Here is a 71,426-nt window from a genome sequence, read left to right as displayed (position 1 = left end):
GCTGGGAAAGGGAGACAGGATCTGGGAGAGGGGGGAGAGAATGGGGCTCTCCAATATCCCATCATCGCCCAGCTCCAATCACTTCCTTCTGGAAAGTACCATCCACAAAATTAAATCCTGGGATGGAGGGGTGATTTTAAAAAAAACAAGATTCCCAAAGAAATCCACAGTCTCTTGTTGGACAGAAAGTGAGATTGGAGCACATTCTGGAGCAGGAAGGGAGTACCCTGTGGGATCTACCTGTGCGTCAATGGCCCACAGCATTGCTGGCACAGAGACTGCTGGGAAACTGTTTATCAGAGGGAATATTGTCAAATATAAATGTTGCAATCTTTTAAAAGGTAAGATAAAGATTACCATGTACAAGGTTAAATCAGAGAAAGGGAAAAAGATGAGAGATGGAGAAGGGGAGGGTGGAGAGAGAGAGAGAGAGAGTGCGTAGAGAAGAAACAATGTGGGAAGTGGTTTGAATTTGTCAAACAGCAGGATCTTTGTCATCCTGAAGCCAGAATTGAACCCTTAACCAGCATCAGTGAAACACACAATCTGTCTGTGGTCCCACTACTACCTGTGGGATCTTGCTGTGTCTGAAGGGACTGAAGGGTCAATAACAGAATGAATACACCATTGGCTCAGAGAGAGGAGACAGGATAGAGGGTAATGAGGGTTTCAGACTAGAGGGAGCTACAGGCACATACAAGTTGGGAACTGTTTTCAGTAAAAGGCAATTATTCCCAGGTCACTGCAGAGTGTAAGAATCTGATGCCTTTCCCTCACTCTCCCCCTCCAATCCCTGGGAAGATCTGCTCCCACACCATGTTCCATCCTAACTGCTGACTGTGTTAGATACATTAATACATTGGGGATGGACGGGAGTGGTTTTAAACCTGGGATCTTGCTGTGTAACTTGCCTCCAAAATGCTCTTGCTCCCCCATTCAACTCATCTTTTCTCTCTTTTATCCCGAGGAACTTTTGTTTGGAAAGCTGCAACGTGAAGATCCAAAATGTTCGAGGCCAGGAAAGAACAACCTCCAGAGGGGGAGCACGGGCCTGAGCCCTGAGGCCTGGTCGACAGGCTGCACCCCGTGGGGGCCCACAGTGAGTTGTGTGTTTATTTACCCCAAGGTTTAATCTCCTCTGGGGGACCCTGGGTTTTAGGGACCTCTGGGTAACTGGTTCCTGTCGGATTGCGGCCCTGTCATTTTTAAAACAGATTTGAAGCCTGCGGTTAAAGTAACTGGGGACTTGCGATTTAATACAAATATATGAATCCCCAGAAAGTGTCTGACAGACCAGACTCCCCAAGGAGGGAATTAAAACCTTAAATGAGAAACTCTCCCCAAAGACTTGTTCTAATGTCAGAGTAATGTGGGATGTGTACAGGCCTGGGTGATCAAATGTGATAATCACATAAATAAGTCACAGGTTTGCCCATTCAATTCAATTCCCGGAGTATCTGGGAGGGGATCTCTCTGTCTGTCTGTATCTCTCTCTCTCTCTCTCTCTGTCCCCTCTCTCACACCCTCTCCAGCTTCTTTTGTTGATATTTTAAACAAATAAAACCGTCCCACACACAGCAATGTGACTCGTGGGTATTTGAAGTGGGGGAGATGGAAATATTTTGTAGTACAAGGTGATTGTTTTTGAGACCACGGGGTAAAAGAACACAAGATACAGACAGAGAGAGAGTGTGGGAAGGAGGGAGTAATAGAGGGATCAAATGGAGAGGGATAAGATGGAGGGGGCGGGGAAGGAGGGGGAGGAGGGAGGGTGGAAAGGAGGGGGGAAGGAGTGTAATGCGAGGTGGGGAAGGAGAGCGGGGGCAAGGAGAGGGGGTGGAAAGGGGGAAGGAGGGGGGATGAAAGTAGAGACAGGGTAAGGTGAGGGGGAAGCAGAGGGGGGAAGGAGAGGGAGGGAAGGAGAGGGAGGGAAAGAGGGGGGAAGGAGAGGGAGGGAAAGAGGGGGGAAGGTGAGGGGGGAAAGGAGAGGGGGAAGGAGAGTGGGGGAAGGGGGCGGACAGAGAGAGGGTGAAAGTAGAGACAGAGTAAGGAGAGGGGGAAGGAGAGATGGAAAGGGGGGAAGGAGAGAGAGGGGGTTGAGAGTGGGGGGAAGGAGAGCGGGGGGGAGGAGAAGGGAGAAGAAGAGGGGGAAGGGGGCGAAGGTGAGTGGGGAAAAGGGGGAAGCAGAGGGAGAAGGAGGGGGAAGGAGAGGGGCAAGGAGACGAAGGCAGAGAATGGAGAGGAGAGATGTCAGAAGGAGTTGGGGGAAGGAGAGGGGGAAAGGAGCGGGAAGGGAGGGAGGGGATGTTGAGGGGGGGAAGGAGAGAGGGGGAAAGAGTTAGGGAAAGAGTGTGGTAAGGAGAGAGGGGAATGGTGGAAGGAGAGGGGGTGAAGCAGTGGGGTGGAAGGAGAGGGGGAAGGGGTGATGGACAGGGAGTGAAAGAGAGGGGGGAGAGGGTTGTCAGAAGGAGATAGAGTGAAGGGGGGCAAAGGAGAGGGTGAAACGTAGTTGTGGGGAAGGAGGGGGGGAAGTAGAGAGTGGGGAAGGACAGAGGGGTGGAAGGAGCGAGGGGGGAAGGAGACGGGGGCGAAAGAGAGGGGAGGGAATGGGAGAGGGGAAGGAGAGAAGGGGGTAGGAGAGAGGGAGGAAGAAGAGAGGGAGGAAGGAGAGAGGGAGGAAGGAGAGAGGGAGGAAGGAGAGAGGGAGGAAGGAGAGAGAGGGGGAAGGAGAGGGGGAGAAGGAGAGAGGGGAGAAGGAGAGAGGGAGGAAGGAGAGGGAGGGGGGAAGGAGAGAAGGGGAAGGAGCGAGGGGAGAAGAAGAGAGGGGGGAAGGAGAGACCGGAATGAAGAAGGAAGCAGACAATGGGGAAATAGAGAGGGGGAAGTAGAGAGGCGGGAAGTAGAGAGTGGGGAAGGACAGACAAAGGGGTAAAAGAACACAAGATGCACAGAGACAGAGTGTGGGAAGGAGGGAGTGATAGAGGGATAAGATGGAGAGGGATAAGATGGAGGGGGGAAGGAGAAATGGGGGAAGGAGGCGGGAAGGAGGGGGAGGAGGGAGGGTGGAAAGGAGGGGGGAAGGGGTGTAATGCGAGGTGGGGAAGGAGAGAAGGGGAAGGAGCGAGGGTGGGGAAGGAGAGAGGGGGGAAGGAGAGACCGGAATGAAGGAGGAAGCAGAGAGTGGGGAAGTAGAGAGGGGGAAGTAGAGAGGGGGGAAGTAGAGATTGGGGAAGTAGAGAGGGGGGGAAGGACAGACAAAGGGGTAAAAGAACACAAGATGCACAGAGTGTGTGGGAAGGAGGGAGTGGTAGAGGGATAAGATGGAGAGGGATAAGAATGAGGGGGGAAGGAGGGGGAGGAGGGGGAAGGGGTGTAATGCGAGGTGGGGAAGGAGAGACGGGGCAAGGGACGAGGGGGGAAGGAGACGGGGTGAATGAGAGGAGAGGGCAGGGGAGAGGGGAAGGAGAGTGGGGGAAGGAGCGAGGGGGGAAGGAGAGGGGGAAGGAGACAGGGGGAAGGAGAGAGAGGGGGTTGAGAGTTGGGGGGAAGGAGAGCGGGGGGAAGAAGAGGGGGAATGGGGGAAGGTGAGTGGGGGAAAGGGGGAAGTAGAGGGAGAAGGAGGGGGAAGGAGAGGGGCAAGGAGACGGAGGCAGAGAGTGGAGAGGAGAGATGTCAGAAGGAGTTGGGGGAAGGAGAGAGGGGAAAGGAGCGGGGAGGGAGGGAGGGGATGTTGAGGTGGGGAAGGAGAGAGGGGGAAAGAGTGAGGGAAAGAGCGTGGTAAGGAGAGAGGGGAAGGGTGGAAAGAGAGGGGTGAAGCAGTGGGGTGGAAGGAGAGGGGGGAAGGGGTGATGGACAGGGAGTGAAAGAGAGGGGGAGGAGGGTTGTCAGAAAGAGATAGAGTGAAGGGGGGCGAAGGAAAAGGCAAAATGTAGATGTGGGGAAGGAGAGGGCGGAAGGAGAGAGGGGGGAAGTAGAGAGTGGGGAAGGACAGAGGGGAGAAGGAGAGGGGGAAGGAGTGGGGGAAGGAGAGAGGGGGAGGAGATAGAGGGTTAAGGGGGGAGAAGGAGAGAGGGGTGAAGGAGAGGGGGAAGGAATGGGAAGGAGAGAGGGGAGAAGGATAGAGGGGAAGGAGAGAGGGGGAAGGATAGAGGGGAAGGAGAGAGGGGAGACGGAGAGGTGGGAAGGTGGTGTGGAAGGAGAGAGGGAGAAGGAGGGAGGGGGAAGGAGAGGGGAAAGGAGAGAGGGGAGAAGGAGACAGGGGAGAAGGAGAGAGGGGAGAAGGAGAGGGGGAGGAGAGGGGAGAAGGAGAGGGGGGAAGGAAGGGGGTAGGAGAGAGGAGAGAAGGAGGGGGGAAGGAGAGAGGGGAGAAGGAGAGGGGCAAAGGAGTGGGGGAAGGAGAGAGGGGAGAAGGAGAGGGAAGGAAGGGGAAGGAGGGAGGGGAGAAACAGAGTAGGGAAGGAAGGAGGAAGGAGAGAAGGGAGAAGGAGAGAGGGGAGGAGTGAGGTAAGGTGAGAGGAGAGAAGGAGGGGTGGAAGGAAGGGGGAAGAAGAGAGGGGAGAAGGAGAGGGGGAAGGAAGGGTGAATGAGAGAGGGGAAGGATGGTGGAAGGGGAGAGGGGGAGAATGAGAGGGGGAAGGAAGGGGGTAGGAGAGAGGGGAGAAGGAAAGAGGGTAAGGACAGGGGAAGGAGAGTTGGAGAAGGAGAGAGGGGAAGGAGGAGGGAAGGAGAGAGGGGATAAGGAGGGGGAAGCAGAGGGAGAAGGATAGAGGGGAGGAGGAAAGAGGGGGAAGGAAAGAGGGGAGAAGGAGAGAGGGGAGAAGGAGAGAGGAGAAAGAGAGGGGGGAAGGAGAGGGGGACGGATAGAGGGGGGAAGCAGAGTGTGGGGAAGTAGGGGGGAACAAGAGAGGGGGGAGAAGGAGAGATGGGGAAAGGAGACGGGGGAAGGAGAGAGGGACAAGGAGGGAGGGGGAAGGAGAGAGTGGAGAAGGAGAGAGGGAAGAAACAGGGAAGGAAAGATTAGATTAGATTACTTACAGTGTGGAAACAGGCCCTTCGGCCCAACAAGTCCACACCGCCCCGCCAAAGCGTAACCCACCCATACCCCTACATTTACCCCTTGCCTAACACTACGGGCAATTTAGCATGGCCAATTCACCTGACCTGCACATCTTTGGACTGTGGGAGGAAACCGGAGCACCCGGAGGAAACCCACGCAGACACGGGGAGAATGTGCAAACTCCACACAGTCAGTCGCCTGAGGCGGGAATGGAACCCGGGTCTCTGGCGCTGTGAGGCAGCAGTGCTAACCACTGTGCCACCGTGCCGCCCTTCAAGGATAGAGGGGAAGGAGAGAGGGGAGAGGGAGAGGAGGGAGAAGGAAGGGGAGAGAGGAGAGGAGAGAGGGTAGAACGAGAGAGGGGGGAAGGAAAGAGGGGTGAAAGAGAGAGGGTAAGGAATGGAGAAGGAGAGGGGGAGAATGAGAGAGGGGAAGGAAGGGGACGGGGAGAGGGGAGAAGGAGGGGAGGAGAAGTAGCGAGGGGAAGGAAGGGGGAAGTAAAGAGGGGAGAAGGAGAGAGGGGATGGAGGGAGGGGAGAAGGGGAGAGGGGAAGGAAGGGGGGAGGAGAGAGGGGAGAAGGAGAGAGTGGGAAGTAGAGAGGGAAGGAAGGGGAAAGGAGAGAGGGGAGAGGGAGGGGGGAAGGAAGGGGGAAGGAAAGAGGGGAGAAGGAGGGGGATGGAGGGAGGGGAGAAGGAGAGAGGGGAAGGAAGGGGGAGGAGAGAGGGGAGAAGGAGAGAGTGGGAAGTAGAGAGGGAAGGAAGGGGGAAGGAGAGAGGGGAGAAGGAGAGAGGGGAAAGAAGGGGGAAGGAGAGAGGGGAGAAGGGGAAGGAGAGGGGGGGAAGGAGCGAGGAGAAGGAATGGGGAAAGAGAGTGGAGGAGGAGAGAGGAGGTAAGGAGGGGGGAAGGAGAGAGCGGAAGGAAGGTGGAAGGAGAGAGGGGAGAAGGCGAGAGGGATGAAGGAGAGAGGGGAGGAAGGAGAGAGGGGACAAGGAGAGAGGGGAGAAAGAGAGGGGGGAAGGAGAGGGGGACAGATAGAGGGGGGAAGGAGAGAGTGGGGAAGGAGGGGGGAACGAGAGAGGGGGGAAGGGGGGAAGGAGTGAGGGGAGAAGGAGAGATGGGGAAAGGAGAGATGAGGAAGGAGAGAGGGGGAAGGAGAGAGTGGGGAAGGATAGAGGGGAAGGAGAGAGGGGAGACGGAGAGGGGGGAAGGTGGTGTGGAAGGAGAGAGGGAGGAGGAGGGAAGGGGAAGGAGAGAGGGGAAAGAAGAGAGGGGAGAAGGAGACAGGGAGAAGGAGAGAGGGGAGAAGGAGAGGGGGAAGTAAGTGGGTAGGAGAGAGGGGAGAAGGAGGGGGGAAAGGAAGAGGAAAGGAGAGAGGGGAGAAGGAGAGGGGCGAAGGAGTGGGGAAATGAGAGAGGAGAGAATGAGTGGGACGGAAGGGGAAGGACGGAGGGGAGAAAGAGAGCAGGGGAGGAAGGAGGAAGGAGAGAAGGGAGATGGAGAGAGGGGAGGAATGAGGTAAGGTGAGAGGGGAGAAGGAGGGGTGGAAGGAAGGGAGAAGGTGAGAGAGGAGAAGGAGAGAGGGAAAGGAAGGGTGAATGAGAGAGGGGAAGGATGGGTGAAGGAGAGATGGAGAAAAACAGTCAGGGTAAGGAGAGCGAGGGGAAGGAAAGAGGGGAAGAACTGGGGAAGGAAAGAGGGGAGAAAGAGAGGGGCGAAGGAGAGAGGGGAGAAATAGAGAGAGGGAAGGAAAGAGGAGAAGGAGAGAGGGGAAGGAGAGAGGGAATGGAAGAGGGAAGGAGAGAGGGGAGAAGGAGAGAGGGACTGGAAGAGGGAAGGAGAAAGGGGAGAAGGAAAGAGGCGAGAAGGAGAGGGGGGAAGGAGAGGGGAGAAGGAGAGAGGGGAAGGAAGGGGGAAGGAGAGAGAGGAGAAGAAGGGGTGGAAAGAGAGATAGGATAAGGAGAGAGGGTAAGGAAGGGGGAAGGAGAAGTGGAGAAAGAGAGAGGGGGTAAGGAAAGAGGGTAAGGAAGGGGGAAGGAGAGGTGGAGAAAGAGAGAGGGGGGAAGGAGGGAGTGGTGAAGTAAAGAGGGGACGTAAGGGGCAAGGAGAGAGGGGAGAAGGAGAGGGGAAGGAAGTGATATGGAGAGGGGGAGAAGGAGGGGGGAAAGGAAGGAATAACGAGAGACGGGAAGGAAGAGAAAGGAGAGGGGGAGAAGGAGAGAGGGGTAAGAAGGGGGAAGCAGAGAGGGGGGATGGAGAGAGGGGAAGGAAGGGGGAAGGAGAGGGGGAGAAGGAGAGGGGAGAAGGAAGGGAGAAGGAGAGAGGGTAAGAAAGGTGGAAGGAAGTGGGAAGGAGAGAGGGGAGAAGTGGGGTGTAGAGACGGGGAAGGAGAGAGTGGAGAAGGAGAGGAGGGGGAAGGAAGGAATAACGAGAGATGGGAAAGAAGGGGAAAAGAGAGAGGGGAGAAGGAGCGGGGATAGGAGAGGGAGAAGGAGGGAGGGGAGAAGGAGAGTGGGGAGAAGGAGAGGGGGAGGAGAGGGGGAGGGAGAGAGGGGAGAAGGAGGGGTTGAAAGGAAGGGGGAAGGAGAAAAGGGGAGAAGGAGGGGGAAGGAGAGAGTGGACGGAAGCGGGTAGGAGGGGAAAAGGAAAGAGGGGACTGAGAGAGGGGAAGGAAGGGGAAGGAGAGAGGGAGGAGGAGAGAGTGGGAAGGAGAGGGGAAAGGAGAGAGGAGGAAAGAGTGGAGAAGGAGGGGGGAGAAGAAGGGGGGTAGGAAGGGGGAAGGGGAGAGAGGGGAGAAGGAGAGAGGAGAAAGAAGGGGGAAGGAGAAGGGGGAAGGAGGGAGAGGAGAAGGAGATGGGGGAAAGAGAGATGGGTTAAGGAGAGTGGGGAAGGAGAGGTGGAGAAAGAGAGAAGGGGGAAGGAGAGACAGGGGAAGGAAAGAGGGGATAGACCGGGGAAGGAGAGAGGGGAGAAGCAGAGAGGGGAGAAGGAGAAGGTGGAAGGAAGGTGGAAGGAGAGAGAGGAGAAGGAGAGAATGGAAGGAGAGGAGGGAAGGAAGGGGGAAGGGGAGACGGGAGGAAGGAGAGGGGTAATGAGAGGGGGAAGGAGAGAGGGGTTAAGGAGAGGAGGGAAGGAAGGGGAAGGAGAGAGGGGGAAGAAGGGGGAAGGAGAGAGGGGAGAAGGAGAGGGGAAGGAGAGAGGGGAGAAGGAGAGAGGGGAGAAGGAGAGAGGGGAGAAGGATAGAGGGGAATGCTGGGGACAGGAGAGAGGGGAGAAGGAGAGAGAGGGGTAGGAGAGAGGGGTGAAGGAGAGAGGGGGAAGGAGAGAGGTGAAGGAAGGCGGGAGAAGAGGTGGAGAAAGAGAGAGGGGAGAAGGAGCGAGAGAGGGGAAGGACCGGGGAAGGAGAGAGGGAAGAAGGAGAGGGGGAGAAGGAGAGAGGGGAGAGAAGGAGAGAGGGGAAAGAAGGGGGAAAGAGAGAGGGGGAAGGAGAGAGGTGAAGGAAGGCGGGAGGAGAGGTGGAGAAACAGAGAGGGGAGAAGGAGAGAGAGAGGGGAAGGACCGGGGAAGGAGAGAGGGGAGAAGGAGAGAGGGAAGAAGGAGAGGGGGAGGAGGGAGGAGAAGGAGACAGGGGAGAGAAGGAGAGAGGGGAGAAGGAGAAGGGGGAAAGAAGGGGGAAGGAGAGAGGGGAGAAGGAGAGAAGGAAAGGAGAGGAAGGAAGGAAAGGGGAAGGAGAGACGGGAGGAAGGAGAGGGGGAAGGAGAGAGGGGGGAAGGAGATAGGGGAAATGAAGGGGGAAGAAGAGAGGGGAGAAGGAGAGAGGCGGGAAGTAGAGAGGTAGACAAAGGAGAGAGGGGGAGAAGAATAGAGGAAAGGAAGGGAGAAGGAGAGATGGGAGAACGAGGGGGAGGGAGAGAGGGGAGCATGGAGAGAGGGGAACGAAGGGCAACGGAGAGAGGGGAGAACGAGAGAAGGGAAGGAAGGGAAAGGAGAGAGAGGAGAAGGAGAGAGGGGGAAAGAGAGATAAGTTAAGGAGGAGCGGAAGGAAGGGGGAAGGAGATGTGGGGAAGGAGAGAGAGGGAAGGAAGGGGAAAGGCGGCGAGGGGTGATAAAGAGAGGGGGAAAGAGTCAGGGGAGAAGGAGAGAGGGGAAGGAAGGGGGGAAGGAGAGATGGGAGGAAGAGAGAGGGGTGAAGGAGAGAGGGGGGCACGGTGAAAGGGGAACGAAGGGCGAAAGAGAGAGGGAAGAAGGTCAGAAGGGTAGGAAGGGGGAAGAGGAGAGAGGGGAGAAAGAGAGAGGGGAAGGAAGGGGGAAGGGGGTAAGGAAGTGGGAAGGAGGCAAAGAAGAAGGAGACAGGGGGAAAGAGAGATGGGTCAAGGAGAGGTGGAGAAAGAGAGAGGGGGAAGGAGAGAGAGGGGAAGGAAAGAGGGGAAGGACTGGGGAAGGAGAGAGGGGAGAAAGAGGGGGGAGGAGGGGGGAGAAGGAGAGAGGGGAGAAGGAGAAGGGGGAAGGAAGGGGGAAGGAGAGAGGGGAGAAGGAGAGAAGGGAAGGAGAGACGGGAGGAAGGAGAGGGGTAATGAGAGGGGGAAGGAGTGAGGGGTGAAGGAGAGGAGGGAAGGAAGGGGGAAGGAGAGAGGGGGAAGGAAGGGGGAAGGAGAGAGGCGAGTAGGAGACGGGGGTAGGAGACGGGGAATGGAGAGAGGGGAAGGAAGGGGGAAGGAGAGAGGGGGAAGGAGAGAGGCGAGTAGGAGACGGGGGTAGGAGACAGGGGGAATGGAGAGAGGGGAAGGAAGGGGGAAGGAGAGAGAGGAGAAGAGAGGGAAAGGAAGGGGGGAGTAGAGATGGGAGAAGGAGAGAGGGGAAGGAGACGGGAGAAGGAGAGAGATGAAGTTAGGGGAAAGGAGTGAGGTGAGAAGGAGGGAGGGTAAGGAAGGGGGAAGAAGACAGTGGAAAAAGAGAGGGGGAAAGGAAGGGGGAAGGAGAGAGGGGAAGGAAGGGGGAAGGACAGAGGGGAGAAGGAGAGGGGTGGAAGGAGAGAGGAGGGAAGGAGAAAGACGAAGGAAGGGGGAAGGAGTGAGTGCAGAAGGAGAGGGGGGTAGGAAGGGGGAAGGAGAGAGGGGAAGGAAGGGGGAAGGAGAGAGGGGAGAAGGAAGAAGGGGGAAGGAGAGGGAAAAGGAGAGGGGGAAGGAAGGGAGAAGGAGAGAGAGGAGAAAGAGAGAGGGGAAGGAAGGGGGAAGGAGAGAGGGGTGAAGGAGAGAGGGGAAGGAAGGGTGAAGAAGACAGTGGAAAAAGAGAGGGGGAAAGGAAGGGGGAAGGAGAGAGGGGAAGGAAGGGGGAAGGAGAGAGGGGAGAAGGAGAGGGGTGGAAGGAGAGAGGAGGGAAGGAGAAAGACGAAGGAAGGGGGAAGGAGTGAGTGCAGAAGGAGAGGGGGGTAGGAAGGGGGAAGGAGAGAGGGGGGAAGGAGAGGAGGAAGGAGAGATGGGAGAATGAGAGAGGGGAGGAATGGGGATGGAGAGAGTGGGGATGGAGAGAGGGGAGAAGGAGAGAGGGAATGGAAGAGGGAAAGAGAGAGGGGAGAAGGAAAAAGGGGAGAAGGAGATGGAGAAAGAGAGATGGGGTAAGGAGAGAGGGGAAGGAAGGGGGAAGGAGAGGTGGAGAAAAACAGTCGGGGGAAGGAGAGCGAGGGGAAGGAAAGAGGGGAAGAACTGGGGTAGGAGAGAGGGGGGAAGGAAAGAGGGGAGAAAGAGAGAGGGGAGAAATAGAGAGAGGGAAGGAAAGAGAGAGGGGAAGGAAGGGGGAAGGAGAGAGGGAATGGATGAGGGAAGGAGAGAGGGGAGAAGGAGAGAGGGAATTGAAGAGGGAAGGAGAAAGGGGAGAAAGAGAGCGGAAGGAAGGGGGATGGAGAGAGGGAAGGAGAGAGAGGAGAAGGAAAGAGGCGATAAGGAGAGGGTGAAGGAGAGAGGGGAGACATAGAGAGGGGGAAGGAAAGAGGAGAAGGAGAGACGGGAAGGAAGGGGGAAGGAGAGAGGGAATGGAAGAGGGAAAGAGAGAGGGGAGAAGGATAGAGGGAAAGGAAGAGGGAAGGAGAGAGGGGAGAAGGAAAGAGGCGAGAAGGAGAGGGGGGAAGGAGAGGGGAGAAGGAGAGAGGGGAAGGAAGGGGGGAGGAGAGAGAGGAGAAGAAGGGGTGGAAAGAGAGATGGGGTAAGGAGAGAGGGTTAGGAAGGGGGAAGGAGAGGTGGAGAAAGAGAGAGGGGGGAAGGAGAGAGTGGTGAAGTAAAGAGGGGACGTAAGGGGCAAGGAGAGAGGGGAGAAGGAGAGGGGAAGGAAGAGGGTAGGAAGTGGGAAGGAGAGAGGGGAGGGGGGGAAGAGAGGGGGAAGGAGAGAGTGGAGAAGGACGGGGGCAAGGAAGGAATAATGAGAGACGGGAAGAAAGGGGAAAGGAGAGAGGGGAGAAGGAGAGAGGGGGAGAAGGAGAGAGGGGGAGAAGGAGAGACGGGAGAAGGGGGGAAGGAAGGGGGAAGGAAGAGGGAAGGGGGGGGAAGGAGAGAGAGTGGGGGAATGAGTGAGGGGAAGGAAGGGGGAAGGAGAGAGGGGAGAAGGAGAGTGTGATGAAGGTGAGGGGGGAAGGAGGGAGAGAAGGAAAGACAGGGAAGGAGAGAGGGGAGAAGGAGAGAGTGGAAGGAAGGGAGAAGGAGAGAGGCGAGAAGGAGAGAGGGGAAGGAAGGGTGGAGGAGATGGGGGAAGGAGAGGGGGGAGAAGGAGAGAGGGGAAGGATGGGGGAAGGAGAGAGGGGAAAAGGTGAGAGGGGAAGGAAGGGGGAAGGAGAGGTGGAAAAGAGGGAGGGGGAAAGAGAGAGTGGTGAAGTAAAGAGGGGAAGTAAGGAGGAAGGCGAGATGGGAGAAGGAGAGGGGGAGGAAGTGGGAAGGAGAGAGGGGTCAAGGAGAAGTGGAAGGAAGTGAGAAGGAGAGGGGGAGAAGGAGAGGGGAAGGAAGGAATAACGAGAGACGGGAAGGAAGGGGAACGGAGAGAGGGGAGAAGGAGAGAGGGGTAAGAAGGGGGAAGCAGAGGGGGGGATGGAGAGAGGGGACGGAAGGGGGAAGGAGAGAGGGGAGAAGGAGAGGGGAGAAGGAGAGAGGGGAGAAGGAGAGAGGGGAAGGAAGGGGGAAGGAGAGAGTGGAGAAGGAGAGGGGGGAAGGAAGGGGGAAGGAAGTGGGAAGGAGAGAGGGGAGAAGTGGGGTGGAGAGAGGGGAGAAGTGGGGTGTAGAGAGGGGGAAGGAGAGAGTGGAGAAGGAGAGGGGGGGAAGGAAGGAATAACGAGAGATGGGAAAGAAAGGGAAAAGAGAGGGGAGAAGGAGCGGGGATAGGAGAGGGAGAAGGAGAGAGGGGGAAGGAGAGAGGTGAAGGAAGCGGGGAGGAGACGGTGGAAAAGGAGAGGGTGAAAGGAAGCGGGAAGGAGAGAGAGGAGAAGGAAGGGGGAAGGCGAGAGGGGAGAAGGAAAGAGGGAATGGAAGTGGGACGGACATAGGGGAGAGGGAAAGAGGCGAGAAGGAGAGGGGGAAGGTGAGAGGGCAGAAGGAGAAGGGGAATGAGAGAGGGGAGAAGGGGAATGAAGGGGGAAGGAGAGAGGGAGAAAGAGAGATGGGTTAAGGAGAGAGGGGAAGGAAGGGGGAAGGAGAGGTGGAGAAAGAGAGAGGGGGGAAGGAGAGAGAGAGAGGGGAAGGAAAGAGGGGAAGGACCGGGGAAGGAGAGGGGGGAGAAGGAGAGAGGGATGAAGGAGAGGGGGAGAAGGGGGGAGAAGGAGAGAGGGGAGAAGGAGAAGGGGGAAGGAGAGAGGGGACAAGGAGAGAGGGGAGAAGGAGAAGGGGGAAAGAAGGGGGAAGGAGAGAGGGGAGAAGGAGAGAAGGGAAGGAGAGGAGGGAAGGAAGGGGGAAGGAGAGACGGGAGGAAGGAGAGGGGGTCGGAGAGAGGGGGAAGAAAGGGGGAAGGAGAGAGGGGAGAAGGAGAGAGGGGGTAAGTAGGTCGGCAGACAAAGGAGAGGGGGAGAAGAAGAGAGGGAAAGGAAGGGGGAAGGAGAGATGGGAGAGGGAGGGGGAAGGAGAGAGGGGGCATGGAGAGAGGGGAACGAAGGGCAAAGGAGAGAGGGGAGAAATGAGAGAGGGGAGAAGGAGAGAAGGGAAGGAAGGTGAAAGGAGAGAGAGGAGAAGGAGAGAGGAGGAAAGAGAGATAGGGTAAGGAGAGCGCAGAAGGAAGGGGAGGAGAGGTGGAGAAAGAGAGAGGGGGGAAGGAGAGAGGGGAGGATAGAGAGGTGATGGAGAGGAGGGAAGGAAGGGGGAAGGAGAGAGAGGGGAAGGATAGAGGGGAAGGAAGGGGGAAGGAGAGAGGGGTGAAGAAGGGAGGGGAAGGAGAGAGGGGAGAAGGAGAGAGGGGAAGGAAGGGGGGAAGGAGAGATGGGAGAAGGAGAGAGGGGTGAAGGAGAGAGGGGGGCACGGTGAAAGGGGAACGAAGGGTAAAGGAGAGAGGGGAGAAGGACAGAGAGGTAGGAAGGGGAAAGAGGAGAGAGGGGAGAAAGAGAGAGGGGAAGGAAGGGGGAAGGGGGAAGGAAGTGGAAGGAGGGAGAGGAGAAGGAGACGTGGGAAAGAGAGGTGGGTCAAGGAGAGATGGAGAAAGAGTGAGGGGGAAGGAGAGAGAGGGGAAGGAAAGCGGGGAAGGACCGGGAAAGGAGAGAGGGAAGAAAGAGAGGGGGTGGAGGGGGGAGAAGGAGAGAGGGGAGAAGGAGAAGGGGGAAGGAAGGGGGAATGAGAGATGGGAGGAAGGAGAGGGGTAATGAGAGGTGGAAGGAGAGAGGGGAGAAGGAGAGAGGGGGAAAGGAGAGAGAAGGGAAGGAGAAAGAGGAAGGAAGGGGGGAGGAGAGAAGGGGGAAGAGGGGGAAGGAGAGAGTGGAGAAGGAGAGGGGAGTAGGAAGGGGAAGGAGAGAGGGGGGAAGGAGAGAGGGAATGGAAGAGGGAAGGACAGAGGGGAGAAGGAAAGGGGGAGAAGGAGAGAGGGGAAAAGAGAGATGGGGTAAGGAGAGAGGGGAAGGAAGGGGGAAGGAGAGGTGGAGAAAAAAAGTCATGGGAAGGAGAGCGAGGGGAAGGAAAGAGGGGAAGAACTGGGGAAGGAGGGGGGAAGGAAAGAGGGGAGAAATAGAGAGGGGGAAGGAAAGAGGAGAAGGAGAGGGGGAAGGAAGGGGGAAGGAGAGAGGGGAGAAGGAGAGAGGGAGTGGAAGAGGGAAGGAGACAGGGGAGAAAGAGAGAGGGGAAGGAAGGAAGGGGGAAGGAGAGAGGGAAGGAGAGAGAGGAGAAGGAAAGAGGCGATAAGGAGTGGGTGAAGGAGAGAGGGGAGAAATAGAGAGGGGGAAGGAAAGAGGAGGAGAGAGGGGAAGGAAGAGGGAAGGAGAGAGGGGAGAAAGAAAGGCGAGAAGGAGAGCGGGGAAGGAGAGGGAAGAAGGAGAGAGGGGAAGGAAGAGGGAAGGAGAGAGAGGAGAAGAAGGGGTGGAAAGAGAGATGGGGTAAGGAGAGAGGTAAGGAAGGGGGAAGGAGAGGTGGAGAAAGAGAGGGGGGAAGGAGAGAGTGGTGAAGTAAAGAGGGGACATAAGGGGCAAGGAGAGAGGGGAGAAGGAGAGAGGGGAAGGAAGAGGGTAGGAAGTGGGAAGGAGAGAGGGGAGGGGGGAAGAGAGAGGGAAGGAGAGAGTGGAGAAGGACGGGGGGAAGGAAGGAATAATGAGAGACGGGAAGGAAGGGGAAAGGAGAGGGGGAGAAGGAGAGAGGGGAGAAGGGGGGAAGGAAGAGGGAAGGAGAGGGGGGAAGGAGAGAGAGTGGGGGAAGGAGTGAGGGTAAGGAAGGGGGAAGGAGAAAGGGGAGAAGGAGAGAGTGATGAAGGTGAGGGGGGAAGGAGGGAGAGAAGGAAAGTCGGGGAAGGAGAGAGGGGAGAAGGAGAGAGTGGAAGGAAGGGAGAAGGAGAGAGGCGAGAAGGAGAGAGGGGAAGGAAGGGGGGGAGGAGATGGGGGAAGGAGAGGGGGGAGAAGGAGAGAGGGGAAGGATGGGGGAAGGAGAGAGAGAGGAGAACGGGGGGAAGAGTGATGGGGTAAGGAGGGGAAGGAAGGGGGAAGGAGAGGTGGAAAAGAGAGAGGGGGAAGAGAGAGTGGTGATGTAAAGAGGGGAAGTAAGGGGGAAGGAGAGATGGGAGAAGGAGAGGGGGGAAGAAAGGTGGATGGAAGTGGGAAGGAGAGAGGGGAGAAGTGGGGTGTAGAGACGGGGAAGGAGAAGAGTGGAGAAGGAGAGGGGGGGAAGGAAGGAATAACGAGAGATGGGAAAGAAGGGGAAAAGAGAGAGGGGAGAAGGAGCGGGGATAGGAGAGGGATAAGGAGGGAGGGGAGAAGGAGAGTGGGGAGAAGGAGAGGGGGGAGGAGAGAGGAAAAAGAAGGGGGTAGGAGAGAGGGGAGAAGGAGGGGGGAAGGAGAGAGTGGACGGAAGCGGGTAGGAGGGGAAAAGGAGAGAGGGGAATGAGAGAGGGGAAGGAAGGGGAAGGAGAGAGGGAGAAAGAGGGAGTGAGAAGGAGAGGGGAAAGGAAAGAGGAGGAAAGGTGAGAGGGGAGAAGAAGAGGGGGAGAAGGAGGGGGTAGGAAGGGTGAAGGGGAGAGAGGGGAGAAGGAGAGAGGAGAATGAAGGGGGAAGGGGAAGGAGAAGGGGGAAGGAAGGGGGAAGGAGGGAGAGGAGAAGGAGATAGGGGGAAAGAGAGATGGGTTAAGGAGAGAGGGGAAGGAGAGGTGGAGAAAGAGAGAAGGGGGAAGGAGAGAGAGGGGAAGGAAAGAGGGGAAGGACTGGGGAAGGAGAGAGGGGAGAAGCAGAGAGGGGAGAAGGAGAAGGTGGAAGGAAGGTGAAAGGAGAGAGAGGAGGAGAGAATGGAAGGAGAGGAGGGAAGGAAGGGGAAGGGGAGATGGGAGGAAGGAGAGGGGTAATGTGAGGGGGAAGCAGAGAGGGGTTTAGGAGAGGAGGGAAGGAAAGGGGAAGGAGAGAGGGGGAAGGAAGGGGGAAGGAGAGAGGGGAGAAGAATAGAGGGGAATGCTGGGGACAGGAGAGAGGGAAGAAGGAGAGAGGGAGGTGTGGGGAGAAGGAGAGAGGGGAGAGAAGGAGAGAGGGGAGAAGGAGAAGGGAGAGAGAGAGAGGGGGAAGGAGAGAGGTGAAGGAAGGCGGGAGGAGAGGTGGAGAAAGAGAGAGGGGAGAAGGAGCGAGAGAGGGGAAGGGCTGGGGAAGGAGAGAGGGGAGAAGGAGAGAGGGAAGAAGGAGAGGGGGAGGAGGGGGGAGAAGGAGAAGGGGGAAAGAAGGGGGAAGGAGAGAGGGGAGAAGGAGAGAAGGGAAGGAGAGAAAGGAAGGAAGGGGGAAGGAGAGACGGGAGGAAGGAGAGGGGGAAGGAGAGAGGGGGGAAGGAGAGAGGGGAAAGGAAGGGGGAAGAAGAGAGGGGAGAAGGAGAGAGGCGGGAAGTAGAGAGGTAGACAAAGGAGAGAAGGGGAGAAGAATAGAGGAAAGGAAGGGGGACGAGGGGGAGGGAGAGAGGGGAGCATGGAGAGAGGGGGACGAAGGGCAACGGAGAGAGGGGAGAAGGGGAGAAGGAGAGAAGGGAAGGAAGGGAAAGGAGAGAGAGGAGAAGGAGAGAGGGGGAAAGAGAGATAGGTTAAGGAGAGAGCGGAAGGAAGGGAGAAGGAGATGTGGGGAAGGAGAGAGAGGGAAGGAAGGAGAGGGGGGAGGATGGAGAGGTGATGGAGAGGAGGGAAGGAAGGGGGAAGGAGAGAGAGGGGAAGGAGAGAGGGAAAGGAAGGGGGAAGGAGGAGACTGGTGAAAAAGAGAGGGGGAAGGAGTCAGGGGAGAAGGAGAGAGGGGAAGGAAGGGGGAAGGAGAGATGGGAGGAGGAGAGAGGGGTGAAGGAGAGGGGGGCACGGTGAAAGGGGAACGAAGGGCGAAGGAGAGAGGGGAGAAGGTCAGAAGGGTAGGAAGGGGGAAGAGGAGAGAGGGGAGAAAGAGAGAGGGGAAGGAAGGGGGAAGGGGGTAAGGAAGTGGGAAGGAGGGAGAGGAGAAGCAGACAGGGGGAAAGAGCAGACAGGTGGAGAAAGAGAGAGGGGGAGGAGAGAGAGGGGAAGGAATGAGGGGAAGGACCGGGGAAGGAGAGAAGGGAGAAGGAGAAGGGGGGAGGAAGGGGGAAGGAGAGAGGGGAGACGGAGAGAAGGGAAGGAGAGATGGGGGGAAGGAGAGATGGGAGGAAGGGGGAAGGAGAGAGGGGGAAGGAAGGGGGAAGGAGAGAGGGGTGAAGGAGAGGAGGGAAGGAAGGGGGAAGGAGAGAGGGGGAAGGAAGGGGGAAGGAGAGAGGCGAGTAGGAGACGGGGGTAGGAGACGGGGAATGGAGAGAGGGGAAGGAAGGGGGAAGGAAGGGGGAAGGAGAGAGGCGAGTAGGAGACGGGGGTAGGAGACGGGGAATGGAGAGAGGGGAAGGAAGGGGGAAGGAGAGAGGCGAGTAGGAGACGGGGGTAGGAGACGGGGAATGGAGAGAGGGGAAGGAAGGGGGAAGGAAGGGGGAAGGAGAGAGGCGAGTTGGAGACGGGGGTAGGAGACAGGGGGAATGGAGAGAGGGGAAGGAAGGGGGAAGGAGAGAGGGGAGAAGAGAGGGAAAGGAAGGGGGGAGTAGAGATGGGAGAAGGAGAGAGGGGAAGGAGAGGGGAGAAGGAGAGAGATGAAGTTAGGGGAAACGAGTGAGGTGAGAAGGAGGGAGGGTAAGGAAGGGGGAAGAAGACAGTGGAAAAAGAGAGGGGGAAAGGAAGGGGGAAGGAGAGAGGGGAAGGAAGGGGGAAGGAGAGAGGGGAGAAGGAAGAAGGGGGAAGGAGAGGGAAAAGGAGAGGGGGAAGGAAGGGAGAAGGAGAGAGAGGAGAAAGAGAGAGGGGAAGGAAGGGGGAAGGAGAGAGTGGAAGGAAGGGGGTAGGAGAGAGGGGAAAAGGAGAGGGGAGAAGGAGAGAGGGGAAGGAAGGGGGAAGGAGAGAGGGGAGAAGGAGAGAGGGAATGGAAGACCGAAGGAGAGAGGGGAGTAGGAGAGAGGCGAGAAGGAGAGGAGGGAAGGAGAGGGGGAAGGCGAGGGGGAAGAAGAAGAGAGGGGAGAAGAAGAGAGTGGAGAAAAAGAGGGGGGAGAAGGAGAGAGGGGAGAAGGAGAGAGGGGAAGGAAGGCGGAGGAGGAAGGGGGGAGAAGAAAGGGGAGAAGAAGAGAGGGGGAGGAGAGCGGGAAGGAGAGAGGGGAGAAGGAGGATTGGAAAGGAAGGGGGAAGGAGACGGGCAGAAGGAGAGGGGGGGAAGTAGAGAGGGGAAGGAAGGGTGAATGAGGGAGGGGAGAATGAGAGAGGGGAAGGAAGGGGTGAGGAGAGGGGGAGAAGGAGAGGGGGGGAGAGCAGGAAGGAGAGGGGGAGAAGGAGGAGTGGAAAGGAAGGGGGAAGGAAGTGTGAAGGAGAGAGGGGAGAAGGAGAGAGGCGAGAAGGAGAGGAGGGAAGGAGAGGGGGAAATTGAGAGGGAAGAAGAAGAGACGGGAGAAGGAGAGGGGCAGGAGGTGGGAGAAGGAGAGAGGGGAGAAGGAGAGAGTGGAAGGAAAGGGGAAGGAGTGAGTGGAGAAGGAGAGGGGAGAACGAGAGGGGGAAGGAGAGAGGGGAGAAGGAGGAGTGGAAAGGAGAGAGGGGAAGAAGACAAGGAGAAGGAGAGAGGGGGAAGGAGAGAGGGGAAGGAAGGGGGAAGGAGAGAGAGAAGGAGAGAGGGGAAGGAAGGGGGAAGGAGAGGGGAGAAGGAGAGTGGGGAAGGAAGGGGGAAGGAGAGAGGGAGAAGGAGAGAGGGAATGGAAGACGGAAGGGGAGGGGGAGAAGGAAAGAGGGAGTGGAAGACGGAAGGAGAGAGGGGAGAAGGAGAGAGGCGAGAAGGAGAGGAGGGAAGGATAGGGGGAAGGTGAGAGGGAAGAAGGAGTGAAGGGAGAAGGAGAGAGGGGAAGGAAGGGGAAAGGAGAGAGTGGAGAAGGAGAGAGGAGAAGGAAGGGTGGAGGCGAGAGGGGAAGGAAGGGGGAAGTAGAGAGTGGAGAAGGAGAGTGGGGAGAAGGAGAGGGGAGAGGAGAGGGGGAAGGAGAGGGGGAAAGAAGGGGAGAGGAAGAGAGGGGAAGGAAGGGGGGTGGAGGGAGGGGAGAAGGAGAGGGGGGAAGGAAGGGAGAAGGAAAGGAGGAGAAGGAGAGAGTGGTGAAGTAAAGAGGGAAGGAGAAAGGGGAGAAGGAGAGAGGGGGGAAGGAGAGAGTGGAGAAGGAGAGTGGGTAGAAGGAGAGGGGAAGGAGAGGGAGAAGGAGAGAGGGGAGAAGGAGGGGTGCAAAGGAAGGGGGAAGGAGAGAGGGGGGAAGGAGAGAGGGAAAGGAAGGGGGTAGGAGAGAGGGGGGAAGGAGAGAGAGGAAGGAAGAGAAAAGGAGAGGGGGAGAAGCAGAGACATGGGTAGGAGAGAGGGGATGGAAGGGGGAAGGAGAGAGGGGATAAAGAGAGCAGGAAGGAGAGAGGGGGGCAAGGAGAGAGGGGAAGGCAGGGGGGAAGGAGAAAAGGGGGAAGGAGAGAGGGGAAGGAATGGGCAAAGAGAGAGGGGAGAAGGAGATTGGAGAAGGAAGGGGAGGGGAAGGAAGGGGGAAGGAGAAAGGGGAGAAGGAGAGACGGGAGGCGGAGAGGGGGAAGGAAAGAGTGGACAGGGAGAGAGGGAGGAAGGAGAGATGGGGAAGGAGAGAGGGGATGGAAGGGGGAAGGAGATGTGGAGAAGGAGAGAGAGGGGGGTAGGAAAGAGGGGAAGGATAGCGGAAGGAGAGAGGGGAGGAGGAATGAGGGGAAGGAGAGAGGGGAGAAGGACAGAGGGGAGAAGGAGAGAGGGGAGAAGGACAGAGGGGAGAAGGAGAGAGGGGAGAAGGAAAGAGGCGAGAAGGAGAGGAGGGAAGGAGAGGGGGAAGGTGAGCGGGGAGAAGGAGAGAGGGGAGAAGGAGAGGGGGAAAGGAAGGGAGAAGGAGAGAGGGGAGAAGGAGAGGGGGGAAGGAGAGAGGAGGGAAGGAGTGAGAGAGGAAGGAAGGAGGAGAAAGAGAGGGGACAAAGAGAGGGGGAAGGAGAGAGGCGGGAAGGAGAGAGGGGAAGGAAGGGGGAAGGAGAGAGGGGAAAAGGAGAAGGGGGAAGGAGAGAGGGGAAGGAAGGGGGAAGGAGAGGTGGAGAAAGAGGGGGGAAGGAGAGAGAGGGGAAGGAAACGGGAACAACTGGGGAAGGAGAGAGGGGTGAAGGAGAGAGGAGGGCAGGAGAGAGAGGAAGGAAGGGGGTCAAAGAGAGGGGAGAAGGAGAGAGGAGAACGAAGGGAAGGAGGTAGAGGAGAAGGAGACAGGGGGAAAGAGAGATGGGTTAAGGAGAGAGGGGAAGGAAGGGGGAAGGAGAGGTGAGGAAAAAGAGAGGGGGGAAGGAGTGAGAGGGGAAGGAAAGAGGGGAAGAACTGGGGAAGGAGAGAGGAGAGAAGGAGAGGGGGGAGAAGGAAGGGGGAAGGAGAGAGGGGGGAAGGAAGGGGGAAGGAAAGAGGGGAGAAGGAGAGAGGGGGAAGGAGAGAGGGGGGAAGGAGAGAGGGGAGAAGGAGAGGGGAGAAGGAAGGGGGAAGGAGAGGGGAAGGATGGGGGAAGGAGAGAGTGGGGGAGGAAGGGGGAAGGAGAGAGTGGAGAAGGAGAGTGGGGAGAAGAGGGGGAGGAGAGGGAGAAGGAGAGAGGGGAAGGAAGGGGGAAGGAGAGAGTGGAGAAGGAAAGAGGGAATGGAAGAGGGAAGGAGATAGGGGAGAAGGAAAGATGCGAGAAGGAGGGGGGGAAGGTGAGAGGGGAGAAGGAGAGAAGGGAAGGAGAGGAGGAAAGGAAGGTTCATGGAGTTGGGAATGCTGGGAGGGATAGAGAGGTTTACAGGGATAAGGATGTTTGTAGGACAGGGCTGGATTACACAGACAGGGACTGTTTCAGGGAGCTGAGCAGATTACAGAGATAAAGAGGTTTGTATCATCTGGCGGAACAAACAGAGATATGGAGGATCATCGTGACTGAAGATGTTTACAGATATAGGAAGGCTTAGGTTCTGGGGGTTATTTAGACATGGAGGGTGTGAAATCTGGATTCGTTTTTGAGAGATTGAGGTAGCAAGTTTGGTTGGAGACAGTTTCACAGATAAGGGAGCATAGCACAAACAGAAGGAAGTTCCTGCGGTCGGGAGGGTTCAAGTGGAGAGTGATGTTTACACAGATGGGGGGGGAAGAGCTGGAGGTTATATAGATGGGGAGGTGGATGAAGATACAGAAGGAGCTTAAATTGACAGTGTGGGTGATAGTGACGGGAGGATGTTACATATTTAATGAGTCTTGTAGGAACAGGATCGGGAGGGGCACAGGCATTGGAGTGGGATCGACAGATCAGGAGTGTTGCAGGGACCTGAGAGGATAACACAGATAGGGATGGTGTTAGGGTCTCCACAGACTGATGGCGTTTTAGGGACTGGAAGAGGTTATGTAGAGAGGGAGGGCTGTAAGACTGCCGGAGATTATGGAGAGTTGAAGATTTGGAGCAGTTCACAGAGGAAGTGTTCTCCAACAGGAGTAGGTCACAGATAGTGAGGGCTGTGTAGCCTGAGAATGTTAAAGAGAGGGAGAGCTTTCGTGTCCGGAAGAGATTACACTGACAGGAACAGTTGAAGAGACTGAAGCAAAAATGCATGGAGAAGGTTACACAGATAGGGAGGTGAGTAGGGACTGAAGGTGAATACACAGACATGGAGGGTTGTATTGTTAGACGGAGCTGAGAGGGATCGGGACTGGTGTAGGGATTTACACAGATAGGGAAGGTTGTGTTTTTGGAGAAGGTTACACTGATACAGACATTGTTAGGGAGCGTTTAATGGGCTACAGAAGAGCTCAGAGAGAATGAATTCTGGTGAGTGGCGGAGATTACAGACACAGAGATGGCTGTCGGGTTGAAAAGACCTTCTCAGTGCTGTAAGGCTGAAGGGACGTTACATTAATAAGGGTTACCTACACTTCAGGACTTTTTTGATATAGAGAAAGTCTCAGAACGGGATTGTCAAATGGAAGTATAGACAGTCCAGATGAGTTTACAGAGATATAAATGTTTTTGGGGGTTTCAGGATGGAACAGTGATTGGGAGTGCTGTAACAAATGTCAACAGTTATCGGGAGGGTTCTAAAAGCCGGAAGAGGTGACAGTCATATTGATCGTGCTAAGGACTGGAGAAGCTTACATCGCCAAGGAGTGTTTTAGAGACTGTTGGAGATTACATATAAGGAGAGTATTGGAGATGAGGCAAGGTTCAAGAGACAGGGATAGTTGACAGGACTGGACAATAACCTGAATGGAATCTCCACAGTGTGGAAACAGGCCATTCCGCCCAACAAGTCCACACCAACCCCTCTAAAGACCATCCTAACCAGACCCATCCCTCTCCCTGTCCAATAAACCCTGCAGACCTCGTGGTGAACTCACCTAAACAACACTTGCCTGAATACTACCGTCAATTTATGATGGCCAATCACGTATCGTGCAAATGTTGGACTATGGCAGGAAACCAGAGCACCCGGAAGAAACCCACACAGTCGGGGGGAGAACATGTAAAGTCCACACAGAGAGTCGGCCAAGGCTGGAATTGAAGCCAGATTCCAGTCACAGTGAGGCTGATTATACAGAGCACTGCAGAGATTGGACTAGGTCACAAAGTTCACAAGGGTTTATTGGAAGAGGAGGAAAATATAGTCAGGAACAGGAGAAGCTTAGATAGATGGTGTCCATGAGAGGGACTGGAGGAGGTTAACGCAATAGGGAGGGTTGTGCATTCTCTCGACAATTAGAGGTAGGGACGGTTGGGGAGACTGGATGAAGTTAGTCATACTCAGAGTTGTACACACTCTGCGTAAGGGCAGATGGAGTTTACTTCTGATCACTGTGAGGTAATGCACTGTGGGAAGTCTCATAAGTGAAGGATATACATCATGAAGGGTAGGTCCTCCTGGAGAACTGAGTAACACCGGGACCTTGGTGGGCAAGGCCCTGGATGTCTGAAGGTGGCAGCACAGGTTGACAGGGTGGGGAAGGCACCTGAACTGGGAGCAGGAGGGGGACCCACATCCTGATGGGGCGAATTGTTAGAGCTGCTTGAGAGGATATAATCGAATCTGGCAGGGTGTTGCACCTTAAACAGTCATAAGACCAGAAAGAAGATTGAGGTTGGTGCACAAGTTAAAGACAGCAATTTCAGCAGACAAGGCAGGCAAGACCATAGCAGGAAATGGGGGAGGGGGAACTGATGATTAAACTGCATTTATTTCAATGCAAGGGGCCTGACAGCTAAGGAAGATGAACTCAGGGCATGGATTGGAACATGGGACTGGGATATTATAGTTAAAACAGAAACAAAGCTGAGGGAGGGACAGGACTGACAGCTCATTGTTTCAAGGTGGAGATGCTACAGGAAGGGGAGGCAAGAGAGGACGCGTGGTGGTGGGTTTTGATTGCATGAAACATTACATCAGTACCTAGAGAGGATATTCCTGTGGGATCACCCAGTGACGCTATGTTCGTGGAACACAGAAATAAGAATGGGTCATCACTCTGACACGATTGTCCTACTGACCCCGAATAATCAATGGCAGACTGAGGAACAAACATATCAGGAGATCTCAAATATCAATCAGAATAATAGGGCTGTTATGGTTGGGGTTTTTAAACTTTCCAAAGCGAGACTGGGACTGCCAGTGTTCAATGTTTGCAAGGGAGGAATTTGGTAATTGTGTTCCAGAAGACTCCCAATCAATATGTAAATGGCCTGAAAAGAGAAAGGGGCAAAACCTGACCTCCCCTTGGGAAACAAGGTTGGAAAAGGGACTGAGGTGTGAGTGGGAAAGCATTTTGCCAAAGTGACTCAAGTCTATTAGCTTGAAAATAGCGATGGAAAAGGACAGGACTGCTCCACAGGTTCAAGTTATAAAATGGGGCCAGACTAATCTTGATAATATTAGCCAGGAAGTCTCAAAAGGTGACTGGGGAGTCTATTTGCAGGGAAAGGGAAGTCTGGCAAGTGAGAATATTTTAAAAGTGAGATAAACTGATCGATCAGCGCCAGCATGTTCCTGTTTGTGTGCAGGTCAATGCTGACAGCATTCGGAAACACTGGCTGTCTATTGAGGGTCTCGTCAAGGAAAAGGGGGCACATGTCAGGTATAGCCAGCTGGATCAAGGGAATCCCCGAGGATCACAGGGACTTAAGGAATACACTTTGAGTAGAAATCAGGAATGCAGAAAGGGTACATGAAATGGCCTCAGCAGAGGATGATAAGTAGAATCCAAAAGTGATTGTAGAAATATATTAAGAGTAAAAGAGTAACTTGAGACAAAATAGTGTCCCTTAAAGATCAATGAGACCATTGGTGTGTGGAACCGCAGGATATGGCTCAGAACTTAAACACATTTTTTACTCCAGAACTTACTGTGGACAAAGACTGGGGAACTCAGGGAACAAGAGTAATACGTTAGACCACATTCGCAGTTCTCTGCAATTCCAGTATCCCCGCTATAGGAAGGATGTTGAGAAAGTTGAAAGTGTTTAGAAAAGATTAACAAGATGTTGCCAGGATTGTTGCTGAATAAGCTGGGGTTATGTTCCCTGGAGCATCGGAAATTGAGGGGTGACCTGACAGAGGTTTATATAAACATGAGGGATATGGATTGGGTAAACAGTCAAGGTCTTTTCCCAGGGGTTCGAGAGTCCAAACCTCGAGAGCATAGGTTTAAGGTTGAAGGAGAAAGGTTTAAATGGCACTTATGCACATTGTGATGTATGTATGGAATGAGCTGAGAGAGAATGTAGACGATACTGATACTATGACAACATTTAAAAGGTATCTGGATGGGGATATGAATAATAAGGGTTTAGAGGTACATGGGCCAAATGCTGGTAAATGGGATGGATTTATTTAGATCTTCTGGTCAGCATAGATGAGTTGGACCAAAGGGTCTGTTTCCATGCTGTACCTCTCTATGACTTAAAAAGTTATGGAAGAGTTGGTGCTGGAGATTTTACAACACAAAGGAATGGAAAGACCCAGGACCTGAGTGTATCACAGGACATTGTGCGATGCTAGGGAAGAAATTATAGAGCCGCGAGCAAAGATATTTCTACAATTGACAGCCATGTGTGATGGGCTGGAAAGGCTGGAGGGTGGCATAGTGGGCAGTGAAGGAGGTTTTTTGAGATTGCAAAGGGATCTTGATGAAATGGGTGAATGGGCTGAAAAACTGTAGATGGTATTCAATCTGAATAAATGCGAGGTAGTGCACTTGGTAAAACAAACAAGGGTAGAGCTTGTACAATTAATGTTCGGGCCTCGGTTAGTATTTTAGAGCAGAGGGACCTCCGGGTTCAGGTACATAATCCTTGAAGCTTGCATCACAGGATGGATAAGACAGTGCTTGGCATGCCTGACTATTGCTCAGTCCATTGAGTGGTGGATTTGCGACGTCATGTTGAGATTGTGCAGACATTTAGGAGGCCTCTTCTGCACTCCTCTGTCCAGTTCTGGTCGCCCAGTTATAGGGAGGATATTATTAAGCTGCAGGGTGTCCAGCAGAGATTTACCAGGACATTGCTTGATCTGGAAGGCTTGAATTCTGTAAAATGGCTGGATCGGCTGAGTCTTTTTTCACTGGAGCCTGGAGTTTGAGATGTCATGTTATAAAAGTTTATTTTTTAAAAATGAGATATAGATCGATTTAATGGTAGTTGCCTTTTCCGTAGGATGGGGGAGTCTCAAGAGGAGAGACCACATTTTTAAGGTTAGAAGAGAGATTTGTTCAAAAAAAAAGGCATGGGGGCAAATTGTTACACAAAGGGTGTTTTGATTGTGGAATGAACTTCCTAAGGAAGGGTGGACGTGGTTACAATTACAACGTTTAAAAGACAGAGATACTAAACGAATATTTTGCATCAGTTTTTACTGTGGAAAAGGATATGGAAGATATAGAATGTAGGGAAATAAATGGTGACACCTTGCAAAATGTCCATATTACAGAGGAGCAAGTGCTGGATGTCTTGAAATGCATAAAGATGGATAAATTCCCAGGATCTGATCAGGTCTACCCTCGAACTCTGTGGGAAGCTAGAGAAGTGATTGCTGGGCCTCTTGCTGAGATATTTGTATCATTGATAGTCACACGTGAGGTGCCGGAAGACTGGAGGTCGGCTAACGTGGTGCCACTGTTTAAGAAGAGTGGTAAGGACAAGCCAGGGAATTATGGAGCAGTGAGCCTGACGTCGGTGGTGGGCAAGTTGTTGGAGGGAATCCTGAGGGACAGGATGTACGTGTATTTGAAATAGCAAGGACTGATTAGAGATAGAGATTTGTGTGTGGGAGATCATGTCTCACAAACTTGAATGAGTATTTTGAAGAAGTATCAAAGAAGATTGAAGAGGGCTCAGCGGTGGATGTGATCTATATGGACTTCAGTAAAGCGTTCGACAAGGATCCCCATGGGAGACCGATGAGCAAGATTTGATTTCACGGAATACAGGGAGAACTAGCAATTTGGATACAGAACTGGCTCAAAGGTAGAAGACAGAGGGTGGTGGTGGAGGTTTGCTTATCAGACTGGAAGTGGAGTGCCACAAGGATTGGGCCTAAGAATGGTGAATAGCCAAGGATAAGGGAGTCCAAAACTCAAGAGTACAAATGGGACGTAAGACAGCAAAGAATTGAAGAGGGAGCTGAGGGGCAACATTATCCACAGAGGATGGTGCACAGGCTGCCAGGGGAACATGGGAGAAACAAGAACAATGACAACATGGAAAAGACATTTGGGCAGGTACATGGAGAGGAGAAGATTTGAAGAGGTAAGGGCCGAACGCAAGCAAATGAGACTCATTCATTATAGGAAACAGGGAGAGCATTGATGAGTTGTACCACAGGTTCTGTTTCGTGCTGTATCACTCTGTATCCAGTTAAAGAAGATTGCAGTACCAAAATAAAGCATGTTGTAGACACTGAAGCAATTTACAGTGATAAGGATGGTAGTCTGGAATGCAGTACATTTCAAATATGTGGAGGACTATCGGGAAGGGAGGTAGTTACAGGGACAGGAACTATTATAGGAGTTAAAAATGACTGAAGACACCCGTGCACAAGCCATGCTATAGACACAAAGTTGCAGAGTAGTGAGTCTTAGCACAGTGATGGAGGGAGAACACAGAACAGAAAGATCCCAGCCAGCATTTCCAACCTCTCGACGGAGGCCTACTCTCCCCTTTGTTGTCCTGATGCTCACTAAGACAGCGCAGGCCTGGATTGATAACTCTGAACTCGCCATGCTGTCTCAGTGCAACATAAATTAAAGTAGAGGTGGTGATTGAGTCTGGGGTGTGTCTGTACTGTACTGTGCTCCCCATCCAGCACTGTATCTGTGTCATGTCCTGTTAGCGATGTTTGGAGCCCTCTCATTGCTCTCAGCTCTGTGCACTGTGAGTGATTTTACCTCACGGCAGGATTTATTGAAGACTCCACATCTCCCTTCCCTTTGTCTCTCTGGCTGACCAAACATCTTCAATGAGGTATTGGACGAGACCCCCAGCAATTGGGAGGTCTATTGAGTCAGGAACTTCCTAAATACCTAAAGGAGACAGAGAAATAGACAGAATAGAAAATTAGACTGATGCAGTGAGGGTTACACATAGAGAATGGAAATGAGCCCCACAGATATCTGGAAAATCCCACTCCATCCCTGGGTTGTGCTGTTGCATTTCTCTGGAGTGGAGAATTCTGTTGGCTCAGGATCTGGAGTAACTGGAAGAGTGGGAGGCGCTGACAGCGGCAGCAATTAGACTCACACAGTCAGGGATACCACATGGAGAGAGACTGAGTGATATCACCAGAGTGCTGCAAGACTTCAGGATCACACAATCATGTTGGAAGAACGGGTTTAGCTTCATGATGCCCTGGTATCAGTGCTCAGGGATGAGCAGCCAGTGAGCAGGCGAAGTGATGGCCGAGTGGTATTATTGCTAGAGTATGTATCCAAAACCTCAGCTAATGTTCAGGGGAAGAGGGTTTGAATCCCACCATGAGAAATGGTGGAGTTTGAAATTAATAATTTTAAAAATAGTAATTAACAATCCATAAATAAATATGAAACCATTGCTGATGTACAAAAATACCAAATACTTCTCCTTTCGAGAAGGACATCTGCTCATCATCACGTGATCTACACGACATACCCACAGCAAAGTGTTTGCCTCTCAATTACCCGCTGAAATGGCCGAGCAAGTTACTTAGCTCGAAGGCAGCTAGGGCTGGGCAAGAAAGGCTGGCCAGCCAGAGACACCCACATCCCATACCCGATTTAATAAATAATCCATTAGGATGGTCCCACTGGAACTGCACCGGAACCAGTGTCCTGGCCAATCATGTCGGTAGGTTTCTGTGACAGGGTTTTAAACTGACACAGAGGATGCTTGGACAGGGTTCAGGTGAAACGAGCTTTCCAAATGCAAAGAGAAAAGGTGAAGTATGGGAGCTGCATGGGAATGTGACTGAAGACAAACAGAAAGGAACAGGATGGGACAGAGTTTAACTACATCAGGGAATGTACATCAGGGAATAGGTCTGTGACAGGAAATATTAGGAAAGAGTAAATTATGTTTTTTTGGAATGGGATAATGTCTCTTCAACAAGGTAGATGGATTTGTGACACAGAGATAAAAGAGATTTAGACACCAGAGAGACGTGGTTACAGGGCGAACAAAAGGTGGACATAAATATTCAATGGTTCACAACCTTGTGCAAACTCAGGCAAAATGGGTAACGCTAACAATAATGGGTAACAAAGGCATTACAGAGAAAGCATTTGACCTCAGATCATGAAGTAGAGTCAGTCTGAATGTAAATTCGGGTTACTACTTGCAAAGGACACAAGCAGCAGAACAGTTTTGGCCACCGAACTGCATTCCATTGCACATCACTGCATTAAACAGGAACTCATTGGAATTTTTTAACAAACACATTGTGATAATTTTGGGAAACTTCAATATTCACATAATCTGGGACAGTCACACTGACAACAGTGATATTGGAAGAGGAGTTCAGAAAAAACTTTTTTCGGTGTTTTTTTTGAATAACAAATTGTGCAACTGGCTAGGGACATAACTATCTCAGAGCGACCGTTGCGTGATCAAACTTAGTGAATGAGTAATGTCACCTGGAGAGATCCTCAGAGAAATTGTAATAAAGTGCAGTTTAAAGAAATATAAAGTTTTAAAGTGAACCACAGAAAGGATAAGCTACAACTAGAAACAAAAACAGCCAATGACATGGGTTCGAGATGAGAACTGACCAAGGTAAACAGGCTAAACAGACTGAAATATGTGCCTGTACAAGAACAGTTTGAAGGAACAGTGTAAATCACTCAACAAAAGACCATTCCATTGAAACAGACAAAATCTCAGCAAGAAATTCCCACCAGCCCCTCATTCAGGACAAAATGGATCATATTACATTATGAGGCTTAGAAGATCACCAAAAAGTACTTAAAATCCTGAAGTGAGAGAATGTTCTAGGAGTAAGTGTTAAAGGGATTGCAAAGGGTCTGCTCGCAAAGGTTGGGCAGTGGGAAGAGGAATCAGTGTAAGGGTTTAATGTCACAAAAGGAACAGTGAGGGGTGAAGGTGCTGGAGATAGTGAGAGTGTTACAGAGAGTGGTCAGGACCTGAACGGTGTTACAAAGCCAGTCTGCATTTCTGCAGCTGGAGGGGTTTGCAGAGGTAGGGAGGGACATATGTATTTTTATTCATTCATGGGATGTCGGTGTTACTGCTAATTACACAGAGGACAGCTCAGAGTCAGCCATATTGTCGTGGGTCTGGAGTCACATGTTAGCCAGACCAAGTTAGAATGTCAGATATTCTACACAAAAGGAGGTCAGCGAACCAGATGAGTTCTTCCCACTGATCAACAATGGTTTTATGGTGGCCTGACCAATGTCTTGTACAGATACAACATGGCGTCCCAACTCCTACTGTTAATGCTCTGCCCAGTGAAGGAAACCACCCCAAACACCTTCTTCACCAGCCTGTCTATCTGTGCCACCACTTTTAAAGAACTGTGTACCTGGGTCACTGATTGACAACACGACCCAGGGCTCTAACATTAACTGGAAAAGTAACACCCAGGTGTGTTTCACCAAAATGACACAATTCACATTTATCTAATTAAACTCTATCTGCTATACTTCAGCCCACTATCCCAGCAGTACTGTTCATCCTGTTGTATCACAGATGACCTGTCCAGTTTACCACCAATTTCAGTGTCACCCAAAAAACTTATTTAATTTACTTACCAATATTCCCATCCAAACCATTTATCCAAATGACAAACAACAGTGGGCCCACTCCACCGCTGTTCACATGTCTCCAGTCAGAAAAACAACATGTCTCCCATCACCCTCTGTCTCCTACCATCAAGACCAATTTTCTGTCCAGTTGACTAGCTCCTCCTGAATGCCATATCCTTTCACACTGATCTGACCTTATTACCCAGTTTACCATATGACACGTAGAACACAGAACAGTACAGAACAAGACCCTTCGGCCATGATGATATGCCAATCTTTTATCCGACCGTAAGATAAGAAAAAAGTGGCAGACAGAGTTGAGTTCAGATAAATGCGAGGTGCTGCATTTTGGGAAAGCAAATCTTAGCAGGACTTATGCACTTAATGGTAAGTTTTGAGGGAGTGTTTCTGAACCAAGAGACCTTGAGGTTCAGGTTCATGGCTCCTTGAAAGTGAAGTCGCAGGTAGATAGGATAGTGAAGAAGGCGTTTGGTATGCTTTCCTTTATGGGTCAGATTATTGAGTACAGGAGTTGGGAGGTCATGTTGCGACTGTACAGCACATTAGTTAGGCCACTGTTGGAATATTGCGTGCAATTCTGGTCTCCTTACTATTGGAAAGATGTTGGGAAACTTGAAAGCGTTCAGAAAAGATTTATAAGTATGTTGGCAGGGTTGGAGGATTTGAGCTATAGGGAGAGGCTGAACTGGCTGGGGCTTTTTTCATTGGAGTGTTGGAGGCTGAGGGGTGACCTTATAGAGGTTTACAAAATTATGAAGGGCATGGATAGGATAAATAGACAAAGTCTTTTCCCTGGGGTTGGGAAGTCCATAGGTTTAGGATAAGAGGGGAAAGATATAAAAGAGACCTAAGGGGCAACTTTTTCACATAGAGGGTGGTATGTGTATGGAATGAGCTGCCAGAAGAAGAAATGGAGGCTGGTACAATTGCAACATTTAAGAGGTATTTGGATGGGTATATGAATATGAAGGGTTTGGAAGGATATGGACCAGGTGCTGGCAGGTGGGACTAGATTGGGTTGGGATATCTGATCAGCATGGACGGGTTGGACCGAAGGGTCTGTTTCCATGCTGTACGTCTCTATTACTCTAACTTCCATTCCCTTCATTTTATTATCATCCATGTGCCTATCCAGAAGTATATTAAATGTCCCTAATGCATCTAATTTTACTGCCACCGCTGGCAGTGCACTCCACATACACCACTCTATATGTAACAAACCTACCTCTGAGATCTCCCCTTAAGCATCTGCTAATCGCCAGAAAATTATAACCCCTTGTAATAACTACTTATGACAGGGTAAAAAAATCTCTCTCTATTCACCATCTATGACTCTCATCACCTTGTTCACCTCTGCCATGTCACCCCTCACCCTTCTTCACTCCAATGAGAAAAGCCTTAGCTCCCTCAACCTTTCTTCATAAGACATGTTCTCCAGTACAGACAGCATCCTGGTAAATCTCCTCTTCACCCTCTCTAAAACTTCCACATCCTTCCTGTAATGAAGGGACCAGAACTGAACACAATATTCCAACTGGGGTCTAAGCAGGGCTCTATAGAACTGCAACATAACCTCACGGCTTTAAAACTCAATTCCCAAACTAATGAAATCCCACACAATATATTCCTTCTTAACAAGCCGATCAGCTTGGGTGGCAACGTTGAGGGATCTATGGATCTGTTCCTCCACACTGCCAAGGATCCTACCATCAACCAGGAATTCTGCATTCAAATTCAATCTTCTAAAATGAATGACTTCACACTTTTCCAGATTGAACTCCATCTGCTACTTCTCAGCATCTTGTCAATGGCCCGTTGCAACCGACAACAGCCCCCCACACTATCAACCACTCCACCAACCTTTGTGTCATTGGGAAACTTACTAACCAACTCTTCCACTCACACATCCAACTTATTCATAAAATCACAGAGAGCAGAGGTCCTGTAACCTCTCCCTGCAGGAAACCACTGGGCACTGAGCTCCAGGATGAATGCTGTCCATTTATCATCACCGTCTGTTTTCTGTGGGCCAGTAATCCTGTACCCAGACAGACAGGTTTCCCTGTATCCCATGCCTCCATACTTTCTGAATGAGCCATAAAGGTGTTTCGTCACATTCTCAAAAGATTGATTAAGAATTGTCAGGCATGACCTGCCCCTTACAAAACCATGCTGACTATCTCTGATCAATCTATGGTTTCCTGTCTCTCAGAGTCTTCTCCAATAATCTGCACACCATAGACATAAGACTGACACGTGTGCAATTCCCAGGATTATCCCTATTCCCTTTCCTGAACAAGGGAATAATATTTTCCTGCCTCCAATCGTCTGGTCCAACTCCAGTGGACAGTGAGGGTGCAAAGGTCATCACCCAGGTGCGCAGCAATCCATTCCCTCGCTTCGGATAGTAACTTTGGATGCATCCAGTCTGGCTCAGTGACTTATCTTTTACAAAATTCTCAGCACATCCTCCTTAACATCCACCTGTTCACGTACATCAGCCTGTTTCACACTGTCCTAACAAATGACAAGGTCCCTCTCAGCAGTGAATACTGAGGCATAGTATTCATTAAGGACCTTGCTTACCTCCTGTGACTCCAGGCACAAGTTCCTTCCACTGTCCCTGACCGGCCCTATCCTCACTCTGGCCTTGCTCTTGTTCCTCCCATAAGTGGAGAATACCTTACGGTTTTCCTTAATCCTTCCCAACAATGCTTTATCACGTCCCCTTCTAGTTGCCCTAAGTCCAATCCACGGTTTCTTCTTGGTACCTTCAGAGAATCCCTACTGTGTGGAAATGGGCCATTTGGCCCAACACCTCCATACCAACCTTCCAAACAGTATCCAACCCAGCCCCATTCCCCCACCCTATTACTCTCCATTTGCCCTAACTACTGCGCCACACCTGCACATCCGTGAACACTATGGGTAATTTAGCATGGCTGAGTCACATAATCTGCATATCTTTGGGCTGTTGGGGGAAACCACAGCACCTGGGGGAAAAACCATGCAGACACGGGAAGAATGTGCAAACTCCCCACAGACAGTCGCCTGAGGCTGGAATCGAAATGGAGTCAGTGGTGTTATGAGGTCGCAGTGCTAACCACTGAGACACCGTGCCACCCATTGTAACTCTCTGGAGCCCTGTCTGATCCTTGCTTCCACGACCTTAAGTAAACTTTCTCCTTCCTCTTGACTAGATGCTAAAGTCCATGTGGACAACGTTGACTGCTCTGCCTTCATCTATCTTTGGCCACCTCCTCGAAGAGTCAATCCGGTTTGTGAAACGTAATTTTCCAATCACAAAGCCCTGCTGACCATCTCAAATCAGCCCTTGCCTTTGTAAATGTAAGGAGCTCCTTTCTCTCAGAATCTCCTCCAACAACTTCCCCATCACTGGGCTCACTGGGATGTAATTTCCTGGCTTTTCCCTGCAGCCCTTAAGTGATGGAACAGCATTCACCGCCCTCCAGTCTTCCAACACCTCATTGTGTCTGTGGATCATATAAATATCTCTGTTAGAGACACTGCAATCTCTTCCCTAGCTTCCCACAATATTCTAGGATCGACCTAATGAGCTGCTGAGGATTGATCTACCTTTATTTGTTTTAAGATTCCAGCACTTTCTCTTCTCTGGTGAGGATTCTTTCCAAGACATCACTATTTACTTCCTCAAGTTCCCGAGCTTCCATGTCTTTCGCCACAGTAAACACTGACAAAGATTATTTTGTCTAATATCTCACCCATCTCCTCTGGTTCCACACATGGGCGACCTTATGGATCTTTAAGAGGCTCTATTCTCTACCAAGTTACTCTTTAGCCCTTATTGAAACTTGCGTAAAGGCTTCTGAGAATTGAAATACATCATATCCCCCGTACCACGACACCTTGCTACGCCATTACAATTCTGCCACAAATTCACACCAACAAATTAAATTCAACAGGCTCAAAAACAAATTCTCTTTAAATCAATTGGCTTTCTAAGTGGCCAGTTATTGTATATTGACATATCATTTCTAACAATTTCAGTTTGCTCCTGACTTATTGTTAGGCTAACACTATTTGGTTTCAGACTGACAGCAGAAAGGGTTGAGGGAGTTCTTGTTTATCAATCTGAAAAAGGTAGCTCACAGGGTCAGCAGGTAATAAAGAAGGCAAATCAAATGCTGACATTTATTACAGAGGGAATGGAGTCTAAAAATAGGCAGGTCTAGCTAAAACTATGCAAGGTACAAGTCAGACCACACCTCGAATATTATGAACAGTGTGAGTGCCCGGAGGAAAGATATTGTTGCATTGGAGGCAGTCCAGAGAAGGTTCACTCGGCTGATCCTGGGAATGGAGGGATTTTCTAATGAGAAGAGGTGGAGTATGTTGAGGTTGAACCCATTGAAGTTTAGATAATGAGAGAGAAATGGAATGAAACATCCAAGATTCTGAGGGAGTCTGATCGGGCAGATGCTGGGAAGTTAGTAAATAGAACAGTAGAGCACAGCAACAGGCCCTTCGGCCCACCACGTCAATGCTGTCCAATGTACTATTCTAACTCATACCATCTGCTTGCACATGGATCTAGATCCCTCTATTCTCTGCCTGTTCATGTTTCTGTCTAAATCCCACTTCAAACCTTTACTCACATTTCTGCTTCTACGACCTCCCTCGGTAACATCCACTCTACGTGAAAAAAACTTGTCTCACACATCTCATTTAAACTTCCTCTTTCTCACCTTTAACATATGCGCTCCAGTATTTGAAACTTACACATTGGAAAAGAGATTCTGACTGTCTACATTATTTATCCCTGTTCCAAATGTTATATTCCTGTACCTGGTCACCTGTCAGCCTCTGATAGTCTCACAAAACAATCCAACTTTGTTTAATTTGCTCTTACACCAAACACACCCTTAAAAACCCTAATACTGGCAACATGCTGATAAAACCCTTTTGCACCCTCTCCAAAGCCTCCCCATCCTCCCTATTATGTGGAGATGAGACCTGCACACAGTACTCCAACTGTGGCCAAACAAATGTTTTATAGAAATACAGCATCAGATGCAAACCACTGTACTCAACATTGTGACTGATGAAGGCTAGTACTCCATTTGCTTTCTTTCCCATCCGAAACACTTCTGTTGCCATTTTCTGGGAGTTACTGACTTGCACCAAAATTCTTCTGTGTATCAATATCCCTCAGTATACTAATGATCTTTTTGAATTTGACATCATCTCACACTTGTCCAGATTAACTCAATTTGCCATTTCTGTCTATCTCTCCAACTGTTCTGTAAACTCCTGCAGATGTTAATGAATCAGCGAAACAAAGGTTTTGTGGAAAAGGCAGGAAAGTAGAGTTGAACAGTATCAGATCAGCCATGATCTGATTGAAGGACAGAGCATACTCGATGGAATGGCCTCATTCCCCTGCTACATCTCATGGTCTGAGCACAAACTCAATATATCCTGCATAATATTATGGGTCTCTGCTCACAAAACTCCGTTATAATGGGATTATTGGATATTTATTAGTACACAGCATTTGATCTACAAATATGATATGATGTTATAGAAAACCATCTCACATACAATCCAGGATTCTATCCATCACAGCACTGATAGTCAGTGCTGTATCAGTCGGCATGGAGACCACTGTCACACACAGTTACTGTACTGCCCTTGCCATAAGTACATTCAGTGTCCTGACTGTAACCATATTGACATTCCCATCACTGGTTGGTGCTTACAAAAGAATTCCTGCTAACGGTTGCTGCTGTTTGCTTATTCTCAGCTCCACTTTTGATATTCAGATCCACATTACTTTCTCATCAATGCATTAAACTCATCATTCCTTCACAAGTTGTTGGCGTTTTTCCTAGTCTGCCTATTGGGACTAGATTGGGTTGGGATAGCTGGTCAGCATGGATGGGTTGGACCTAAGGGTCGGTTTCCATGCTGCACATCTCTCTGACTCTATAACTCTGTCCCAACAACCCTTCAGTTTTCACTTCCCAGTGATGGTCATTCTGCAGCTAAATCTCCGAAATGACAGTTCCATCATATCTGATCACTGTCATTCCTTCTCCCTTATGGCGAATACAGGGAGTCATTCCTCAGTAGTGGGGGGTTGAACAGATGGGTAGAGATTACAGAGATAGGAAGGCTTACAGGGGCTCGAGGATGTTAAGAGTTAAACAAAGTTACATCTGGTCAAGAATGTTCATGGGACAAAGGGGTTTGAGGATTGGAGGCATTTACAGAGATAATGTAGCTGGATTAGATTCTGGAGATAGAGATAAGGGTGGATGTAGGGAGAGGCAGGCAGTTTGAGAGGCACAGACGGGGAGTGTTTCCGGGAGAAGTGTATTGTGAATACTAACAGAGATATGGAAGATTGTCGTGACTGAAGAAGTTTACAGTTATAAGAAGGCTTCTCGGTTCTGAAGGTTACAGAGATCAGAAGGCAATGGAGAATGCCAGGTTACTTGGTTGGAGACAGTTACACAGATGGGGAGGGTTGCACAAACTGAAAGAGGTCCCTGTGGTCGGGAGGGGTATGCTGTCGGGAATGAGGGTGAAATTTAACAAGATAAAGGTCAAAGAATTGGAGAAGGATTAGGAGATTACAAATTTTTCACAGCTAAGGAAGGGTTGTAGGAGCAGGAGAAGAATACATAGGTAGGGACGGATGGAGAGGTTAAAGACAAATACATTGACATGGAGGGTGGTATTGGTGGGAAAAGCTCAGAGGGATAGACAAGGCTGTCAGGGTTTACAGGGATGAAGGAATTTAGTATCTACTGCAGAAGGTTAGGGATTAGGGTGTTAGGGACTGGAGAACCTGACAGAGACAGAGACAGAGACAGAGACACAGAGAATGATGTGGACTAGAGGAGATTTCAAACAGAGGAAGGATTATCGGGACTGGAGAATATTACAGAGATCACTAAAACAGCATGGGCCAGGTTTGATGCCTGCAATCCGCTATGCTGTCGCATTGAGGAGCAGTACAGCAGAGGTGAAAGCAGGATCCTCACAAGATGGTGGAAATGAGGCCTAGAATGTTGCTGTTCCTTGACCAGCTCTGTATCTATGTCCGGTCTTCCAAGTCTGAATATAGAAGTCTACTACCTCCACCCTGTGCTGTTTACTGTGAGCGATCTTACCGGCTGCAGGAATTACTGAAGGATCCAGATCTCCCTCTCCATCTCTGTCTGGCTGACCAACCAGTTTCAATGAGGTGATGGATGAGACAGGAGTTAGGAACATCTTGAGGACCTGCATGTGACAGAAATAGACAGAATGGGAAAGTAGACTGATGCAATGAGGATAACACATGCAGAATGGCGCTGAGTCCAGCAGAGATCTCGATAATCCCATCCCTTGCCTGTGCTGCTGCATCTCTCTGGAATGGACAATTCTGTTGACTCAGGATCTCAGACCATCTTTAAGAGGGAGAAATGCTGACAGAGGCAGTAAATAGACCGACACAGCGAGGGGCACCACATGGAGACGTACTGAGTGACAGCACATGATTAGATTTTGTATTAACAGGGAATTGATTGAATTTGTAACAAAGACACTGGGATAATTGTGAGGGGATTCAACCTTCCTATCTCATCATCTCTTTGGCAGTGGTTAACAGATGAGGCTGACTCTCTCCCACTCTCAGTGGGGGTGGGGGAGTCTGGAGTTGGCTGTACAGACCGATGTGGCCTTCCACAGACTCTGTTACACTTGAGGCAGAAGGTGGACATTGAAAGGGGGTTGGTGAGGCGTTGATATGACAGCGCGCTCCTTGTGCTGTTTTCTCCTGGATTCCCGTTTTCCCCACAGTAAGTCTCGAGGTGCTCGACACCTTCCCAATGCTCCTTCCCCCTTCAGACGGTCTTGGCCGATTTGATTAAGAGATGAAAAAGAACCGATCAATTCTGAAGTAACCAACATTTAGAAATGTGGAGGAGTGCAGGAGGAAGAGAAAACATTGTCAGTGTTTAATTAGAGTAGCGGAACAGGGAGAATTGAAGGTGCTGGAGGTGGTGAGAGTGTTACAGAGAGGGGCAAAGGCCTGAACAACGTTACAAAGCCAGTACGGATTGCTGCAGCCAGAGCTGTTTGCAAAGGTAGGGATAGACATATGTATTTTTCATTGATTCATTCACGGCCTAAGGATGTCACCGGTTGGTCCAGCATACATTACACTACTGCTAATTGCCCAGAGGCAGCTCAGAGTCAGCCATATTGCTGTGGGACTGGAGTCACATGTGAGCCAGACCAGGTAAGAATGTCAGATATCCCTCCCTAAAGGACATACGTGAACAAGTTGATTTTTTCCAGATAATCCACAATGTTTATACAGAGGCCTCACTAATGTCCTGTACAGATACACCATGACATCCCAACTCCTACTCTCAATGCTCTGCCCAATGAAGGGTAACCCTCCCAAACGCCTGCTTCACCAGCCTGTCTACTCGTGATGCTACTTTCAAAAAACTGTGTACCTGCATCCCTGGGTCACTGATTGACAATGGTACCCAGGGCCCGAACATTAATTGTACAAGTCCAGCCTGATCTGCTTTACCACACTACAACATCTTGCATTTCTCCACCTGTTATTCCTAACCTCACTGGTCCAACAGTACTCTTGATCCATTGTACTCTTCGATAATCCTCTTCACTGTCCACTTTATCACCAATTTCAGTCTCACTCACAAACTTGCTAACCATGACTCCTATATTATCATCCAAATTGTTTATATAAATGATGCACAACAGTGACCCAGCACCGAACCCTATCGCACACCGTTGGTCAAAAGCCTGCAGTTTGAGCAGAAACCCTCTATGAGCATGTTCTGTCTCCTACCGTCAATCCTGTTTTGTATCCATTTGGTGAGCACTCCCTGGTTATGTCTGATCTAAACTTACTAACCAGTCTGCCATGCAGAAACTTGTCAAAGGCCTTGCTAAAATTCATGTGGACATCATGAACTGCTCTGCTTTGACCTCTCACTTGTCTACCTCCACACTCAGGTTTGAAACATGATTCCCCATGCACAAAGCCATGCTGATGATCGTTAATCTGTCCTTACCTTTCCAAATGCACGATGATCGTTTCTCTCAGAATCTCCTCCAACAACTTACCACCCTTGCCATCAGTCTCACTGGTCTGTAGTGGCTGTTGATGATGCAAATATCTCTGGGAGGGGCCCTCTAATTTCCTTCCTCGCTTCTCACAAGGCGCTGGGATACATCTGATCATGTCCCAAGGTTTTATCTAACTTTTAGCATTTTAAGACATCCAGCACCTCCTGTTCTCCGATGTGCACTCTTTCCAAGACATCACTATGTATTTCCCAAGTTCCCGAGCTTCCATGTCTTTATCCACAGTAAATCCGAATGCAAAATATTTGTTCAGTATCTCACCCATCAGCAGTGATTCCACACAGACAGCTTCATTGATCTTTCAGGGGCCCTATTCTCTCACGAGCTAAGTTTTAGCCCTTGTTGAAACTTGTCAAAATGCTTCTGAAATTTCAAATATCCCTCCACCGCAACTAGCCTCCCCCACCCTTATCTATTCTGCATTTATGGTCACACCAAAATATAGAATACAACAGATTTAAAAATATTCCCCTTTTATAAAATCATACATCTCCTATTGTTTCTAAACATCCAGTTATCATTTATTGTCATATCCTTTATAACACATTCCAGCACGTTCCCAACTTACTGTCAAACTAACACCGTTTGGTTTCAGACTGACTGCACAAAGGATTTTGGGAATCCTTGTGAATCAATCTGAAAAAGGGAGCTTACAGGATCAGCAGGTAATCGAGAAGGCAAAGGGAATGGAGTTGAAATATAGGGAGGGCTTGCTAAAACGATGCAAAGTACAAGTCAGACCACACCTAGATTATATTGAACAGTATGCGTGCCCTAAGGAAAGACATTCTTGTATTAGAGGCAGGCCAGGGAAGGTTCGCTCGGCTGAGCCTGGAGATGGCAGGATTTTCCAATGAGAAGAGGTGGAGTAGATTGACCTTGAACCTATTGGGATTTTGAAGAATGGGAGAGAAATTGAATGAAACATCCAGGATTGTGAGGGGCTTTGACAGGGTGGATGCCATGAAGTTAGAAACTAGAACAGTACAGCACAGTAATAGGCCCTTCGGCCCACCATGACTGTGCTGACCATTGTGCTATACTAAACTAATCCCATCTGCCTGCACATGGGCGATATCCCTCTATTCTCGGCCTGTTCATGTTTCTGTCTAAATGCCCTTCAAAACTTTACTCTCGTTGCCACCTCTCCCACCTCCTGAGCAGCTTCTACCCTCTCGGTAAAGACAACTGGTCTCATTCATCTCACTTAAAACTTCTCACTCTCCCTTAAACCGAGGTACCCTAGTATTTGATATTTCTACATTGGAAGGAGGATTCCAACTATCCACACTATTCACGCCTCTTCTAATGCTATATGTACCAGGTCACCCCTCAGTGTCCGATACTCTCGCAAAACAATCCAACTGCGTCCAACCTCCTTACAGTAAACACATTCTCATCCAGGCAACATTCTGCCAACCCTCTGTTGCACGCTCCCCAAAACCTCCACATCCTTCCTGTGGTGTGTCGATGAGAACGACACGCAACCTTCCAAACATGGCCGAATGAAGTTTCATTCAGTCACAACATGACATGCAAACGTCTGTACTCAATACTGTGACCAATGAAGGGAAACCTACCATACTCCTCCTTTACCACCACATCCTGTTGTGTTGTTATTTTGAGGGAGCTATGGATTTGCATCCAAGGTCATCTGTTTACCAATGTTTCCAAGTAGTCAATTAGTGTACTTCTCTCTTCCATTTGACTTCATAAATGCATCACTTCACACCTGCCCCGATGAAATTCAATTTGCCACATCTCTGCCCAGCGTTCCAGCTGATCTACACACTGCTGCAACCTTTAACACTCTTCCTCACTATCCACAATTCCCCTAACTATCTCTAATCATTACGTGCCTTTCCAAATGTCGTCTGCAAAATTACTAATCAAACTGCTCACCTATCATCTGAATCACAGATATAAATTACTCACAGACATCGCAGCACTGATCCTTGTGAAACAGCATTGGCCACAGACGTCCAATCAGAAATTCACCACTCCACATGCCTCTGTCTACTATCACCAAGAAAATATTGCATCCAACTTAACAACGAGCATGGATTGTGATTTGATCATCCAGATCCCCCTTGCTATTTGGAAGCTGTCCATTCAAAATGATTCTATATTTTGATTAAATACAGATTAAATTGGCTGTCTCACTAATGCGCTGACTGCGTCCTTTCTTCACAACAAAACAGGACCTTGTTTGGTTTTCTGCTAATCCTGCCTAAATCCCTACAATCCCTCAATAATCACATTGCTGTCATGATCATTCTGCAGCCACACCTCCTCAATAACAGTTCAATCATATCTGTTATCTTCAGTTAATGCTGTCATTCCATCTGCCTTGTTGAAAATGCATGGCATGTGTCACCGAGAGAGGGCCTTTGAGGGATGGTTAGAGGTCATAGAGTGGGAGAGATGTTTGGGGGCGCGACAATGTTGCAGGGTTGTACATAGTTACAGTTGCTACAGAATGTCCGCAGGAGAAAAGTTTTTATTGTTTGGAGAAAGTTAGAGAGATAAAGTGTCTTTGATTAGACTTCAGAGATAGGGATGTAATTGATTAGATTAGATTACTTACAGTGTGGAAACAGGCCCTTCGGCCCAACAAGTCCACACCGCCCCGCCAAAGCGTAACTCACCCATACTCCTACATTTACCCCTTACCTAACACTACGGGCAATTTAGCATGGCCAATTCACCTGACCTGCACATCTTTGTACTGTGGGTGGAAACCGGAGCACCCGGAGGAAACCCACGCAGACACGAGGAGAATGCGCAAACTCCACACAGTCAGTCGCCTGAGGCGGGAATGGAACCCGGGTCTCTGGCGCTGTGAGGCAGCAGTGCTCACCACTGTGGCACCGTGCTGCCCACCAATGTGTGTAGGATGTGTGTAGGGTTGTGGATCGTTACATGGTCTATGTTGATCAGGGTGCAGAAACATTTACAGGATTCCAGGATGTCGTACATTTAACAACAGTTGTGGGATCTGGAGAATATCACAGCGATAGGGAGGGTGGTATGGACTGGAGAATGTTGTAAGCACATGGAAGATGATATAAGCTGGAGAATGCTGCACAGACAGGGATGAAGTTGTAGACTGGATACAGTTAGAAGGAGAGATGATTTTATGCACTGGAAGGTATGTCAGAGAGAGAGTGGTGTGCATGCTGCAAGATACGACAGGGATAGGGAAGCTTGTAGAGAGGCTTGTGAGAAACCAGATTTACTTATGAACTTAGGATGTGTTGCAGTGAGCGGAGTCTTTTGCAGATATAAATGAGGATACAATGGCCACAAAGCAGTCACACCAATACGTAGGTATATAGGAACTGAAGGATGTGAAAAGATTAGACAGACTAGGCGTGTTGTATGCAGTGGAGGGGATTAAACTGATAGGGATGGTTTTAGAGACTCAACAATGTTAGGATATAATGGGAGTTGCAAAGGTAAGAGCAGGTTTCAACAATTCGGAGGATATAGACCTGAAAGAGCTTTGACAGATAGCGATGGAATGGTAAAGGGAATTGTAGTGGCTTCCCTTTCATAAGCAATTCATAAGCACTTAAAATAGCCTGTTTGACATGTGCATTATCTCTCGACCATTCATCAGACAGCGCTGCAAATATTTCACTGGCTCCGCCTACCAGCTTAGACTGAACTAGCATCACCCAGAAGACCTCGGGCCACTCTACCCGTCTATGTAATCTTTCAAATGAAATACAGAGTTCCTTGACAGTAGAGTCACAGGTAGATAGGATAGAGAAGAAGGCGCTTGGTATGCATTCCTTTATTGGTCAGAGTATTGAGTCCAGGAGTTGGGAGGTCATGTTGTGGCTGTACAGGACAGTGGTTAGGCCACTTTTGGAATGCTGCATGCAACTCTGTTCTACTTCATATCGGAAGGATGTTGTGAAACTTGAAAGGGTCCAGAAAAGGTTTACAACAACGTTGCCAGGGATGAGCTAGAGGGAGAGTTTGAACAGGTGATGGTTGTTTTTCCTGGAGAGTCGGAGGCTGAGGGTGACCTTATAGAGGTTTATAAAATCAAGAGGGGCATGGATAGGGTAAATAGACAAAGGCTTTCTCCTGGGGTGTGCGAGTCCAGAATTATAGGGCAAGGTTTAGGGGAAGAGTAGAAAGATATAAAAGAGAACTAAGGGGCAACTTTTTCACGCAGAGGATACTACATATATGGAATGAGCTGCCAGAGGAAGTTGTGGAAGCTTGTACAATTGCAACAGTTAAAAGGCATCTGGATGGGTATCTGAATAGGAAGGGTTTAGAGGGAGATGGGCTGGGTGCTAGCAGGGGGGACTACATTGGGTTGGGATATCTGATCTGCAGGATGGGACCATGAATGGGTTGTGGAACCTGGAGGATGTTATGATTTGAACCACAGGTAATGTTTGATTGGATCTTTCAGCCAATCTTACAGATGGTACAATTGCAACATTTAAGAAGCATTTGGATGGATATATGAATAGAAAGGGTTTGGAGGGAGATAGGCCAGGTACTGGCAGGTGGGACTAGATTGGGTTGGAATATCCTCTCAGAATGGCTGGGTTGGAATGAAGGGTCTGTTTCTATGCTGTACATCTCTATGACTGGAAGATTGGCTGAATGGTCCAATCAAAAATTACCTGTGGTTCAAATCATAATATCCTCCAGTTTACACAAGCCATCCCCTGTCCCATCCTGCAGGTTCAATGAATCCCGGAACCTCTAACCTTCTGTAAGTCCCACGTCCCTTCCGACATTTGTACCATCCTCCAGGTTCTGTAGCCCTTCATACCTCGTAACATGGCCCAGACTCTCCAACTCCTCCTTCCTCTGCAATGTTCCCCAGAAGGGCACTGGAGGATGCCGGGAGTTACAGAGATATGGAGGGACATCAGGACGGGAGGATTTTGCGGACATTAGGAATATATGGACTTGAGGAGGTTTCACAGTTTCTGAGTGTTGTAGGGACTGGAGGAACTTACAAATATAGGGATAATTTTAGATTGGAGGATTCTGCAGAAAACCTTTACGTGGTTAAAGGCAGGATTCTTAGCAGCGTGCAGGAACAAAGGGATCCTGTGTCCCTCAGGTTCCCACCCAAGTTGACAGGCTGTTAAGGCGGCGGATGGTGTGTTGGCTTTCATTAGCAGGGGGATTGAATTTAAGAGGTGTGAGATTTTGCTGAAGCTCTACTGAACCCCAATTAGAAGACACTTCGAATATTGTGAACAGTTCTGTTTGCTTCATTATAGGGAGGACGTGGAAGCTTTAATGACAGTGCAGAGGAGATTTAGCAGGATGCTGCCTGGACTGGAGGGCATGCCCATAGAAGGTAGGTTGTGGAAGCTAGGGCTTTTCTGATCAAAGCGAAGGAGGAAGAATGGTGACATGATAGAGGTTTACAAGGGAATGAGAGGCATAGATAGAGTGGATAACCAGAGATTACATCCCACGGTGAAATGGCTATCACAAGGAGACATAAGTTTAAGGTAATTGGCGGAAGGTTTAGCTTCGATATCAGAAGGATATCAGAGCATTCCAAAAAGACCACTCCCTCCGGGACTCCCTCGTCAGGTCCACACCCCCCCCCACCAACCCAACCTCCACTCCCGGCACCTTCCTCTGGAACCGCAAGAAATGCAAAACTTGCGCCCACACCTCCCCCCTCACTTCTATCCAAGGCCCCAAGGGATCCTTCCATATCCACCACAAATTCACCTGCACCTCCACACACATCATTTATTGCATCCGCTGCACACGATGTGGTCTCCTCTATATTGGGGAGACAGGCCGCCTACTTGTGGAACGTTTCAGAGAACACCTCTGGGACACCCAGACCAACCAACCCAACCACCCTGTGGCTCAACACTTCAACTCCCCCTCCCACTCCACCAAGGACATGCAGGTCCTTGGACTCCTCCTTCGCCAGACCATAGCAACACGACGGTTGGAGGAAGAGCACCTCATCTTCCACCTAGGAACCCTCCAACCACAAGGGATGAACTCAGATTTCTCCACTTTCCTCATTTCCCCTCCCCCCACCTTGTCTCAGTCAAATCCCTCGAACTCAGCTCTACCTTCCTAACCTGCAATCTTTTTCCTGACCTCTCTGCCCCCACCCCACTCTGGCCTATCACACTCACCTTGACCTCCTTCCACCCATCGCATTTCCATCACCCCCTCCCCCAAGTCCCTCCTCCCTACCTTTTATCTTAGCCTGCTGGACACACTTTCCTCATTCCTGAAGAAGGGCTCATGCCCGAAAAGTTGGTTCTCCTGTTCCTTGGATGCTGCCTGACCTGCTGCGTTTTTCCAGCAACACATTTTCAGCTCTGATCTCCAGCATTTGCAGTCCTCACTTTCTCCTTGAGGGTGATGCTTACACATGTAAGAGCTGGAGAAGATTGTGGAAATGAGCAGATGGATGGAGACACTGGAGGAGCTTACATTGACAGGGTGGGTGCTGGCAATGAAAAGATATCACATCGATAGTGGGTCTTGTAGGAACTGTATTGAAAGAGTCACAGACATTGGAATGACTTCTGCAGATTGGGAGTGTTACAGGGACTGAGAGGATTGTAGGGTCTCCACAGATTGATCGTGTCTTTAAGAACATGTAGATACGGAAATCTTAAACCCAATGTATGCAGTCTTCATTTCAAGACCAGAGCCTTATTATCCCTCATCAGCCAAGGATCCCTAACCCTGCCAGCTTTTCCCTTTACCCCAATGGGTCATACTGGTCCTGGATTCTTGAGATCACACTTTGAAAAGCCTCCCATTTGCCAGTTGTTCCTTTTCCTTCAAACAGACTCACCCAATCGATTAGAATCATAATGTGGAGGTGCTGGTGTCGGACTGGGGGTGTACTAAGTTAAAAATCACCCGACACTCGGTTCCAGTCCAACCGGTTTATTTGAAAGCACAAGCTTTCAGAGCACTGCTTCTTCATCAGGTGGTTGGGGAGCACAATCCTAAGGTGCAGAATTTATAGCAACAGGATGGCAGTGTCATGGAATATAATATCAAACAAATTTAGTTTAAGCCTTTCATCTGTTACAGTGATCACAAGCGATTCCAAAGCGAGTTGGATTATAACTGGACGTTGTGCAATTTTAAATTCACAGCATTGACGCTGGCCAGATCCTGCAGAATGGCCCCAAACCTGGCCCTGTTCCAGTTTTCCTCTTCAATCTGTGGACCTGCTGATCTTTTTCCATAACTATGTTAAAACGAAGACAGTTGTGGGCACTGGACCCAAAGTGCTCTCTGAATGACACTTCAGTCACTTGCCCGACCTAGTCTTCTGAGGGGAGGTCCACTGTTGCACCTGCCTGAGTAGAGTAGGCCCCTCTGCATATTGATTGAGGAACCTTCCTTGGACACATTTGAAAAATTGCACTCCGTCCAGGTCTTTTTATACTCGAGGTGACCCAGTCAGTACAGGGAATATTAAATTCTCCAGCCTGCACTCCTCTATTATTCCTATAGTTATCTCAATCTCTCTACACAGCTGCTCCTCTGGTATCTACAACAGCCTACAATACAGTTCCAATAAAGTGACCACCCCCTTCTTCTTTCTAACATCTAACCATGTGGAATTTTAAATGAATATATGTTTTAAAAATTAGAATTAACAATCCATAAATAAGTATTGATAAAAATCCAAGCACTTGACCTTCAGAGAAAGACAACAGTTCACTCTCACGTGGTCTGCACGACATACCCACAGCAAAGTGTTTGCCTCTCAATGACCCTGTGAAATGGGCGAGCCAGCTGTTTAGCTCAAGGGCAGCAAGGGATGGGCAATAAAGGCTATTCAGCCAGATACACCCACATCCCATACCTGATTTTTTAAAAAGATCCATTCAGATTGGTCCCAGCACAGTTCCAGTGGAACAATGTCCTGGCTAATCACGTTGGTAGATTTATGGACAGGGCTTTAAAGTGACAGAGAGGATGCAGGGACAGGCTTCAGGTGAAAGGAGCTTTCCAAATCCAAAGAGAAAAGGTGAAGCATCAGAGCAGCGTGGGAATGTGACTGAAGACAACAGAAAGGAACAGGGTGGGACAAAGTTTAACTAAAACTGTAGATCAGCAAATCCATTTTTGACAGGAAATTGTGGGAACGAGTAAATTATGTTTTTTATTAATGGACAAAGTCTCTGCAACAAGGTAGATGGATTTGTGACACAGAGATAAAAGAGATTTAGACATCAGAGAGACGTGGTTACAGGGTGAACAAAAGGGGGAACAGAAATATTCAATGGTTCACAACCTTGTGCAAATTCAGGCAAAATGGACGGCGCTAATAATAATGGGTAAGAAAGGCATTACAGAGAAAGCATTTGGCATCAGATCATGAAGTAGAGTCAGTCTGAATGTAAATTCTGCCTACTACTTGCCAAGGACAGAAACAGCAGAACAGTTTTAGACCACCCACCGAACAGCATTTCATGGATCGTCACTGCAATAAATAGGAATTCATTGGAATTTTTAATACAGGCATGGTGAACATTTAGTGAAACGTCAATATTCGCAAAGTCTGGGACAATCACACTGACAACAGTGATATTGGAAGAGGAGTTCAGAGAATTTTTTTCAGTGTTTCTTAGAATAACACATTGTGCAACTGGCGAGGGACGGAACTGTCTCAGAGAGACTGTTGTGTGATAAAACTTAGTGAATGAGTAATGTCACCTGGAGAGATCCTCTGGGAAATTGTGAGAAAGTGCAGTTTAAAGAAATATAAAGTTTTAAAGTGAATCACAGAAAGGACAAGCTACAGCTAGAAACAAAAATAGCCAATGACATGAGATTGAGAGGAGAACTGACCAAGGTAAACAGGCTAAACAGACTGAAATATGTGTCTGTAAATGAACAGTGGAAAACATTTGAAGGAACAGTATAAAATACTCAACAAAAGGACATTCCACTGAAACACACAAAAACTCAGCAAGAAATCCCCACCGGTCCCTCACTCAGGACAAAATGGATCATATTAGATTATGAGGCTGAGAAGATCACCACAAAGTACTTAAAAACCTGAAGTGAGAGAGAGTTTTAGAGTAAGATTTAAAGGGATTGCAATGGGTCTGCTAGCAGGAGGAGGGCAATGGGAAGGGGAATCGTTGTCAAGGTTTATTGACACGATACGAACATGGAGAGGTGAAGGTGCTGGAGGTGGTGAGAGTGTTACAGAGAGTGGTCAGGGTCTGAACGGTGTTACAAAGCCAGTACGAATTGCTGCAGCTGGAGGGGTTTGCAGAGGTAGGGAGGGACATATGTATTTTTATTTATTCATTCATGGGATGAGAGTGTCACTGCCTGGACCAGCATTCTTTGACCCCATGCTAATTACCCAGAGATTGTTGGGGCCCTGGTGGATAAATATAATACTTTGCTGGCCACAGGTGAAGTGCTGAATGACTGGAGGATCGCTAATGTGGTTCCTTTGTTCAAGAAGGGCAGCAGGGATAGGCCAGGTAATTACAGAGCAGATAGTCTGACAGCAGGGGGAGGGAAATTATTGGGAACTACTGTGAGGATGAATCAACACTTGCAAAGGTAAGGATCAACTCGGTTTAGTCATCATGGATTTGGCAGAGGGAGATACTGTCTGAGGAATTCAGTTCAGTTTTTTTGAAATGGTGCTTAAGTATATTGATGAGGGCTGTGCAGATGATGTGGTTTACATGGAATTGACTAAGTCCTTAAACAAGATCCAACATGGAAGGCTGGTCCAAAAGGACTGGGTTCCAAGGCAAGTTGGCAAATTGGATGCAAAATTGGTGGATAGAATATTTTCACCAGCGGGTGTACCACAGGGATCTGTGCAGGAACCATTGAACATTAATAACTCGGATGTGAAAGCAGAAGGTATCATTAGTCGGTTTGCAGATGACATGAAAGATAAGGGTGTTGTTCACAGTGAGGAGGATGGTCTCTGTCTGCAGTCCGATGTCGATCGGATGATAATCTAAGCAGAGTTTAGTTCTGATTGAAGTGAGGTAATATTCTGTGGGAGGTACGATTAGCGAAGTACAGACGTAATAAACGGTAGGTCCTTGCGGAGTACTGAGGAATACACGGACCTTGGTGGACAAGTCCATAGATCCCTGAAGGTGTCAGCACAGGGAGACAGGGTGGGAAAGACACCTCAACTGGGAGCGGGAGAGGGACAAATATCCTGGTGGGGCGAATTGCTCGAGCTGCTTGAGAGGATATAACCTCGTCTGGCAGGGTGTTGGACCTTAAATAAACGTAAGGCCAGTAAGAAGATTGAGGCTGGTACACAAGTAAAAGACAGCAATTTCAGCAGAGAAGGCAGGCAAGAACATAGCAGGGAATGGGGGAAAACCGATGAGTAAACTGCATTTATTTCAATGCAAGGGGCCAGACAGCTAAGGAAGATGAACTCAAGGCATGGATTAGAACATGGGACTGGGATATTATAGTTATTACAGAAACACAGCTGAGGGAGGGGCAGGACTGGCAGTTCATTGTTTCAAGGTGGAGATGCTACAGGAAGGGGAGGCAAGAGACGACGTGTGGTAGTGGGTTTTGATTGCATGAAATATCACAGCAGTACTTAGAGAGGATATTCCTGTGGGATCGCCCAGTGAAGCTATGTTCGTGGAACTGAGAAATAAGAATGGGTCATCACTTTGATACGATCGGACTGCTGACCCCGAATAATCTGTGGCAGACTGAGGAACAAATATGTCGGGACATCTTAAATATCAACCATAATAATAGGGCTGTTATGGTAGGGTTTTTGAACTTTCCAAACCTAGACTGGGACTGCCAGTGTTCAGTGTTTGCAAGGGAGGAATTTGGTAATTGTGCTCCAGAAAAAGTGCAAGTTATAAAATGGAGCCTGACCAATCTTGATCATATTAGGCAGGAACTTTCAAAATGTGATTGGGGAAGGGAATTATTTACAGGGAAAGGGAAGTTTGGCAAGTGAGAATATTTTAAAAGTGAGATAAATTAAGTGATCAGCGCCAGCATTTTCCTGTTTGTGTGCAGGTCAATGCTGACAGCATTCGGAAACACTGACTGTCTATTAAGGGTCTGGCCAAGGAAAAGGGGGCATATGTCATGTACAGCCAACTGGATCAAGGGAATCACTGAGGATATACAGGGGCTGTTGGAATACACTTTGAGTAGAAAACAGGAATGGAGAAAGGCTAAACGAAATAGCCTCAGCAGAGAAGGAAAGGGGAATCCAAAAGTGATTGTATCAGTATATTAAGAGTGCATAAGTAACTCAGGACAAAATAGTGTCCATTAAAGATCAATGAGGCCATCAATGTGTGGAACTGCAGGATATTTGCGAAGATCCTAAACAATTTTTTCACTCCAGAACTTATTGTGGAGAAAGACTGGGCAACTCAGGGAATGAGAGTAATACGTTAGACCACCATTGGAGTTCTGTGCAATTCCAGTCTCTCTGCTACAGGAAGGATGTTGTGAAACTTGAAAGGGCTCAGAAAAGATTACCAAGATATTGCCCGGGTTGTTGCTGAATAAGCTGGGGTTACTGTCACTGGAGAATCGGAGACTGAGGGATGACCTTACAGAGGTTTATATGAATATGAGCGGCATGGATAGGGTAAGCATTCAAGGCCTTTTCCCAGAAGTTGGGAAGTCCAAAACTAGAGGGCATAAGTTTAAGGTTATAGGTGAATGGTTTACAGAGGGACTGAAGGGACAGCTTCTTCACACATATGGTGATGTGTGTATGGAATGAGCTGAGAAAGAAAGTAATGGAGACTGATACAATGACAACATTTAAAAGGTATCTGGATGGGCATCTGAATAGTAAGGGTGTAGACGTATATGGGCCAAATGCTGGAAAAGGGAATGGATTTATTTAGATCTTCTGGTAAGCCTGGACGAGTTGAGGACCGAAGGTTCTATTTCTGTGCTGTATATCTCTATGACTTGAAAAGAGTGCATGTTATAAAAGAGGTGGTGCTGGAGGTTTCAAAACACAAAGCTATTGCAAGTCCCAGAACCTGATTAAGTGTATCACAGGACACTGTGGGATGCTAGGGAAGAAATTGTGGAGCCCCTAGCAAAGGTATGTGTACTACAGACAGCCATGTGTGATGGGCTGGCAGGCTGGAGGGTGGCATCATGGACAGTGAAGGAGGTTTTCTGAGATTACAAAGGGATCTTGATGGAGGGAGTGAATGGGCTGGAAAACTAGAGATGGAATTCAATCGGAATAAATACAAGGTTATGTTTTTTGTAAAACAAACAAGGATATAGCTTATCCAATTAATGTTAGGGCCTCTGTTAGTGTTTTAGAGCAGAGGGACCTCTGGGTTCAGGTACATAATTCTTGACGTTTGCATCACAGGATGGATAAGACAGTGCTTTGCATGCCTGACTATTGCTCAGTCCATTGAGTGGAGGATTTGGGACGTCATGTTGAGATTGCGTAGACATTTGTGAGGCCTGTTCTGCAATACTCTGTCCAGTTCTGGTCGCCCAGTTAACAGGGAGGATATTATTAATCTGCAGGACATTCAGAAGAGATTTACCAGGATATTGCTGGGTATGGAAGGCTTGAGTTCTGAAAAATGGCTGGATAGGCTGAGTCTTTTTTCACTGGAGCCTGGAGGTTGGGACATGATGCTATAAAGGTTTATGAAAAAAAAAATGATTTATAGATCAATTTAATGGTAGTTGCCTTTTCCTCAGGATGGGGGAGTCTCAAGAGGAGGGGCCACATTTTTAAGGTTAGAGCAGAGAGATGTTCAAAAAAAGGTATGGGGCAATTTGCTACACAGGGGGTGGTTTGAGTGTGGAATGAACTTCCTGAGAAAGGGGTTGGTGCGGGTACAATTACAATGTTTAAAAGATATTTGGATAAACAGGTGAATAGGGAAGGGTTGGAGTGATATGGGCCAGCAGCAGGCAGCTGGGAAGAGTTTAGTTTGAGATGATGGTGGGTATCAACTGAAGGATCAGTTTCCATTCTGTATGGGTCTGTGACAAGAATATGGTTTGATTCCATTATTGAAGAAAGGATCAGGGCTGGGTCCACTGATGGGCATCATCGACATAAAGGATTTGGTTGAAAATATAGGAGTGATTATGCGAAAGTTTGTTGATGATCAAATGAATGGTGTAGTGGGCAGTAAATACGGTTATCAAAGGGGATACTGACCAACTGGGCCAGTGGGCCAAGGAATGAAAGATGGGGTTTAATTCAGGTGTTAGATTTTGTTAAGACAAACCAGGGAGGACTAACACAGTTAATGGAAGGGCTTTGGCCAGGGTTGTCAAACAGAGAGAGAGAGAGAGAGAGAGACCAGGGGGTGCAAGTTACATTGTTCCTCGGAAGTGGCATCACACGTGGACAGGGTGGGGAAAGCGATATTTGGCACATTTGCCGACATTGGCCAGCACTTTGTTTCATACGTTGGAGATATTTGTAACATTGTCCTAAATAGTTCACTTGGGCAGAGGAGGCCACGGGGTGACCCTAAGAATGGTGAATAAACAAGGGTAGGTGAGTCCAAAACTAGAGGGTATAAACGGGAGGTGAGAGAGCAAGGATTTAAAGAGGGAACTGAGGGGGAACATTATCCACAGAGGATGGTGCATATCGGAACAGACTGCCTTAGGCACATGGGAGAAACAAGAACAATTACAGCATGGAAAAGACATTTGGGCAGGTACATGGAGAGGAGAAGGTTTGAAGAGATAAGGGCCAAATGCAGGCAAATGAGACTCATTCAGTTTAGGTAACATGGGCAGTATTGAGGAGTTGGACCACAGTTTCTGTTTCCGTGCTGTATTACTCTGTATCCAGTTAAAGAGGATTAGTGTACCAAAATAAGGCATGTTGGAGACACTGAAGCAAGTTACAGCCATGGGGATGGTAGTCTGGAATGCAGTACATTTCAAATATGTGGAGGGAGTATCGGGAAGGGAGGAGGTTACACGGACAGGGACGATTTTCGGAGTTAAAAATGACTGAAGACACTGGTGCACAAGCCATGCCGCAGATACAGTGTTGCAGAGTAGTGAGTCTTAGTACAGTGTTGGAGGGAGAACACAGAACAGAAAGATCCCAGGCAACATTCACAACCTCTCGACGGAGACCTACTCTCCCCTCTGTTGTACTGATGCTCACTAAGACAGCACAGGACTGGATTGATAACTATGAACTCCCGATGCTGTCTCAGTGCAACATAAGTTAAAGTAGAGGTGGTGATTGAGCATGGGGTGTGTCTATACTGTGCTCCCCATCCAGCACTGTATCTATGTCATGTCTGGTTAGCCAATGTTTGGAGCCCTCTCATTGCTCCCTGCTCTGTGTACTGTGAGTGATCTTACCTCACTGCAGGATTTATTGAAGGCTTCAGATCTCCCTTCCCTTCGTCTCTCTGGCTGACCAACTATCTTCAATGAGGTGATGGATGAGACACACAGCAGTTGGGAAGTCTACTGAGTCAGCAACCTCTTGAGTACCTACAGGAGACAGAGATAGACAGAATGGGAAATTAGACTGATGCAGTGTGGGTTACACAAGGAGAATGGAAATGAGCCCAAAGAGATATCTGGAAAATCCCAAACTCCATCCCTGGCCTGTGCTGTTGCGTCTCTCTGGAGTGGAGAATTCTGTTAGCTCAGGATTTGGAGTAGCTGCAAGAGTGAGAGACGCTGACAGAGGCAGCAATTAGACCCACACAGGGAGCGATACCACATGGAGAGAGACTAAGTGATATCACTGGAGTGCTGGAAACTTCAGGATCACACAGTCATGTTGGAAGAATGTGTTTAGCTTCATGTATCAGTGCTCAGGGATGAGCAACCAGTGAGCAGGTGAAGTGATGGCCTAATAACATTATTGTTAGGGCATTTGTCCAAAACCTCAGCTAATGTTCAGGAGAGGCAGGTTTGAATCCCATCATAAGATATGGTGGAATTTAAAAATAAATAATTTTAAGAATAGCAATTAACAATCCATAAACAAATATGAAACCATTGCTGATGTACAAAAATCACAATCCCTTAGATTTGATTCCCTACAGTGTGGAAACAGGCCTTTTGACCCAACTAGTCCACACCATCCCTCCAAAGAGTAACCCACTCAGACCCATCTCCCTCGACCTAATACACCTAACATTATGGGCAATTTAGCACGGCCAATTCGCCTGACCTGCGCGTCCTTGGACTGTGGGAGGAAACCGGAGCATCCAGAGGCAATTCACGCAGACAAGTGGAGAAGGTGCAAACTCCACACAGTCGACCGCGGCTGGAATCGAACCTGGGACCCTGGATATGTGAGGCAGGAGTGCTAATCACTGAGCCACCTTGCCGCCCACTTGCCCCTTCAACAACGAGATCTGATCATCCTCACGTGGTCTGCACGACATACCCACAGCAAAGTGTTTGCCTCTCAATGGTCCTCTGAAATGGCCAAGCAAGCTACTCAGCTCATGGGCAGCTAGGGCTGGGCAATAAAGGCTGGTCAGACAGAGACACCCACATCCCATACCTGATTTATAAAAAAATCCAATAGGATGGTCCCACTGGAACTGTGCTGGGAGCAGTGTCCTGGCCAATCATGACAGTAGGTTTATGGACAGGGCTTTAAACTGACAGAGAGGATGCAGGGACAGGGTTCAGCTGAAAGGAGCTTTCCAAATTCAAAGAGAAAAGGTGAAGCATCGGAACAGTATGTGGATGTGGCTGAAGGTAATCAAAAAGGAACAGGATGGGGACAGCGATTAACTAAAACTGTACTTCAGTGAATAGGTTTGTGACAGGAAATTGTGGGAAAGAGTAAATTATGTTTTTTTTCAATGGACGAAGTCTTATCAATAAGGTAGATGGATTTGTGACACTGAGATAAAAGAGGTTTAGACAACAGAGAGACATGGTTACAGGGTGAACAAATGGTGGACATAAATATTCAATGGATCACAACCTTGCGGAAACTCAGGCAAAATGGGTAACACTAACAATAATGGATAACAAAGGCATCACAGAGAAAGCATTTGGTCTCAGATCATGAAGTAGAATCAGTCTGAATGTAAATTCTGGCTACTGCTTGCCAAGGACATAAGCAGCAGAACAGTTTTAGCCACAGGAACTCATTGGAAATTTTTTAACAAACACATTGTGATAATTTTGGGAAACATCAATATTCACAAAATGTGGGACAGTCACACTGACAAGAGTGATATTGGAAGAGGAGTTCAGAAAATTAGTTTTCAGTGTTTCTTTGAATAACAAATTGTGCAACTGGCGAGGGACATAACTATCTCAGAGCGACCATTGTGTGATGAAACTTAGTAAATGAGTAATATCACCTGGAGAGATCCTCTGCAAAATTGTGATAAAGTGTAATTTAAAGAAATATAAAGTTTTAAAGTGAATCACAGAAAGGACAAGCTACAACTAGAAACAAAAATAACCAATGACATGAGTTTGAGAGGAGAACTGACCAAGGTAAACAGGCTAAACAGACTGAAATATGTGCCTGTAAATGAACAGTGGAGAACATTAGAAGGAGCAGTGTAAAACACTCAACAAAAGGACATTCCATTGAAACAGACAAATCCTCAGCAAGAAATCCCCATCGGTCCCTCACTCAAGTAAAAAAGATCATATTAGATTATCGGGCTTAGAGGATCACCAAAAAGTACTTAAAATCCTGAAGAGAGAGAATGTTTTAGGAGTAAGTTTTAAAGGGATTGCAAAGGGTCTGCTCGCAGCAGGTGGTCAGATGGAAGAGGAAAAAATTGTCAAGGTTTTATGTCACAAAAGGAACTGGGAGAGCTGAAGGTGCTGGAGGTGGGGAGAGTGTTACAGAGAGGGGTCAGGGTCTGAACGCTGTTACAAAGCCAGTACAGATTGTTGCAACTGGAGGGGTTTGCAGAGGTAGGGAGGGATATATATATATATATTTATTTATTCATTCATGGGATGAGGATGTCGCTGATTGGACCAACATTCTTTACCCCACTGATAATTACCCAGAGTATAGCACAGAATCAGCCATATTGCTGTGGGTCTGGTGTCACGTGCAGGCCAGACCAGGTTAGAATGTCAGATGTTCTTCTCTAAAGGACGTAAGTGAACCAGATGAGTACTTCCTACTGGTCAACAATGCTTTTATGGTGGCCTCACCAATGTCCTGTACAGCCACAACATGACATCCCAACTTCTACTCTCAATGCTCTGCCCAAAGAAGGTAACCACCCCAAACGCCTGCTTCACCAACCTGTCTACCTGTGACACTACTTACAAAGAACTGTCTACCTGCATCCCTAGGTCTCTGACTGACAACACTACCCAGGGTCCAAACATTAACTGTACAAGTCCCACCCTGGTTTGTTTCACCAAAATGGAACACCTCACATTTATCTAATTAAATTCCATCTGCTATTCTTCAGCCCACTATCCCAGCAGTACTGTTCATCCTGTTGTATCATAGATAACTCTCTTCACTGTCTACTTTACCACCAATTTCAGTATCACTCAAAAAACTTACCACAAAACCAATATTCCCATCCAAACCATTTATCCAAATGACAAACAACAGGGGACCCACTTCACCGCTGGTCACATGTCTCCCGTCAGTAAGTCAACATGTCTCCCATCACCCTCTGTCTCCACCATCAAGCCCAATTTTGTAACCAGTTGACTAGCTCCTCCTGAATGACATATCCTTTTACATTGATCTGAGCTTATTACCCAGTTTACCATACAGAACATAGAACACAGAACAGTACAGCACAAGACCCTTCGGCCATGATGCCATGCCCATCTTTTACCCGACTGTAAGATCAAACTAATTTACATACCCTTAATTTTGCCTATCCAAGAGTCTGTTAAAGTGTCCCGTTCCAATCACCCACCACTCTCTGTGTAAAGAACCTACATCTGAAATATCCCCTTACCCATCCTCCAATCACCTTACAATTATGCCCCCTTGTACCATGTATGCCATGGGATAAAGAGGTTCATTCACTGTTCATTCTATCTTTGCCTCATACCATCTTGTTCACCTCTACCATATCACACCACACTCTTCTTCACTCCAATGAGAAAAGCCTTAGCTCCCTCAACCTTTCTTCATACGACATGCTCTCCAGTCCAGGTGGCATCCTGGTAAATCTCCTCTTTACCCTCTCTAAAGCTTCCACATCCTTCCTGTAATGAAGGGATCAAAACTGAACACAATAATCTGATTGGGATCTAAACAGGACTGTATAGAGCTGCAGCATAACCTCATGGCTTTAAAACTCAATCCCCCAGCTAATGAAAGCCAATACAACATATTCTTTCTTAATAACACTATCGGCTTGGTGGCAAATTTGATGGAACTCTGGTCATGAAATCTAAAATTCATCTGTTCCTCCACACTATTCAGTATTCTGCCTTTACCCCTGTATTCTGCATTCAAGTCTCACTTTCCAAAATGCATCACTTCACACTTTTCCAGATCTGCCACTTCTCAGCCCAGCTCTACATCCTGTCAATGTCCCATTGCAACCTCCAGCAGGCATCCACAATATTCACCATTCCACCAACCTTCGTGTCATGATCAAACTTACTTATGCACTCTTCCACTCACACATCCAAGTCATTCATAAAATCACAAAAAGCAGAGATTTTTTACCTCCCCCTGCAGAAAACCACTGGTCACTGAGCTCCAGGCTGAATGATTTCCATCGGTCATCATCCTCTGTCTTCTATGGGCCAGGAATTCTCTATCCAAACAGGCAGGTTTCCCTGTATCCCATGCTCTGTACTTTCTCAATGAGCCATAAATATGTTTTGTCACATTCTCAAAGGATTCAATAAGATTTGTGAGGCATGACCTGTCCCTTACAAAGTCATGATGACTTCCTCTAATCAAACTATGGGTTTCCAAGGAATCATAAATCCTGTATCTCAGAGTCTCCAATAATCTGCACATCACAGACAGAAGACTGATGGGTCTGTGATTCCCAGGATTATCTCTATTCCCTTTCTTGAACAACGCATGGCTGATTCATCTAACCTGCACATCTTTGGGCTGTGGGTGGAAACTGGCGCACCTGTCGGAAACCCACGCAGACCTGGAGAGAATGTGCAAACTCCACACAGACAGTCGCCTGGGGCTGGAATTGAAATCGCTGTGAGGCAGCAGTGCTAACCATTGAGCCACCGTGCTGCCCCATGTAACTCTCTAGAGCCCTGCTTCTGATCCTTGGTTCCTCAAACTTAAGTTTGCTTCTTTCTTCCTCTTGACTAGATGTTCTACATCCCTTGGAACCTTATCAAATGCTTTGCTGAAGTTCATGTAGACAACGCTGAGTGCACTGCCTTCATCTATCTCTTGGTCAACTCCTCGAAGAGTCAATCCGGTTTGTGAAACACGGTTTACCACTCACAAAGCCATGCTGACTATCTCTAATTAGCCCTTGCCTTTCCAAATATATGTAGCTCCATTCTCTCAGAATCTCCTCCAACAACTTACCCAGCATTGGGCTCACGGGGCTGTGATTTCCTGGCTTCTCACTGCAGGCCATAAGTGATGAAATAGCACTAGCCGCCCTCCAGTCTTCCGGGAACTCATTGTGTGTATTGATAAAATAAATATCTCTGTTAGGGACACTGCAATCTCTTCCCTAGCTTCCCATAATATTCAAGGATAGACCTAACGAGCTGCTAAGGATTGATCGAACTTTATTTGTTTTAAGATTCCAGCACTTTCTCTTCTCTGGTGAGGAATCTTTCCAAGACATCACTATTTATTTCCCCAAGTTCCCGAGCTTCCATGTCTTTCGCCACAGTAAATTCTGACAACGCTATTTTGTCTAATATCTCACCCATCTCCTGACAGTTAAGGTGCCCTATTCTCTACCAAGTTACTCCTTAGCCCTTATTGAAACTTGTGTAAAGGTTTCTGAAAATTCAAATAAACCGTATCCTCGGTACAACCACCCCTACACCCGTATCTACTCTGCCATTTATATTCTCATCAACAAAAAGAAAATCCAACAGGCTCAAAAACACATTGTCCTTTTATTGAAAGCATTTGTAACGGTCCAGTTATTGTTCATTGACATATCCTTTCAAACATATTTCAGCTCCCGACCAACTATCAGGCTAACACGGTTTGGTTTCAGACTGGCAACAGAAAGGGTTGTGGGAGTTCGTGTTTATCAATCTGAAAAAGGTGGCTCACAGGGTCAGCAGGTAATAGAGGTGTTGGAATTAGGGAGGGTCGTGGGGACTGAAGGACATTATGGAGACAGGGAGTGATGTGGGGCCTGAAAGGGGCCAAAAAGATCTGCAGGGCTGTTGGGCCTGAAGGAGGTTGCACAGATCAGGAGGATCATGGGGATTGAAGGAGGTTACTCTGAACGGGAGGGTCGTTGGGTCTGGATGAGATTATGGAGATAGGGAGGGTCGTGGGGCCTTTTGGATGTTATGGAGTTAGGGAGGTTTGTGGGGAATGATTCAGGTTATATGGATAGCAAGAGTCGTGGGGACTGAAGGAGTTTATGGAGATAGGGAGGGCTGTGGGGACTGAAGGAGGTTATATGGATAGTAAGTTTATAGAGAAGCGCAGGAAAGAAGAGCAGGTATCAAAAACTTGACCACAGAGTCTGTCCCACCATTCAAAATGATCACGACTGATCATTTAACCCAGTACAGTATTCCTGTTTTCACACTTTACTCTGATATTATAGTGACTACTGGCATTTAGTGATACAGCGGGTTGTAGTAACTCAGACGGGAGTGGGTGGGGGCTGTCTTACAGAGATAGGGAGGGTTGTGGAAGCTGGGGCAGTTGACAGATCCTGGGTGGGTTTTAGGAAGGGGAGGACTTTACAGGGGTTTTGGAGGAATGCAGGGATGGGATGTGGTAACAATCACAGGAAGGATTTTGGGAGCTCGATCTGAGCTGAGAACAGAAGTGAGTCAGTCAGGGCAGGCAGGGACAAGGTAGGACTAATAAATTAAACTGCATTTATTTCAATGCAAAGAGTCTAACAGGGAAGGCAGAAGAACTCAGGGCATGGTTAGGAACATGGGACTGGGATCTCGTAGCAATTACGGAAACATGGCTCAGGGATGGGCAGGACTGGCAGCTGAATGTTCCAGGATACAACTGCTACAGGAAGGGTACAAAGGGAGGCAAGAGAGGAGAGGGAGTGACATTTTTGATAAGGGATAGCGTTTACAGCTGTGCTGAGGGAGGATATTTCTGGAAATACATCCAGGGAGGTTATTTGGGTAGAACTGAGAAATAAGAACGGGATGATCACCTTATTGGGATTGTATTATAGACCCCCCAATAGTCAGAGGGAAATTGAGAACCAAACTTGTAAGGAGATTTCAGCTATCTGTAAGAATAATAGTGTAGGTATGGTAGGGGATTTTAATTTTCCAAACATTGACTGGGACTGCCATATTGTTAAAGGTTTAGATGGAGAGGAATTTCTTAAGTGTGTACAAGACAAATTTCTTATTCATTATGTGGATGTACCTACTAGAGAAGGTGCAAACCTTGACCTACTCTTAGGAAATAAGGCAGGGCAGGTGAGTGAGAGTCAGTGGGGAGCACTTTGGGGCCAGCGACCATAATTCTATTTGTTTTAAAATAGTGATGGAAAAGGATAGACCAAATATGAAGTCCTAAATTGGAGAAAGGCCAATTTTGACGGTATTAGGCAAGAACTTTTGAATGTTGATTGGAGGCAGATGTTCACAGCTAAAGGGACGGCTGGAAAATGGCAAGCGTTCATAAATGAGATAACAAGAGTCCAGTGAAAGTATATTCCTGTCAGGGTGAAAGGGAAGGCTGGTAAGTATTGGGAATTCTGGATGACTAAAGAAATTGAGTGTTTGGCTCAGAAAAAGAAGGAAGCATATGTCAGGTATAGACGGGATAGATCGAGTGAATCCTTAGAAGATTATAAAGGATGTAGGAGTACACTTAAGAGGGAAATCAGGAGGGCAAAACGCGGACATGAGATAGGTCTGACAACTAGAATTAAGGAGAATGCAAAGGGTTTTTACAAATATATTAAGGAAAAAAGGGTAACTAGGGAGAGAATAGGGCCCCACAAAGATCAGCAAAGCAGCCTTTGTGTGGAGCCGCAGAAAGTGGTAGAGATACTAAATGAATATTTTGCATCAGTATTTACTGTAGAAAAGCATATGGAAGATAAAGACTGTAGGGAAATAGATGGCGAGATCTTGCAAAACATCCAGATTACAGAGGAGTAAGTGCTGGATGTCTTGAAACGGTTAAAGGTGGACAAACCCCCAGGAACTGATCAGGTGTACCCTAGAACTCTGTGGGAAGCTAGAGAAGTGATTGCTGGGTCTCTTGCTGAGATATTTGTGTTATCGATAGTCACAGGTGCCCTCTGGTGAGATGCTGAAGACTGGAGGTTGGCCAACGTGGTGCCACTGTTTAAGAAGGGTGGTAAAGACAAGCCAGGGAACTATAGACCGGTGAGCCTGACCTCGGCGGTGGGTAAGTTGTTGGAGCGAATCCTGAGGGACAAGATGCACATGTATTTGGAAAGGCAAGGACTGATTAGGAATAGTCGACATGGCTTTGTGCGTGGGAAATCATGTCTCACAAACTTGATCGAGTTTTTTAAGGAAGTAACAAAGAAGATTGAGGAGGGCAGAGTGATAGATGTGATCTATATGGATTTCAGTGAGGCATTCGACAAGGTTCCCCGTGGGAGACTGATTAGCAAGGTTAAAACTCATGGAATACAGGGAGAACTAGCCATTTGGATACAGAACTGGCTCAACGGTAAAAGATAGAGTGGTGGTGGAGGGCTGTTTTTCAGACTGGAGGCCTGTGACCAGTGCAGTGCCACGGGGATCAGTGCTGGGCCCTCTACTTTTTGTCATTTACATAAATGATTTGGATGAGAGCATAAGCGGTATGGATTGTCAATTTACAGATGACACCAAAATTGGAGGTGTAGTGGACAGCAAAGAGGGTTACAACAGGATCTGGACCAGATGGGCCAATGGACTAACTGGCAGATGGAGTTTAATTCAGATAAATGCGATGTGCTGCATTTTCGGAAAGCAAATCTTAGCAGGACTTATACACGTAATGGTAAGGTCCGAGGGAGCGTTGCTGACCAAAGAGACATTGGAGTGCAAGTTCATAGCTCCTTGAAAGTAGAGTCGCAGGTAGATAGGATAGTGAAGGCGGCATTTGGTATGCTTTCCTTTATTGGTCAGAGTATTCAGTACAGGAGATGGGAGGTCATGTTGCAGCTGTACAGGACATTGGTTTGGCCACTGTTGGAATATTTTATGCAATTCCGGTCTCCTTCCTATCGGAAGAATTGTTGTGAAACTTGAAAGGGTTCAGAAAAGATTTACAAGAATGTTTCCAGGATTGGAGGATTTGAGCTACAGGGAGATGCTGAACAGGCTGGGGCGGTTTTCCCTGGAACTTCGGAGGCTGAGGGGTGACCTTATAGAGGTTTATAAAATTATGTGGGGCATGGATAGGATAGAATAAACAGACAAAGTCTTTTCCCTGGGGTCAGGGAGTCCAGAACTCAAGGGCATAGGTTTAGGGTGAGAGGGGAAATATATAAAAGAGACCTAAGGGCAACGTTTTCATGCAGAGGGTGGTACGTGTATGGAATGAGCTGCCAGAGGATGTGGTGGAGGATGGTACAATTGCAACAGTTAAGAGGCATTTGGATGGGTATATGAATGGGAAGGGATATGGGCCGGGTGCTGGCAGGTGGGACTAGATTGGGTTGGGATATCTGGTTGGCATGAGAGGGGTTGGACCGAAGGGTCTGTTTCCGTGCTGTACATCTCTATGACACTATCACTCATAGAGGTTATAGAAATAAACTGTGTGGTCGCGTCTGGAGGAAAATAAAGGTATAAAGGCTTTTAATTACCGAAGGAAATTACATCAATCGGGACCAGCAGAGTTTACAGAGACTGAGTGCGTTTTAGAGACAGGAAGAGTTCATAGTCATCATTAGAAATGCAGAAACTAATTTATGAGAGAAGCAGGGTCACTCTGCACTGTGCCCAGAGACAAGGAGGAGTCTCACAGCTGGAGGAGGTTACTAAGGTACAGAGCTTTTTTGTTGTTGTGACGGGAAGGTTACAGAGATCATGAAGGTAGTAGGAGTTCAAAAAAGTCACAAAGACAGGGAGGTGTTTCAGGTCTGGAAAGGACTACACTGACCAGGATGGCTTAAGGAACTGAAGAGTTGTTTTTCTTCAGTTAAGGAGAGATGTGACAGAACCCGGGATTAAAGGCAAAGGCAGAAACTTGGAGAGTTGTACTGATATGAGGAGCTTACAGGGATAAGCAGGATTGTAGGGGCTGATAGAGATAGGGGAAGTGGTATCAATGAAACAGACAATGGAGAAACTGACAGACATAGGGAGGGTTCTGTGGAACAGATGAATTTACAGACAAGATGGTGATAATGAAGTCTGAGAATTTTCTCATGTTCCTTGCCCAGCATTGTTCCTACATCATACTCTCAGGATCTGAATTAAAGTCCACTAACTCCTCCCTGTGCTGTTTACTGTGAGTGACCTTACCGGCTGCAGGATTTACTGAAGGCTCCAGATCTCACTCTCCATCTCTCTCTGGCTGACCAACTGTCTTCAATGTGGTGATGGACGATTCAGGAATTGGGAATTCTGCTGAGTCAAGGACATCAGGAATACCTACAGGAGACAGAGAAGTAGACAGAATGGGAAATTAGACTAATGCAATGAAGGTTACACATGGAGAATGGCACTGAGTCCCACAGATATATGGAAATTCCTCGTCTCCATCCATGGCATGTGCAGTAGCTTCCCTCTGGAGTGGAGAATGCTGCTGGTTCAGTATCTGGAGTAGCTGCAAGAGCGAGAGATACTGACAGAGACAGCAATTAGACCCACACAGTGAGGGATACCACATGGAGAGAGACAGTGATATCAGCAGAGTGCAGGAATGTATCAGGATCACACAATGATATTATCAGAAGTGGTTCTGACCAGTGAGCACTGCTACCAGTTCTCGGAAGACTGAGCTATTTTATTGGGATAGGCTCCTCTGGTACCAGGATTATGCAGTGTGCTATAAACGGACACAGATGAGGAGGGGGACAGGTCTGAGGTGAATGGAAATTCCCAAGTCCAAAGAGAAAGGTTGAAATATTGGAACACCATGGAGATATGAATGAAGACCAAAAGAAAGAAACACTAAGGGACTGAGTTTAATTAAAATACGACATTATCAAACTGATCTATGACAGGAAATTATTGGTTAAAATAAAGTAAATGCCATTTCCGCCCCTCACAATTCCTCATACACCACAAGCAACATCACTTCCGCCCCTCACATCATCGCTGATGACACACACTCAGTGACTTCCACGCCCCCCCCCCCACTGCCATGTTTGCCACCACTTCCGCCCCCACCAACGCCACTCACCAGCATTCTGCTGACACCACCCCCAGGTCCCACCGTCACCATCCCTGCCCCCAGAACCCTGAGGGGAACACCACCCCTGCTCATGACTCCATCCCCATTCCCCCTAACACCACACCCACTCCAGTTACAGGCTGCGTCACCTCCCCCAGCTCCACAACTACGCCACGTCCCAGCTCCCAGTCCTGCTGAGTTTTCACCATTTCCCCTGACCTCCCCCTCACTGAGGACGAATGATCAGTCCTCAGCAAAGGACTCACCTTTATCCCCCTCCATCCACACATCAATGAATTTAATACATGCCGTGACATCAAACACTTCTTCCACTGCCTCTGCCTCAGAGCTTACTTTTACAATGAAAACTCCCGCCTATTTTCTGAGGACCCCTTTGCCGCCCTCCAATACACTCCATCCACCTGGACACCCCGCGCTGGCCTTTTACCTGTCTTCGATTTCTTCATTTCCAACTTCTACCGAGACATTAACCGCCTCAACCTATCTACCCCCTTCCCCACTCCAACCTCTCACCCTCACAACGTGCAGCCCTCCACTTCCTCTGCTCCAATACTGACCTCAACATCAAACCAGCAGATTAAGGGGGTGCAGTGGGAATCTGGTGCACTGACCTCTACACTGCTGAAGCCATGATGCCAACTCAAAGACACCTCCTCCTACCACTCCCTCTACCATGATCCACCTCCCATCACCAAACCGTCATCTCCCAGAGCAGACAGAAACTCATCACCTCAGGAGATCTCCCACCCACAGCTTCCAACCTCATTGTCTGGGATCCCCCACTGCCCGGTTCTACCTCCTTCCCAAGATCCACAAGCCTGACCACCCTGGCCGACCCATTGTCTCAGCATGCTCCTACCCCACTGAACTCATGTCTACCTACCTCGACATTGTCCTATCCCCCCTAGTCCAGGAACTCCCCACATTCATTCGAGACACCACTCACACCCTCCACTCCTCCAAGACTTCCGTTTCCCCAGCCCCTAACGCCTCATCTTCACAATGGATATCCAATCACTCTACACCTCCATCCACCATGACCAGGGCCTCCAAGCCCTCCGTTTCTTCATCTCCCGACGTCCACAACAGTACTCTTCCACCGACACTCTCATTCGTTTGGCTGAACTTGTCCTCACCCTTAACAATTTTTCCTTCAAATCGTCCTACTTCCTCCAGACCAAAGGGGTAGCCATGGGCACCCGTATGGGCCCCAGCTCTGCCTGTCTCTTTGTTGGCTACGTAGAACAGTCCATCTTCCGTAGTTACACTGGCACCACTCCCCATGTCTTCCTCCGCAACATTGATGACTGCATTGGCGCCACCTCGTGCTCCCTCGAGGAGTTTGAGCAATTCATCAACTTCACCAACACATTCCACCCTGACCTTAAATTTACCTGGAGCATCTCAGACACCTCCCTCCCCTTCCTGGACCTCTCAATCCTCATTAATGACTACCAACTTGACACCGACATTTTTTACAAACCTACCGACTCCCACAGCTACCTAGATTACACATCTTCCCACCCTACCACCTGCAAACTTCCCAACCCCTACTCCCAATTCCTCCGCCTCCGCCGTACCTGCTCCCAGGAGGGCCAGTTCCACCACAGAACACAAAAAAAAGCCTCCTTCTATCGAGATGGGAATTTCCCTTCCCACGTGGTAAAAGATGCCCTCCAACGCATCTCGTCCACATCCCGCCACTCCGCCCTCAGACCCCACCCCTCCAACTGTAACAAGGATAGAACACCTCTGGTGCTCACCCTCCACCCGACCAACCTTTGCATAATCCAAATCATCCGCCGCCATTTCTGCCACCTCCAAACGGACCCCACCACCAGGGATATATTTCCCTCCCCACCCCTCTCCACTTTCCGCAAAGACCATTCCCTCCGTGACCACCTAGTCAATTCCCTGCCTCCCAAAAACCCACCCTCCCTTCCTGGCACCTTCTCCTGCCACTGCAGGAATTGCAAAACCTGCGCCCACACCTCTCCCCTGACCACCATCCAAGGCCCCAAAGGAGCCTTCCACATCAAAAGTATTACCTGCACATCCACCAATATCATTTATTGTATTCGTTGCTCCCGATGTGGTCTCCTCTACATTGGGGAAACTGGACACCTCCTAGCAGAGTACTTTAGGGAACATCTCTGGTACACCCACACCAATCAACCCCACCGCCCTGTGAAGCAACATTTCAACTCCCCCTTCCACTCTGCTGAGGACATGCAGGTCCTGGGCTTCCTCCACCGCCACTTCCTCACCACCCGACGCCTGGAGGAAGAAAGCCTCACCTACCGCCTCGGAACACTTCAACCCCAGGGCATCAATGTGGACTTCACCAGTTTCCTCATTTCCCCTTCCCCCATCTCACCCACCTCCAGCCTTCCAGCTCAGCACCGCCCTCATGACCTGTCCTACTGGCCTATCTTCCTTCCCACCTATCCATTCCACGCTCCTCTCTGACCTATCAACCCCATCCCCACCCCCATTCACCCATTGTACTCTTTGCTCCCTTCCCACATCTTCCACTCTGACCTATCACCTTCTTCCCCACCCCCATTCACTCATTGTACTCTTTGCTACCTTCCCCCATCCTCCACTCTGACCTATCACCTCCTTCCCCATCCCATTCACCTATTGTACTCTATGTTACTTTCTCCCATCCCCACCCCCCTCTCATTTATCTCCTCACTCTGCAGGCTCCCGGCCTCTGTTCCTGGTGAAGGGCTTTTGCCCAAAACGTCGATTTCCTGTTCCTCGGATGTTGCCTTACCTGCCGTGCTTTTCCAGCACCACTCTAATCTAGACTCTGGTTTCCAGCATCTGCAGTCCTTGTTTTTACCTTATTGGAGGAGGAGACTACCGAGATAAGGCATGTTGTAGACACTGAAGCAAGTTACAGGGATAGGGATGGTAGTCTGGAATGCAGTACATTTCAAATATGTGGAGGGACTATCGGAAGAGAGGAGGTTACAGCGATAGGATCTGTTATAGGAATTAAAAATTATTGAAGACACTGGACCACAAGGCATGCCATAGATACACTGTGGCAGAGTAGTGAGTTTTAATATAACATAACTTACGTTGGGGTGGTGATTGAGCCTGGGGTGTGTGTGTGTACTGTGCTCCAGCACTGTATCGATGTCATGTTGTGTTCACAAATGGTTGGAGCCCTCTCATTGTTCTTTGCTCTGTGCACTGTGGGTAACCTTACTTCACTACAGGATTTATTGAAGGCTCCAGATCTCCTTTCCCTTTGTCTCTCTCTGGCAGACCAACTGCATTCAATGAGGTGATGGACGATCCACCCAGCAGCTGGGAACGCTATTGAGTCAGGACTTTCCTGAATACCTACAGGAGAGAGAGGAACAGACAGAATGGGAAATTAAACAGATGCAGTGAGGATTACACATGGAGAATGGCACTGAGTCCCACAGATATCGGGAAAATGGAGTGATATTAAGTAATAGTCCCAGATTGCTGGAAGATGTCAGGATCACACAGTCATGTTGGAAGAATGGGTTTAGCTTCATGATGCCCTGGTATCAGTGCTCAGGGATGAGCACCCAGTGAGCAGGTGAAGTAATGGCCGAGTGGTATTATTGCGAGAGAATGCATCCAAAACCTCAGCTAATGTTCAAGGGAGGCAGGATTGAATCCCACCATCTGAAAAGGAGACATTTGAAATCAATAATTTTAAAAATAATAATTAACAATCCACAAATAAGTATGAAACCATTACTGATGTACAACAAATCCAAACACTTATCCTTTAGAGAAGGACATCTGCCTATCCTCACGTGATCTGCACGACATCCCCACAGCAAAGTGTTTGCCTCTCAATTACCCTCTGAAATGGCTGAGCAAGTCACTCAGTTCAAGGGCTTCTGGGAGTGGGCAAGAAAGGCTGGTCAGTCAGAGACTCACACACCCCACACCTGATTTTAAAAAAATCTATTAGGATGGTCCCCCTGGAACTGTGCTGGGAGCAGTGTCCTGGCCAATCATGTCGGTAGGTTTATGGACAGGGCTTTAAACTGACAGAGAGGATGTTGGGACAGGGTTCAGGTGAAAGGAGCTTTCCAAATCCAAAGGGAAAAGGTAAAGCAATGGAACAGCATGGGAATGTGGCTGAAGACAAGCAGAAAGGATCAGGATGGGACAGAGTTTAACTAAAACGGTACATCAGCAAATAGATTTGTGACAGAAAATTATGGAAGAGAGTGTATTATGTTTTTTTTTGAATGGACAAACGTTGCTGCAATAAGGTCGATGGATTGGTGACACAGAGATAAGAGAGATTTAGACACCAGCGAGACATGGATATAGGGTGAACAAAAATATTCAGTGGTTCGCAATCTTGTGCAAACTCAGGCAAAATGGGCAACGCTAACAATAATGTATAACAAAGACATTACAGAGAAAGCATTTGGCTGGAGATCATGAAGTAGAGTCAGTCTGAATGTAAATTCTGGCTACTACTTGTCAAGGACACGAGCAGCAGAACAGTTTTAGTCACCGAACAGCATTTCATTGCTCATCACTGCATTTACCAGGAACTCACTGGAATTTTTTAACAAAGGCATTGTGATAATTTTGGAAAACTTCAATATTTGTATAATCTGGGACAATCACACGGACAGCATTGATATTGGAAGAGGAGTTTAGTTAAGTCCCACCCTGGCTTATTTCTCCAAAATGGAACACTTCACATTTATCTAATTAAACTCCATCCGCTATTCTTCAGCCCACTATCCCAGCAGTACTGTTCATCCTGTTGTATCATAGATAACCTTCTCCACTGACCGCTTTACCACCAACTTCAGTGTCACCCAAAACAATTACTTTCCAGGAAACCAATTTTCCCATCCAAACCATTTATCCAAATGACAAACAACAGTGGGCCCACTCCACCGCTGGTTACATGCCTCCAGTCAGAAAAACAATATGTCTCCCACCACCCTCTGTCTACAACCATCAAGCAAATTTTGTATCCAGTTCACTAGCTCCTCCTGAATGCCATATAATTTTTACACTGATCTGAGCTTATTACCCAGTTTACCAGACAGAACACACAACACAGAACAGTTCAGCCCAAGACCCTTCGGACATGATTTCATGCCAACCTTTTATCCAACTGTAAGATCAAAATAAACTACATACCCTTCATTTTACTGTCATCCATGTGTCTGTCCAAGAGTCTATTAAATGTTCCGAAAGTATCTAATTTTACTACCACCATTGGCAGTGCATTCCTACCACGTACCTCTTACCTACCTCTACCACGTACCATTCCTACCTCTATCCTCTTATCCATCCACCAATCACCTTAAAATTATGCCGCCTTGTAATAGTCATTTATGCCATAGGAGGAAAAGTCTCTGACTATTCACTCACTCTGTGCCTCTCATCATCTTGTTCACCTCCACAAAGTTGCCCCGTCCCCTTATTCACTCCAATGAAAAAAGCCTTACCTCCCTCAACCTTTCTCCGTAAGAACTGCCCTCCATTACAGGCAGCAACTTGGTAAATCTCCTGTGTACGCTCTCTAAAACTTGCACACCCTTCCTGTAAACAGGGCACCAAAACTGAACACAATATTCCAGGTGTAGTCTCACCAGGACGCTATAAAGATGTAGTAAAACCTCACGGCTCTTACAGTCAATCCCCTTCTACGGAGAGCCAACACAACATATGCCTTTTTAACAACCCTACCAACGTGTGTGGCGATTTTGAGAGAGCTATGGACACGGACCCCATGGTCTCTCTGTTCCTCCACACTGCCACATATTCTGCCTTTCACCCTGTATTCTATATTCAAATTCGACCTTCCAGAATGAATCACTTCACACTTTTCCAGATTGAACTCCATCTGGCACTTCCAGCCCAGCTCTGCGTCCTGTCAAAGTCCCATTGCAACCTACAACAGCCCTCCACATTCCCCACCACTCCACCGACCTTCACGTTATTGGCAAACTTACTAACCCACTCTCCAACATCCACATCCAAGTCATTTACAAAAATCACAGAGAGCAGAGTCCCGGAGCTGATTGTTACAGAACCCCACTGGTCACTGAGCTCCAGGCTCAATACTGTCCATCTGCCGCCATACTCTGTCTTCACTGGGCCATCCAATTCTGTATCCAGACAGACAGATTTCCCTGTATCCCAATCATCCTTCTTTTCTGAATGAGCCATCAACGTATTCTGCCATATCCTGAAAGAATTCAGTAAG

The 71,426-nt window shown here is 48.8% G+C and overlaps 1 long non-coding RNA gene across 1 annotated transcript; it reads right to left on the bottom strand.

Annotated features, from left to right (window-relative positions):
* Positions 1 to 27,670: 27,670 nt before the first annotated feature.
* Positions 27,671 to 41,704, bottom strand: LOC140469997 (uncharacterized). Its single transcript, XR_011956290.1, has 3 exons — positions 41,623 to 41,704; positions 37,692 to 37,803; positions 27,671 to 27,795 (listed from the first exon to the last, which is right to left on the bottom strand). It is a non-coding gene; the product is annotated as an uncharacterized lncRNA (long non-coding RNA).
* Between the last annotated feature and the right edge of the window lie 29,722 nt (positions 41,705 to 71,426).

This window comes from Chiloscyllium punctatum, chromosome 50 (assembly GCF_047496795.1).
Source record: "Chiloscyllium punctatum isolate Juve2018m chromosome 50, sChiPun1.3, whole genome shotgun sequence".
In the NCBI taxonomy this organism is placed as follows: domain Eukaryota; kingdom Metazoa; phylum Chordata; class Chondrichthyes; order Orectolobiformes; family Hemiscylliidae; genus Chiloscyllium; species Chiloscyllium punctatum.
Note: the sequence above shows the minus strand (reverse complement) of the source record. Positions and strands in the feature narration are given on the sequence as shown.